Below are 71,174 nucleotides of genomic sequence, written 5' to 3'. Positions count from 1 at the left end.
TGGCCCATTCCTTACCTAATTGCTTTTAAAATAAGGTCCCGTGTAGCCCAAGCTATCCTTTATCATGTAGCCCAGGCTATCCTCTAATGCATTATTCTCCTTGCCGCTACCTCCCAAATGCTGGGATTATAGGCTTGTGACACTATTCCAGTCTACATTGTGCTGGGATTCGAACCCAAGGCTTCATACACACCAGGAAAGTCTTCTACCAAATGAGCTACAATGGCACCCCTCTCGTCCTCCAGGTCCTTCAGGTCTCAAAGCAAATGTCATTTTCTTAGAGCCGTCCACCTGGGCACTCCTGCATGCCCTCCTCCTGCCCCTGGCTCTTGCCCCCTTCATCTCTCACACGAGATTGCAAAATGAACAGTGGGTTAAGCTGTCTCCCACGTACTGGGCACAAAACTGCCTTCAAAGTTACCAAAATAAGTAAGCCACTAAGAAATGACCCTCCCTAGGGGAGTTGCTACAGAGAACTGAGGAAATACAGTTCAGGAGACCTGAAGAATCAGGCCTGCGGGCCACGTGGGATCAAGACCGTGTCTCCTGGTAATTGCACACGTGCTTGTGATTGTGAAGGCTGTGCCAAGCGGCTTACAACTGCCCCATAGCCCCAGAGCCACCGACGGTCAGCCTCAGACTCTGCCAGTTCTGAGGAAATGAGAGTGGGTCTGATTTCTTTGAGGAAGTTGGGTTTTGTTTTGTTTTTTTTGAGACAGGGTTTCTCTGTAGCTTTGGAGCCTCTCGCCTCAGACTCTCAGAAACCCACCTGTCTCTGTTGGGATTAAAGGCGTGCACCACCATCGGCCGCCTTGAGGAAGTTTTTGAAAGAAAGAAAAAAAATAGCTGTTACTTTTATCGGAGGGGGTACACGCCTATGGGGGCCCAAGGCTAAGTCTCTCCTCCTACCATGTGGGGGCCTGGGAATCAAACTTACCATGTCAGGCTTGCCAGAAGATGCCTTTACTTCCCGCTCCATCCCACCAGCCCAAGGATGGCTTTTACAAGTTTGTGATTCCCTAGATATGGTTCCAGGGAGTAAGAGCGAATGAAGACCCCTGGAGCCTCCCAACGGTCCCGGAATAGCTAGGCGACTCTGTAGACTCAGGAATAAGAACCTTGTTGTCTTGGGGTAGAGCTTTGGGGAGTGGGCTCACAGGCTCAGGGGAGTTTCTGAGGGGTGCTCAAAAATGTTCTGAAATTGCTTGGGGCGGCAGTTACATATGTACAACGAACCGTATTGAACCGCACAGTTTAAATGGGTGAATTGTAACACATGTAGACCGCTCAATAAAATGTCATCAAAGAGGAAGAAAAATTAAGTCATCGAGCTCTAGCTGCCCCGCCCCTGCGGTACCTGCCTTCCCACCCAGGTCCTCCAGGAGGCTGGCCCCAGGTGTCAGCACGTCCTGGCAGTCCTGATGCAGCTGGATCCTGTGGTCCCCAACTCTGTGGCCCTCACCTTCCCATCAGCACAGAGCAGGGGTCTGAAAGCCGGGTAGGAGCCCCCCCCCCGCCCGCCCCCTGCGGCGGCATCAACACTGGTCTCTGTGGCTGGTAAACTTCCGCCTCCTCCCTCCGGGCAGAACGCAACATCTGCCAGATTGCCGACTGGCACACGATGCCGCCCTGTGGATTAGTGCAGAAGGCTCCGGGTTAGCATTGCTTTCAGAGGCCCGGGGAAGCATGGGAGGGAACCACCCTCTTCTTTTGCGTTTCCACCGCACAGCACCCAGTTAAACCACTGGCCTGTCCAGCTGAAGCAGGGCACTTCCACCGTGTTCTCCAGCAGCCTCCGGACACCCGAGTCCCTCCCCTTCTCCTCCAGGGTTCTGCCTCCCAGCACGGGGGCCCTGGCTGACAGCCCGGCAAGTCTGGGCTCTCTCTGTCCAGCTTGCCCAAGCAGCTGTCCTCTGCATGCACTGCCTTTGCTAATTGCCCAGACACTTCCAAGGGAAAGGTGCAGTTCTTAGAGTCCTTGGGAGATAAGTCTGAGCCGCCAAGAGCGCAGCTCAGTTGTCCATGGTCAGATGGGCGTTAGAAGCACGGGGCACAGGAACCTCAGTGGCTGGATCTCACTAGATCCAGGTTCGCTCCCCAAGTCTAGTCTTTGCTGATCAACTGATTTGTTTTTTCTTTTCAGTATTGGGGATTGAACCCAGACCTAAGCAAATGCTGTACCACTGAGCGTATCTCCCGGCTGTGCGTGTGTGTGTGTGTGTGTCCATGTGTGTTCATGCATGAGGACAAAGTTCGACCTCAGGTGTCTTCCTCTACGGAGAAGAGGGTCTCTTGCTGAGTCTGGAAATCACTGAATGACTAGAATAGCTGTCCCAGAAGGCCTGGAACAGCTTCCCCGGAGGGGGCAGGGGATTGATTGCAGGCACACACCTGCAATCAATGTTTACACTACTGCTGGATGTTTACACTACTGCTGGAGATTCGAACTCAGGTCCTCGCCTGTGCGCAATAAGCACTTTACATCTGAGCGCCCCCCACACACTCCAGCCCCCTCCCCCTTCTAAATTTACTTATTTTGAGACAGAGGCTCATTGGGTTTGTTCAAGCAGGTCTTGGACTGAAGGATCCTCCTGCCTCTGTCTCCCGAGTAGCTGGGTTGGCAGACCTGTGGCACCAGGCCGACCTCGACTGGACTAGTTCCTGACAATGGCTCACTACGGTAGCTGCACTATGGGGGGGGGGGCATTTGTCCTTTAACGTGGGTCTTCTAGAAACCAAACATCAGTCCTGAAACGGATCCCTAATGTTGGCCGTTCCAGGTGGGAGGTGGTGGTTTTAGGCAAGGATCTCTCAGGGAGCCCTCGTGGCGCCTCCTGGGGCACATGACGACATTTATTTCAGTCTGTTGAGTGCATCTCTGCTGGACACTTCACGCATTTCATCTTCATAGGTCTTCCCAGTAGCCCACTCGGGTATCGTTATCGTCATTTTGCAGCAGAGGACACTAAGCAGGGCTGAGTGGCGTGGGCAGTGGGGTCAGAGTCCATGCTCAGGTCTTTTAGGCCAGAGCCAGTGAGTGCCCCGTTCTCTTGCTGCCTGGACCCTGGTCTAGCCTTTCTGGCTTTAGCTCTCTGAGAGGAATTCTGAGCACTTCCTCTCCTATCTGTGTCCAGGCCGCACTTCCAACAAAGCACCTTGTGGGCCTTTCAAGGGCCCTGACTCTCATTCATCCAGGACCGCCGAAGCGTGAGTGTTGCCCAGGGGGGGGCGCAGAGAGAGAGTCTGATGCATGTGAATGCCATACGTCGTTGTACATACATCAGTGTACATACAGCTACGGGTCTTTACCCATCGGTGACACGCACTTCCTGTTTTAGCAGCCTAACCCAACGCCTCTCCAGTCATGAGTCTCCAGGTCGCTGGGCTTTAGTTGAGGAATTCTGGGCTGTAGCTGACAAAGACCCAACTCAAACAAGTGTCAGACAGAAGCTGCGTCGGCTTTTGCCACCAGGAACAGCTTTGCGGGGGAGTCAATAGGAGTTGGAGAATTGAAGGAAAAGCCACCGATGATGCTGAAGTGAGGGACCCCACCAACAGTACCTTCTTTGCGCGGTCCAGGTTTCACCGCACAAAGGGTACGTACCGGAAGGCAAGGCAGGTGGCCACCCGAGCTGCAGTGCAGGGGGAAGCATAGAAGGTTCCTCTCCCGGGGCTGGAGAGATGGCTCAGAGGTTAAGAGCACCGACTGCTCTTCCAGAGGACCTGAGTTCAATTCCCAGAAACCACATGGTGGCTCACAGCCATCCGTTATGAGATCTGGTGCCCTCTTCTGGTGTGCAGATATACATGGAAGCAGAATGTTGTATACATAATATATAAATTAAAAAACAAAAAAAAAGAAGGTTCCTCTTCCGGCTTAGATTTGGGAAAGGTTCCAGTAGCTGGATGTGTGTGAGATGCTCGGACCAAGTCATTCGCTGCCCATCATTTAACACATATTTTATACTTTTGGTTGTGAGTAGTGTGTGACTTCTGTTTGTGCTGCATTTGTTTAGCTCTGTGAAGCTGTGATTCTTTGTCTAAAACACCTGATGGTCTAATAAAGAGCTGAACGGCCAATAGTGAGGCAGGAGCAGAGATAGGCGGGGCTGGCAGGCAGACAGGATAAATAGGAGAAAGGAGGAAAAGAGCGAGGAGGACATCAGGGTCCAGTCACCCAGTCACCCAGACAGCCACAGAGTAAGAGTGAAAGTAAGAAACACAGAAGTAAAGATAAAGATGGGTTAATTTAAGAAAAGCTGGCAAGAAACAAGCCAAGCTAAGGCTGGGCACTCGTAAGTAATAATAAGACTCCGTGTGTGATTTATTTGGAACCTGGGTACTAGACCCCTCAAAAAAGCAAACAAGCAAAAGCCAAGTGAGACCCTAAACGATGTGTCCCACTGTCGGGTTCAGGGTTCACCGCTGCGGGCACACAGCAGTCCACGCCCCGTCAGGATTCTCAGCCTGGGCTCTGAGATGGCCTATCAAGTGACATCTTGGCTCCAGCTAAAACACAAGTTGAAAAGGTAGAGGGAGGGATGGGCGCCAACAGCGCCAGCCAAGCTGACAAGTGGCGGAGGGAGGAGCTGAAGTGGTGCTGTTTGGAGCGTTTCGTTTCCGTTTGGAATAAACAGACACAAACACGCGCACACTCTCGGCATCCTTCAAGTGTTTCACCCTGATGTCACTCTTTTCAAGAGATCTTAAAAAAGAATTCCTTGCGTATCTTAGGTGTTTCTCCCCAATGGTACCTAGAAGTCTTTGGCAAATATGTTAACACTTTCAAGTGGAATGCTAAGCCAGGGAGGAAGTTAACACGACAAGAACTGGTCTTTCAGGATGCCCTGGGTGGTCAGGCAAACAGGTTGTGTTCAAACCAGTTAAAAAAAAAGCAGCCAAATTACCCGGATGTTTGTCTAAGACAACCTAGTGTTGCTCTTTGTGTAGCCAGCGATGGGTGACGTGGGTTTGTCAATGGACCATGAGTGGATTGAACAAAGCTGAGTGCCTTAAACGCCGTGATAGCTTGTTTGCTTCACAGGTGTTTGGCTTGGGTTGGTTTGGGTTTTCTGTTCTGAAAATATTGAGGTAGCGGAGAAGCGGAGACACCATCCACAAAAGCACAGCGTGTCAGGAGCCCTGGGAACTGGCCCCAAGCAGTCAACAGCCACCGTGCTCTTTGCTAAGCTGGAGAAACAGTAGTGGATGGAACTTCAAGTCCGTGGTTGTCACACTTCCTGTAGAACAGGTCCCTGGCCCAAGCCCAACCTCAGAGCTGGCGGTTGGCTCCAGGGGCAGGGTCTGCCTGGGCTGGCAGAACTCTACGAGGAAATGGTGTTCAATGGTCCTGTCTTAAGTTTGGTATGATAGTTATTTACATTACATCTGGGTGACAATCTGGGAGGTCCCTCTAGATGGCTCCCTGGAGAGACGGAACTTCCTGCAACCCTACAGCTGTAAGCAGTGGTTGGTGCCTGGGCTATGATGCTTTATGTGCTTACTAACTGTCTGCTCTAGCTTGCTGCTCTCTCAATTCTGGCCCTCGCTCCACACTGGGGCCGGGTGGAAGGCATGGCTGGTAGGAAGGGGACACTTGCTTAGGGACTTTTCTCCTTAGCTCTGATGGTCTCCTTGCCCAGACCTGGCTGCTGTGACCAGCAATTTGCCAGTCTACTGAGAAGATACAGGGGACACTACCGAGGAAGGCCAGGGAACAGAGATTCTTGTAAAGTTCTTAGTCGCTATCGCCCATGTTGTCAGACCGTGGGGCAAGAAATGAGATTGCCAAGTAATCAGGCCTGTGATCCCAGAGTCTAGCTGAGGCAGGAGGATCACTAGAAGTTCAAAGCTAGCCAGACTAGGATACAGAATGAGACTGTGGCAAACCCCTCCACTCCCAAAGCAGACCTAGATCTGCCTACCTTGCATTCGTCCTGTTACTAAATTCCAAGCAACGGGAAACTGGCAGGACTGTGCTGAGACTTCAGGACTAAAAGGAAGACCCAAACAAAGGAGGTGGCTAACCCTTCAGCTCCCACCTTCCTCTTCCTGGTACCTGCAATCCACTGCAGTCTGGGACTCCCCTGGCTGCTTGGATGCTGAAGGCCACTCAGTGAGAGAGCAGGGCTCCCGTTAACTTGCCTGTGACTCACCTGGCAAGTGCCTAAACTGCAGACTGACTCAGCAACTTTACATGTGTGTCCTCCCCTCCTAGCCTGTCCCCTGGTAGGGAATGGGTGCATGACAGTCAGACCTGGGCTTCTGAATGACATTTTCCAGTAAAAGAAAAATCCTTGGAATTCTTTAATGGCAGTAACAGATAATTCATTGGGAAAAACAAAACCAGGAACAATGAATTCTCAGAGATGAGAGAAGAAAATGGTTATTGAACCAGGTATTTCACTGTTTCTCTAGAGGCACTCACACATCAGAGAAGACAGTGTCACCTTGGCAGGTGACAGCTTCAGTACTCAAGAGTGTCCTCTCAGCAATGAAACCAAAGCCCTAATGAGGAGACCTCAGCACGAAATGTGCGAAGCCTTTACCAAAACATCTACAAGCTCGATGCAATAAGGAAACAACAGGAGAACCCAGAGGGAAGGCTATTCCTTAGTATTTAAAAGTATACAAACTAAATGAGACAGACAGAAAGCCGGCCACCAAATGTTTTCTGTTCTGATCCAGATCCCTCACTCTAGAGGACATTAGCAGGACAGCTGGGGACAGCGGGATTAGAGGTCCCTGGGAGACTGCCCTTCCCCAGGGTTAGGGCATGAAGCATCAGGCTGGCGACTTACTTTCAAATGATTTAAAAAAATAAATTTGTATTTCTAAATTTCTTATACACTTTTGTCAATAGTTTCAAATGAAAACAATTAAACTCAACTTTAAAAAAGTCACTGCTTAGCAACGTCACAGGGAATTTGAGGCTTGAATGTACACATGGTTTGGAGCTAACTGTGTTAAAACTACTTTAAAAAGTCAGTGGGCTGAAGAGATGGCTCAGAGGTAAAGAGCACCGACTGCTTTTGTATCCAAGTTCAGTTTCCAGTGTCCCCAGTGGGTGCTCACAGTCACCTGTAGCTCTAGATTCAGGGGATCTGACAGTCTCCACTGGCCTCTGCCAGCACTACACACACACGCACGCACGCACACACGCACGCACGCACGCTGTGTGGGGGACCATGTCCATGCTCCTGCAAACAAGCTCCTAAGAGCAACCCTAATGAAACTCGTGGGGTCACTTAAAAAACCAACCAAGACTTGAAAATCGAAATGGAGAGTGAGTAGTGGGGAAGAGGATCACTCTGCACACATGAAAATGCCATGATAGAGCCTGTAATTATGTATAGTTAACATCATCTAATTAAAATGGCTAAAGAGAAAAAAATAAAAATTTAGATTAATTGGGTTACCACACTTTTCAAAATAAAATGTCTCCCAAGATTCTTATCAGTGTTAACAAAACTTTCCTGTGTTTGGGAGAGGTGGACATGGCAACACATGCCTGTAATTCCAGTGCTTGGGAGTAGAAGCCAAGATGGGAAATTCAAAGTCAGCCTCTCCTACATAGCCAATAAGAGGCCAGCCTGGGCTACATTAGACCTAAAACAAGCAAAAGATGGTATTTAAAACTGACAGACCAAGCCAGGCCCTTTGGTCTAGGCCTGTAGTTTGAGCAGCTGGGGGGCTGGAGTAGGTAGACTGAGTTGAAGACTGGCCTGGGCTATCCAGAAAACCAACTATCAAAAACACAAAACTTGGCAGTCGAAAGTTTCAACAAGTAAAACCGCACAAGAATAAAAACATATGCATCTTCAAACAGCAAAGACTCAAACGGATTAAAGAGCACAGCTCACAGTGGACATGTGCACACATACGACACTTATTTTCCTTAGCATCATGATATGTATCAGATATCATATCTGAACAGTGTGTGTGGCTGTAAGGTGCTGTCTGTTCTATAGCCAGACTCTCACTAACGTGGAGACACCTCGTACCTAGGTCAAGAGGGTGGCAGAGTTCTTCTAGCATTTCTATTTATCCTTGCACGGGAGGGATTCCACCAACAGTCACACAAAGCAAGGAAGTAGGAATTAGAAAAAGCGAACCATCTCTGGACTCAAGCCACAGCCAAGAGGCTCTGAAGCAGCGGTTCTCAAGTCTTCCTCACGCTGAGGCCCTTTAATACAGTTCCTCACGTTGTGGTGACCCCAGCCACGAAATTATTTGGCTACTGTTATGAAGGATAATGCAAATGTCTGATAGGCACAATATTTGATATATGAGCCCTGTGAAAAGGTCGGAACAGGTCCAAAAGGGTTGGGACCCACAGCTATAACCCAAGCTCTTAGGAAGCTGAGGCAGCAAGTTCAGGGCTGGGCTACCGTGAGCTCAAGGTCAGCCTGGGCCACGCTGTGAGGCACTGTCTCAAAAGGGAAGTCTCACAATTAAGTGGATTGGGGAGGTCGTGCAATGGGTCAGAGGACAGGGGTTTGCCAGAGCTACCTACCCAGGTTTAACCCTTCACAGCTGTCCTGATAGGTGTGTGCACACTAATCCTCTCATACCACACACACATTATGAAAATGTGTGTAACATAGATATAGAATGGTATAATGATGTCTGGTTCTAGGGCTAGGGTTAATTAGGTACAAGTTAAGCCTCAAAACTCTTGGCAAGTGGAGGAATTAGAGCTAAGCTCACAAATGGGGATCACTAGGTACTCACAGGACACCAGGTCACCTATGGATCAAGTCTGAGAAAACCAGGACATCAAGATAAAGACCGATTACCAGTGCAATTGTGGGATGGCACTGGCAATCAGTAACTGTGGAGACACCCTTCCTTACAGCAACCAACGTGAAGATTTGTGAAACTGGGAAAATCACCCAATAGCTGACTCAAACAAGAATCAAGTGCTGGTGTTCTGTTGGGAGGCTTTGAGGGATAGTGAGAGCTTGATAATTTTGCATTTTTCCCCCCAGTCTCTTCACAATCTGATGGGGGTAAGGGTCAATTTAATAAAACCAGCTGCTTATTGGTCAACAGGCAATAATCAGTATGGAGGTAGTCTGGCCCTAGCTGTGGCACTTAGCTGAGGACACAGCCACTGTATAGATTGTGAGTGTATTACCTGAAATCTAATTTTAAGGATGTTACAATGAACACAAATTTAAGAACAGTTATAAAATAATGTCAATTGCTAGGTAGTGGTGGTGCACGCCTTTAGTCCTCGGGAGGCAGAGGCAGGCGGATCTCTGTGAGTTCGAGACCAGTCTGGTCTACAAGAGCTAGTTCCAGGACACCTTCCAAAGCCACAGAAAAACCCTGTCTTGAACCCTCCTCCCCCCCAAAAAAGAAAATTTTCAAAAAGTGTAGGTTTAAGTTCACAAACCAATAGGCTACATTTTGCAACATTCAACTTTATAATCCATTAAGAGCCCACATTTTAGGCCTGATTTTGCAGACATTTTGAAATCATTTCTGCTTTCTCTCGAAATCAATATGAAAACACTAATTGTCCTAAAGTAATCAATGTTACATTGTCCCAGGAGTTCTGGACCTTCTCTCAGTGCAATAAATCAAGCTGCAGCCTGCTAGCAGTCACAGCAGCGATTGTCACTCTGCCTTCTTTACTGTGATTCTTGTCCAGTCAGGAGCATGTGTTCCTTACAGCCAGGAACTGAAGCCCAAGGTTCTCCCCATGAGGCACGGACAAACTCTGATATGTGGTCTCAGCATAGCAACAAAAAGCACAACTTCCGTACATGACACGGACAAGGCATAGACACACCAGCCCACAAGGGCCAGGCGCACACATCTGTGAGCTCGTTTAAAGTTCAGGATGTAGAAGTTACTTGTGTTTTCATTTGGGGTGTGTGTGTGTGTGGGGGGACACGCACTAGAAAGTTTCTATAGATGATTATGCAGTATAAACACTGGGCATGGACACTCCTGTGTGGTGCTACACGCCTGTAATCCCACCACTCTGGAAGACAAAACAGGTGATCCTGAGATTGAGGCCAGCTTGGTCTATGCCACAAGCCAGAGCTACAATAATACCGCCTCAAGCATATATAGATGTACTCTGCTTTTTATATTCAACAGTACACTGATTAAAAAATTATACAAAAGGAAGTAAATGTAGGTATAGTCCAAAAGACCACTACAGCGCAGCTTCCGATTGGCCCCGTGGGTCCTCATACCAAACACTGACCAATCAGCCAAGTGTTGATTCCAGTCTCCCCTTTTTGCCAATTTCTTCTCGGCATTTTATCTCATGTATTTCTAAAGCCTGTTCAGAAGCTCACTGATAACACAGGCTCAAAAAAAAAAAAAAAAAAAAAAACAGGTCAAAGGACTATGTGGCATTTCCAGTTGGTCCAGACTCAAGAGGAAACATTTTGAGTTGACTTCTGTCACACCTAGATGGAGACCCATTCTTCTAAGACTTGTCCATCTCTCTTAACTGCCTCAAAATGTTCACTGGAAAGAAAGCATGCTTCAGCCACTACGTACTTTGATAAACTTTCAAATGTGCTATTTGTCTCCTTTTTTCTTAAAGCCTCTAAACACAGTAGTCATGAAAACAGTCCCAAAGGGTGTTTTATAAATTTAAGAGTAGAATGTGGGGGTGCACACCTTTAATCCCAGCACTTGGGGAGGCAGAGCCTGGTGTACATGGTGACGATGAGTTCCAGGACAGCCAAGGTGTGGAGAGCCGGGTTCTGTGACGAGGAACACAGAAAGGTGGAGTGCAGTTCTGCCGTGTGCCTACTGTGCACGAGGCCGGAGTTTACTACCTGGCCAAGTTAAGTTTAAATTTTAAACAAAAAAACCAATTAGCTTACCTGATATAGCTAGTCAATAACTAGTTATTTCCAAGTCACTATCAATTCTGAACAGGCAAAACTGTGACAACTGGTGAGTAAGTCTTCAAGGACTTCTTTACCGTGTACAGAACTTATAACCAACGTCACTGTAACTCATGCCATTGCCATGCAGGAACAGCTTACTCACCCATTTCTCTGACGGGCACATCACACTCGTATTGCTTGAAGAGGCTCACAAGGCAGGAGAAGTGGCTTAGTGGTTAAGAGGATTTAGTACTCTCTCTTGCAGAGGGCCTAGTACTCATGGTAGCTCACAGCTGTCTGTTCTAAGGGACCTCAGGCCTTCCAGGCTCCATGGGTACCAAGCACACGGACAGTAAACACATCAACACTTCCTACACATAAAATAAGACAAAAAACCTCATCTGCACTGTAGGGCCCTAAACAAATCCTCTAAGGAACATACATGTTTATAGCGTAAACATGTTGAAGCATGACTTCAAGCTATACACCACCTATGTACTTAGGTAAATGAAGCCCTGATTCTGCACTTGCCATCAGCTACCTTACACACCCTGATTTTCATTTAAATAAGCAAATCTGAGGCAGGCAGTGGTGGGGTGCGTCTTTAAAACCAGCACTCAGGAGGCAATGGCAGAGAAACCCTGTCTCAAAAGAACAAAAAGCAGAATAAGCAGATCTGCACCTCATGTAGTATAAACATCATTATGAACACAATCTATTTTCTTACTCCATGAGAAACTGACTACCCAAAATAGAACATCTCACTAAAACATTTAACTTCATTACAAACTTTGTCAAACTAGAACCTTCTGCAAAACCTGACACTTTCTGTACTAAAATTCTGAGACAGACATGCATATTTCTCTGCTGTCCCTATACACCTCCAAAACTAAGTCAGGTGACATTGCATAATTAATCCCAGGCCAAACAAACCATATGGGATTCCAGCACTTGGGAGGCTCTCAGTGGACCCAAGTCGGAGGCCAGCCTGGTTTACAGAGCAAGCTCCAGGACAAAAAATCCTACGGCAAGTGGAGGGGGGGGGGCAAGAAAAAAACCAACAACTTCACTAGCAGGCAGCCAGGCAGTGGTGGCGCATGCCTTTAATCCCAGGAATTGGGAGGCAGAGGCAGGCAGATCTCTGAGTTCAAGGCCAGCATGGTCTCCAGAGCGAGTGCCAGGACAGCCTCCAAAGCTACCCAGAGAAATCCTTCAACCAAATGTAGCCTAGGCCAGACAAAACCAAGCCAGGATGCCCACTGAGTATGATTTCAGGTAGATTTTGGAGGATTCAAATTTCAAAATCAAAGTGAAGAGCATTCTGGGCACAGAAGCCACACGAGATGTCTTGTGCTCTAAGCATGGTCATGAAATGAGACTTACAGCTTGTCACACTAAGTGGCTATGCAGTGGTGCACCCCTGTAATACCAGCACACTCAGCTAAACTGCCAAATTTGAAGCTAGCCTGATCCAAATGGCAATAGGCTGGCTAAAGGAGAGTCTGCCTCAATGTTTTTTAAAAAGTCGAACTCTGGCTGTATGTAGTGGCACAAGCAAAATCCTACCACTTGGGAAAGAGGTATAGCAATCTCCGATTTCTAGGCCACTCAGGACTATAGTGAGAACCTGTCTCAAAAATAAAGATTGCTTGGGTACCAGCTTTATAAAAACATTGTAATCCAAGCCATTTAAGACACAACCTTATACCTTATTGTTCAAGTGGTGTGGGTGACAAGGCACACCACAGCATCCTAAAACTATTTCAAGGCTTCCAAAGAGATAAAGGGTAAGTGTAGCCCAGTGCCCAATACACTGAGTAGCTATTGCTGTCCCCAATAAGGGCTTAAGGTAATCATTTTGTAACATGGAACCATAGTAGTAGTGAACAGATCCATAATTAATACAGGGAACCAAAGAAAACATTCATATTGTCAAAGTGGCAATAGACCACAATCTTCGCAGGCTTAAGACCAGCCTGAGTAACACAGTAGTTGTCTAAAGCCAACACGCAGACGACCCCCCCCTCAAACATTAGGTCAGCACCTGCTACACATGCCAACTGCCACCAGAACCAAAGTAAAAAAGAAGCATAAGCATCCACTGTTTAAGGAATTTTTATTAAAGCAAGAATTTTATAATCCAAATTACGTTTCCTTGCTCAGTCCATCAGTTCTGCTAGTTGAAACAGAACTGACATCCCAAGCTATTCCACAGTAAAGAATTACAAAATTAAAGAAAGGAATGCTTTAAATTTTTGTACTTTGCTGAAAATTCTTTTCCCAGGGTCTATAAAACATTAATTTGTTTTTATATTTTACTATTTTTTTTGTATTTTTTTGTTGTTTTAAATCAAGTAATCTAGGACTAGCATTGTTTGCTAGACCTGGCATTTGCTCGGTACATAAGGTTCAAAGTTTCCTTTCCTTTTTTTATTTATTTTATATTTTGCAATGTTTTTTCATAATATTTAAATTTTTCGATGTTTAGATATTTTTTTCTTCGGTGAAGCACGAGTTTCTTTTCGTGGTCCCTGATAAATCTGTAATGTTAAAAAAAAACAATAACTATATAATTAAAGCCTTTGACTGAATCTGCCTGTTTCTGTCATTATTGGCACAGAGTCGAACCCATTCCTTTTAACATCAGATAAAAGGTGGCCCACAAACCCGGGCTCCAGTCATTTTTACAAAAAGGGTCTGCCAAACCCCACCTGACTCCCCAAGCTACCATCCAATAAAAAAGAATCAATCATGAAAGCCAACTTTTGTTATAGTCATTTCATACAAATTACTGTGCAAAACAAGTGCTGACAAAATATTGTCAGCATCAGACAGCCCTTTAAGTGTTACCCATCTTCCCCTCTGGGAAATATTTATGTGTGGAGTGATCTTTGTTATGGAAGGAAGGGGCACAGACAAGTAGACAGGAGAACTCACTTAAACAGATGGAACTCCAGCGGCACTGTTCACTGCCTTCTGGGCAGCCTCTTTTGCTTGGTGGGCTTGTAGTACAGCTACAGCTTCATCAACCTAGAAAAAGGACAAATGTAACTGGCTCAGGAAAAAGTGACAAAGAAAAACAGTAACTGATAAATCCCCACCAAAACAAACCTAGACCAGAGTGGAAAGTGCTCTAAGTAGCAGCAGTCCCCAATCTGGCCACAGGAGCGGAGCATAGCATACGATCTGAGTAGTTCTGGAATCTACTAGCAGTGTGAGTCTCTAGCAAATCATTCATCTAGAGGGTTTACCCCACTATTTATAAAGCTCCTAATTTCTTGCACACCATGCAAATGCTCTCTCTGTAGGGAACTTAGGCTGGCATATAACACACACCTTTGAGCGGAGAGACTCGGGAGACTCAAGCATGTGAAGTAGTTCTGAGTTATCAATCTCCAACAGCATGCCCGTGATTTTACCAGCCAGAGTGGGGTGCATGGCTTGAATAAGAGGGAACAACCGTTCACCTGCGAACAAAAACCTCTATCAGCAAGTAGTGATTAATGGCTACCGTCAACCTGGGCTCAGGAGCCCTGCTAATGCACCTGTCTCAACAGTCTGTCACAAGCTCATCACAAATGTCAACATGAGTTCCCTTGTTTTGTTGCAAAGCCAGAGCAGTGATCAAATTGAGCAAAGGCCTACCACCTGCCACCCGGTGTCCAGTCTCAGTTCCTTCCCACCACTGCCCGCGTGCCACACTTGTGTTTCTGTAGACTGACAGCCAAGTTACTCACCCAACATTTGCTTTTGCTCTTGAGGAGGGGCAGATGCCAACATGGAAGCAGTTAAAGGTTCTTGACCTTGCACATGAACAGCAGGCTGGATATAAAACCAAAGTAATGAAGCATAAACCAGCTGACCATCAAGGGACAACCATAGGAATTCAACTACCCACACCCACTGAGGGACCAAGCAGACAATCTGTGACACACTGCACTTCAGATACAGTTACATTTTAAAGTCTTCTCTGGAATCACATCATCCCATGATTAGGAAAAAGGTGAAATCTAAACCAATCTAACTGAACTTTCCTTCACACCTTCCTTACACCCATCCATGTCAAACAAACACCACCCATTCACTCAGGGAGACTGCTGGCTAGTCCTAAAAACCTCTTCACAGTCCACCAGTAAGATGGCCACACACACAATGCTCACACCACACCTGTTGCATGGTAACTTGCGGCTGGGCATTAAGATGTTGCTGGGGGTTGCGGACTCCCGCAGCGTATTTGTACTGGGGAACGGTGCGGACAGCAGGCGTGGCTGCAGCAGCAGCAGCTGCAGGACGTGGACCCATGGTCTGTGTTGAAGTGTTAGCTAAAAAAAAAAAAAACAAAAAACAAAACACTTTAGTGTTGTGCTATTTCAAACTGGAGATCAATTGTTTACAGGAAGGGTTAGGACTCACCAACACGCTGTGTCGACATGACGCGGGGGACCTGCGAGGAGGCTGGCCTCATGGTACTAAAGGGTGGCCGGGGGGCAGCTGGGCGGATAGCACCGGGCATGTTCTGGAACGCTGCCGTTAAAGGAAGCACACGTGAGTCAACTAAGAACCTCACCAAGTCAAAGCCAGCGCTTTCCTAGGGCAGACCTTTGCATAAAAAGTAGGAGACCCTACTATAAAATGAGTTTCAAATTTACATTCAATTGTACAAGTTACTTAGTATTTGAGACATGAAAGATTAACGAGAAACACCAATCCCAACTGTGGTGCCATGGGCAAGGACCAAAATGTCACTCGCAGCCCTCAAGCTCCTGCAATGTAAGGAGACTGAGCTCTAAAGCCACAGCCACCAAGGCAAACCAACACTCTGCAAATCCCCAACCACGTTCATATCCCATAAATCACCAAGCGCAATTATACCACTCTAACAGGACAAATTTACCTCCCACACGGTACAGTGAACCCACAGCCCGGCACACAGGAGGTTGTGTGTTAAATCTTTTGAGCTACACCCCAGGCTCCAATCCCAGTCATAAACTAAGAGGCTTACGATGAGGTCTGGCACCCTGAGCAGTCCAGCGAGGACTTGGTCTTAGTTGAGCAATTTGGCTAGGAGGATAGTATGCAGCACGGTTCTGAGTCTGTGGGAACAAAGGAAGAAGTGCATGAGCTTTAGTGCGGAGCCTCCACAGAGCACACCAGAGCTCTCAGTCACTTCCATCATCAACCACACTGGCCTTTTCCACCCAACTCCATCTAACAGCTTAGCAACTTGTTATCTTTCAGAGGACACAAGGGACCTTGGCACGATAAACAGCAGACAGCACGTTGTTTCCCTTCACACTCACCTGTGGGATAGCTGCCATGAAGTAACCTGAAGGAGGTGCTGGCTGGTAGGGGTTGATCACAGGGTTGGGCACAGCTCGCACACTTGCCATTCTCTGCATATACTGGTTAGTAAGGTGAGCCTGGCGCTCTTCTTTGCGCTGAGCTAAAGCTACATAGAGTGGCTTTGTGGCCACAATTCTGCCATTCATTTCCGTAACTGCTTTAGTGGCTTCTTCAGGAGATGAGAAACACACAAAACCAAACCCTTTGCTGCGACCACCCTCCATCATAACCTACGGGAAAAACAGAGCAGGGAGTGGATGGCAGAATGAACAGCTGACCTTCACAGCCCAGGTCACTGGACCAAGTAACCCATTAGTGCCAGAACCACCTCTGTCGACAGTCTCCCTTACAATCAATACTGCGGGCACACAGGCATCACTGAAGGTAAGCAGTACAACTACACAACATCCTCTTCTCATGTGACATTAGAGCCTATTATATGTAACACTGAGAAATAAAATGTACAAGTCAAACTACCCAAAACAGAAAACACAGACTAGCAGACACACCAGTCAAAACTGCATGGGAAAAGCAAGATTACTTCTCACTCCATTGACCAATCTGTTACACCAGGTGATGCCTACAACTGTCTCCACCAGAAAGCACCCCCACCATGCCAGTGTGGGAAACAACTGCCCAGACTGCAAGCAGCTCATTTTGTGACCTTTGCCATCTTATTCATCCTTGAGCTGCTTGGCGGACATGGTTTCTTTTCCTGTAGTTAACTTGCTAGCCCTCCTCTCGTCCCTAGAAGGTATCACATGTGCCTCCCATAAAGAATCAATCCAAACTACTCTCAGGCATCACACCGTGAAGACTCCAATAGTCCACACTTCAATACTAGGAAAGCATTTGTAGTCATCTACTACATGCCTCTCAACAGTTCCTGACAAACCTTAGTCAATGGCAGTGTATGAAAATTGGAATAAAGACCAGCAAAGGGAGTCAGTCAGATACCATGAGTTGCTTTTTTTCTGTACACTCTCCTCTGAACCCAGGAAAACTTAAATGCCTAAAACTTTGCAAGGTAGTCTCAAAACCATCAACACTAGGCAAAACACACACAGCACAGGTATCTAAAGCAAAATCTTGGAATTTTGTCAGATTACAGAATTCTACTGCTTTGTAATCTGTTTTCAAGTGACAGGAAAATGGATCTGATCTTTTCTACTGGGGGGGGGGGATGTCAACAGGCCAGGCCTCAGTAAACTGCTGTTAGCAGTCTGCAACACAGCTACCTAACAGCACATAGTATATAAGGTTCAACCTGCTAGCTTAAAAAAAAAAAAAAAAAGGAAACTCACAACAGGACCCCCCCCAACACACCGCACACGCTCGTACCTTTGCACTGGTGATTGTACCAAATGGAGAAAACTCTTTCCGGAGACGTTCATCATCAATGCCATCATCAAGATTTTTCACATAAAGGTTAACACCCTAAAAAGAGAAAACAAACTGAAGAGAGGTAGGAACCCCCCTGTGGCACCTAGCCTCACCTCTTCCTTTAGCCCCCCCCTTTTCTTCTCTTCCCTCCCAAACTTTCAGTTACCTGGCAGTAACTGCAATGAACATAAAATAAGCCTTCCTAATCCCTGTCTTAGTTTGCTTGTTCAAGTAAAAACGAACCTGGTATCTGGTGATCCTATCTTGCTTCATCTGCTCAAATTTGCGCTTAAGCTCTGTCTGTCGTTCCACTTTTTTCTGAGCTCGACCAACATAAATCTGTTTACCATTGAGTTCCTTTCCATTCATCTCATCCACAGCCTTAGAAAAAACAAACAAAACTCAGTTACTTTGTAAAGGTACGTCTCATTAACAAGGAAAATGTTCCCAATTGCTAACATTAAATATAGACCCCCCACATCCCCAAAAGTCATGGTTTGAGAGCAATCAACATGCACACCCAATTCTCTAACACTCAAAATGCAAACAGCTGATTACAGTATGCAAAAGCTTCCATGAATTAATAATGTTGACATAAACGTGTATCAATTTTAACAAGAGTAACAGCTTTGTAGACCCTTTGATAGAAAAGGAATTATTTAAACTCTTACTTTCTGCGCATCTTCATGCCTCTCAAAGCTTACAAATCCAAATCCTTTGGATTTTCCACTTTCATCGGTCATTACTTTCACACTTAAGGCAGGCCCTAAAAAGTTTGAATAATCAAAACTGTCAATTAATGCAAACAAAGCAGCAGAGCAAACCCCAGCCTCAAGCTCTCAGATTTCTGTTTTCTTCATAGACCCTTTCCTAAATATAAGAACTAACTTGGAAAAGGCCTTCTTTGGTCATCTGCTTCTCAACAGAATGGGGGGAATACTAGATGCTCAGGTAGAAAATAATGGAATCACAAGCTTCCCCCTCCTTCCAGCTGTATGGCAGAGTCCACAGCAGGTGACCCCTCAGGTGTGAAAACGTCTACATGCCGAAAGAATGGTGGTTTCAATGAGAATGGCCCTCACGGGCTCATACATGATGACCATGGACTCACCCACGTACTGTAAGCCCAGTAAACATGCCTTGGTCAAAGCATCCTAGCACAGCAACAGAAAACTAAGCAAGCTCAGGATGTGGGGGAGGTGGTGTAGTTAAAAACAACCAGCCCAAACTCAGCACTGGGGAGGCAGATGATAGATGTCTACAAGTTCAAAGCCAAAATGGTCTTGTGAACCCCCAAAACCATTCAAATGCAAGAAAGTTAGATGTAACACAAGGGTCACCTCTAGAATAGAGAAACTTGAACAAGGCACGAAACTTGACTGTTATTTATCTCATCTCTTTGCTCAGCCAGGTGGTGGTGCATGCCACCTTTGGTTCCAGCTCTCAGAGGCAGGTGGAGCTCTGCAGGCCAGTCAGTGAGACCCTGTGCTTAAAAAGGGTCTGGGGCTGGAGAGATGGCTCAGTGGTTAAGAACACTGGCTGCTCTTACAGACATCATGAGTTTGTCAGTTCTCAGCAACCACATGGTGGCTCACAACCATCTGTAACAGGGTCAGATTCCTTCTTCTGGTGTGCATGAAGACAGCACACTCATACACATAAAATACACAAATCTTAAAAAAGATCACAGCAAGCTCAGTCTGGCCTTGCAATGGAGTTAAATGTACTAATTACCATTTGTAGAACTGAAAAAAAAAACACCCCTAATATTAAGCCCATTGTAAATTTAACAAAGACAGCAGCAAACCACCACAAATTCTCATTTCTTCATCTTTTTTCTGTAACCCAGCTGACAGTACAACCAAATCCTAAATCCTCTGCCCCCCTCCTGTATGTTGGGATTGTAGGTATGCACTACTCATGTCTGGCTGAATTTTCTTTGAAAAGATCCTCCAAGGAGTCGTGACAGAAGACTGGATCTTTGGAAAACATTGTCTGAAACTGCATAAGCATGCACCTAACAGGGCCAGCTTTTCCACTCTAACCAGAGATTACATGTGACCCAGGACAGTCTTACCCACGCTGTCCTACAACTATGAGACTGTCTGTATTAAAAGTATCTTAATGCAGCAAAACCCTTACATGGATGGAATCTACCATCGGCCACTTTTACCTGAATGTTTTTATTAAACTTTAAGCTGCACAACTAACACTCCACCTGCAAGTTACTGTTGTGCAGTGGACACTGGCTTAATTCAAATCAGTATTTTAAATACTTTCCAGCTAAGTGTTTATTTAATAACTTCATACAATTACTTAAGTGTAAAGATTTAACTTGGACACATTACCAAACTTGCCGAAGAGATCCTTAAGGCGCTCATCATCCATGTCTTCTCCAAAGTTCTTGATGTAAACGTTGGTGAACTCCTTTGCCCTGGCTCCAAGCTCTGCTTCTCGTTCCTTTCGAGACTTAAATCGTCCAACAAACCTGAGGAAATGTCAGTAAAAACACCAAGTTGTAAAGTGTACCACAAAATAAAAATGTCTTCAGTGAAAACAGGGAGCTTTAAATACAATCTCTCTTAACTATAATTAAAACACGATAGGTTCTTGTAACACACTTTTATCCAGCTAAAGGGTCCACTCCTGTTAACACAAGTAACCCAATTCTTACACATTAAGTCTACTGGCAACAAACAGCCTCTCAGATTAGTTAAAAGTTTTATTTCAGGAAAGATCAATCACAAAACCTCCTCTAACACCAAAGCTGACTTCAGATTGCTGGGGGCACAGTCAGAGAGCCCACTCCCCGTCTTACAATTAAATTACTTTGGCTAGTTTCCTCAAATGTAGAAGGGGCCAATGAATGCATTCCTTAAAATAAGGTTGCATGGATTCCCAGTTCTTCAACAATGCACTCACCTGACCAAGTTTTCTGCCTCTATCTATCTGGTTCAATTTAGGTTCCAATGTTGAGTGACACGACTGGCCGTGAATGACGATGAAATCCAGCCAATGTGTCTTGGCACTGTTGCTACACCACGTATATGGTGGGCTTGAGAAATTCTCATGTAGCCTAGCTGGGCTGGCCTTAACTCATAGATCCTTCTGCCTCCATCTCAACTGATGAAATGACAGGCATATGCTATTTTCAGCTAGCTCTGTGTCTCTGGTTCTTTGGGTTTTTTGTTTGTTAGTTTTGAGACAGGAGTCTACTTAGCTCAGGCTGTCCTGAACCAGGCAGGCTCTTTAGTCAGAGATCTTCCTGCTTCTGCCTCCCAAGTAATGGGATGACTAGCTCCAGCTAGCTTTATCTCACAACAGAGACCTATTCCTGTTCACACTCCTGTGGAACTGTTAGAACAGACTTGAGATGTTCACAGAGTCACACTCACACTTTCCGGTCATTTAGAAGCATCCCATTCATTTTTTCAATAGCTCTTTCTGCAGCTTCCTGTGTTTCAAAGTGTACAAATCCATAGCCTTTGGAGCCATTTTCATCACAAACCACCTGGGGAAAAAGGACACGCTCACTCTGTGTTACTTGCTGTTGCTTTCCCCCTTTGCAGAAGTGTTATGTTAGCACCTATTTCAGAAATGAGCAGTCACTAACAGCCACTGCAGATGGCCAACAGTGTAAAACCTGCCACACTCGCTCACCTTACATGAGAGGATATTTCCAAATGCAGAGAACGTATCATACAGTGCCTTATTGTCGATGGATTTGTCCAAATTTTTAATGAATATGTTGCCCACTCCACTTTTGCGAAGGGATGGATCACGCTGAGACCACATGATGCGCACTGGCTTGCCCTTTATAACATCAAAATTCATGGTGTCCAAAGCACGCTCCGCTAGAAAGACATTTCCAGAGTCAATGCCACTAACATGAACATTACCCACTAACATGGACATTACCCACCTCAATTTCCCATAGTTATGCCTCACGTAAAATAAATCTATCCTACAATTACTTTTTCAGGTCCATAAAAACACTCAATTATGTGTACTTGTGATGACGTTGAATCTTTTGAGACAGGGCCTCTCTATGTAGTCCTGGCTTGCCTGGATCTCCTAGACCCACCCACATCTGCCTCCAGTACTGGAATTAAGTGTACCACACCGGTCTTATATGGAAAAATGTTACCTTAAGTAAAAAGACCAGTCCTAAAAAGGGAACTTGAATCCCGGAAGCAAACTTCTCACTAATAACTGCAAAATTCTGACAAGCCAAATTTTCAGCCTTTTGGGTTTTTTTTGAGTTAAGGTCTCATTGTGTGGCTGGCTTGATTGATGTAGCCCAGGCTATTTAGCTCAGAGACAAACCCAACTGCAGGAACCACCACACCCAGCCCTCAGCCACTTTTTGTAAATGAAAGTTCCAGTTCCTAGAATATGATAATCAGCAGCCAGCTCACTATCCACTGGCCACACCTCCTCCTCAGCACCCTGGTCCTGCTGACTTTGCTTGAGCCTGACAGGTTTTTTTAGTGAGTCACCTCTTCCTACTAAACTCACAGAACCCCTGTCCATTACTGCAATGCTGTAAGGATACTGAAAAAGAGGAAAAGCTGGTTAAAAACCCAACTGTCTGTGAAGATGGTATACTGGACACACAGACACAAAATAAATGGGAAAATGAGGCAAAACTTCTGAGTAGTTAGTAACGGTCCACACACAATATACATACAGTAAATAAACGACATGCATGGCAACTTGAAGCCTAACTTTTCAAATCCTACGAAAATTAAAAACTGGATTTTCTGGATTAATAAAAAAAAAAATCACCAAGCTTGAAGTCTTTCGGTCTGAACCTGGTTACTTGCTCCCCAGTGACCTGCACTTATCCACATCCTGTGACAACCCTGCCTGAGGGGAAGGATCCTGAATGATCCCCCACCAGGCCAAAGGTCAGGTAATCCGCAGTGCAGGTTTACAACTTTTGGCTCCGTGTCACCGTTCATGCTGCTTAACGAAAGTCAGCTTTAACCAAATTATTAGTCACTAACCCAATGAACTTAACTTGACTCCAGAGTTTCCCATTTAAATAAGATCTCTAGGGAGAAGCTGACTTCTGAACTCAACTGATCTAGATTCCACCAAACTGTTTATCAGGCCATAAACCTTATCTGATGCTTACATTTTTCTTCCAGTGAACTGTCAAGTTTCACAAGAACATAAACTATCAGTTACCAGTGCTCAAGACTCATGGATGCCTGGACCACTTATAATCCAGTCCACGCCGCTCCTAACATCCACGACCAAACCCAGCCAACATGGTTCTTAAAACTCGTGACCACAGGTAGGTGTGCGTGCACACTCAGCGCTCGCGCGGTGCCCTCCTCGCGTGCCCTGCACCGCCGCCGCCGCCGCCGCCGCCGCCGGGGGAAGGCAAGGGAAGCCCCAGCCCTGCGGCCATGCAGGCAGCAAGCGCACATGGCACGCCCGCCTTTCCGGGTGCACCGGCCCCCGGGGGGGGGGACGACACCCCTGCCAGCCCAGCAGCGAGCGCCCCGACAACTTTCTCCCGCTGCCCCCGGGGGGTGGGGGGACCCCGCGGGCACCGGCGGCGGGAGCAGGCCTCGGGCCTGCAGGGGCTCAACACGTGGTGCTCTCTCCCTCCCGGGCCCGGATCGCGCTTCCTCCGCGGCGCGGGGGGTGGGGTGGGGGCGGCGGGCGAGCCCGGCCGCGGGGGGGCCCCCTGCCCCCCACCCGGTGGGGGGGACCCGCTCGTGGCGGAGGCGGTCGCCAGCTACCCGGGGCGTCGCGTCATGGCCTCAAAGTTTGCGGGCGGGCGGGCGAGCGAGCGACCGGCGGCGGCGGCGAGAAAATGGTCGCGGCAGAGGAAGTGGCGGCCCGCGAGGGGGCTGCCGCGCGCCGTGCTCGCCCGGCCCAATGCTCGCTCGCTAGGCTAGGCCAGGCCCGGCCCGCCGCCCCGGCCGCATGGCCGCTCGCCCTCCCTCCCTCCCAGCTCGCCCTTAGGGCCCTCCCGCTGGCCCGGCTCGCCCTCCCGCTCGCCCGCCCTCCCGGCGCTCACCGTCCGCCGGCTGCTGGAAGTTCACGTACGCGTAGCCCAACGAGCGGCGGGTGATCATGTCCCTGCATACCCGGATGGAGAGGATGGGCCCGGCCGGGCTGAACTTCTCGTAGAGCATCGCCTCCGTCACGTCGGGGTGCAGGTCCCCCACGTACAGGGAGGCCATGGGGTAGCTGGGGGCGCTGGGGTTCATCTCGGCACGGCTGCCCGCGGGGCCGCAGGCCGCGACCTTTTCCCGTCAGAGGAGGAGGAGGAGGAGGAGGAGAAGGAGGCGGCGAGCGGGCGAGCGGGCGAGCGAGCGAGTGCGGTGCGGGCCTGGCCGGGGGGGGGCGGACGGAGCCCGGGGGGGGGAGGGGAGGGGAGCGGGGGCGAGCGCGGAGGGACAAAATTCAACCGGAATCGACGCGTCCTCACGGCCGTGGAACCGGGCGAGCGAGCGAGCGAGCGGGGCGGGCGAGCGGGGCTGGCGTGCCGGGGTCCGGGGCGGGCGGCGGGCAGGAAGGCTCGATCTCTCTGGGTTCCTGCTGGAGAGCTGCGGGGCCGCGGGCGGCGGGCGAGGCGGGCGGGCGGCGAGCGAGGCGGGCGGGCGGGCGGGCGAGCGAGCGGCGGGCTCTGGCTGCTGGCTCTGGCTGGCGGGCGGGTCGGTCTCGGCTGCTTCACCGGGTTATTTTATAAAAAAAAAAAAAAAAAAAAGAGGAAGGAGGAGAAGAGAGAGAAAAAAAATAAAAAGTCTCCGGCGGAGGGGAGGGAGACGCGGAAATTTTTTTTTTGGTAAAATATATATATATTATTATCTTATCTTATTTTTTTTGGGTTTTTTCAAAGGATTTTTTAGATTTTTTTTGGATTTTTTTTTTTAATAATAAATGTGTGTTCCGAGCCCGGAGCACACACTCCGCACTCTCAGCACTAACCGCCGGGGAGAAGGGGAAGCACCGCCCCCTGCACCCTCTACTTATACCCGGCGCCGCACTCGCCCCGCCCACGCGCGTCTGACGTCACGCCCGACGCGGCCGACGGCGCGGCTGCGCTGAGAGCGCCGGGCGGGGCCGGGAAGCTGGGGCTGCTGCGCAGGCGCCGCGGCCCCGGGAGGGCGGGGCGGCCGGGGAGGGCGTTCCCGGAGCGTCCCACCGGCCCCGCCCCGCCGCGCCGCGCCCCGCCCCGTGCGCCCGCGAGGGCGTTAAGCCGTCGGCGCCGCCGCAGCCGCCGGGGTGGGCGGCGCGCGGGGCTTCCGGTTGCCTGCGGCCCCGCCCCCGTGCGCGCCGGCCTGGCGAGCGGCGGGCGAGCGTGCGAGCGGCTCGCGCAGCGGCTTTTCTCTCTCTCTCTCTCTCCCTCCCTCCCTCCCTCCCTTGGCAGCCGCCGCCCCACCCTACTCCACCGGGGCCCGGACCCCGCCCAGCCCTGAGCGACCCCGGCCCCGGCCCCAGCTCCAGCCCCGAGCGGCCCCGGCCCCGGAGCCGGGCTTGGGCGAGCCGCTCTGTGCGAGGCCCGGTTTCCGAGATGGGAGCGGAGGGAGGCAGGGTAGCTGCCCCGGTCTCCTACCCGGACCGCACTACGAGTCCCAGCGGGCAGCGCCGCCACGCGCGTGGGCCGCGGAAGCGGTGCCTGTCGGGAGCTGCAGTTCCTTCCCAACGGCCGCGGGCTCGCTGACCCCCACCGGACCCCAACCGTCCCGGGCGTGACCCGGCGCGGGCCGCGGCGCTGCACGCGGGGCGGGCGGGTCACGGGTGGGGCTCGGGAGGGGTCGGGAGGGGGGTCTCTGAGCCTCCCCCTGCGAGCCCCGGCCGTGCAACCCTGGAAAAAAATGACATTTCCCACCCCCCCTCCCATCTCCTGCAAGTGTGCGCTCCTCACAATCACTCGGTGTCTCCCTGTCACTCCTAACGACCCTGCCCGCATCCGAGGAGCACTCGGAATCCCGAGTAGCCGGCTCCAACCGGCGTGCTGGCCACGCCTTCACCTCTGCACCCGGGAGCCCCAGGGCGAGCCAGGCTGCAAAGCAGGCGCATCCCCTGAGTTCAGGGCCAGCCCAGCCAGGCTTGTGGGCTGTCATGCAAATCAAGTAGCCACAAATAAGATAGCAGTAACGTTACATGCACGCAGAAACCCCACTGAAAAATAGCAATTTTTTTTTACAGTTTTTGTTATTTTGGTTTTTCGAGCTTTGGAGCCTATCCTGGAACTAGCTCTTGTGGACCAGGCTGGTCTCAAACTCACAGAGATCCGCCTGCCTCTGCCTCCCCTAGGATTAAAGGCGTGCGCCACCAACGCCCGGCGACAGTTTTTGGTTTTGTTTTTTGTTTTTTGAAGTCCTATGATGAGCACCCTTTGTGTTGGAAGTAAAGCAATAGTACTAACTTTTACCGGTAACGGTCTAGGAAGTTAAATGGCTGCTGGGCTCTTTGATCAGGGGTCGTTGGACACACGCTTAGCCTGTTGCTGAGTACAGATTAATTATAGCTATTGTGGTTTAGTTAGAATTCAAGTCGGCCGAAGCTACACAGGTACTGCCCCCTGCGTACACACAGACCCATGTTGGTGGGAGACAGTAGTTTTTGGAAAACATGGTGCTATGTACTTTAAAAATGAGTACAGCTTAGGACTGTTCTTGAGGAAGGCGCATCTGTCAGCATGCAATATAAATCAATTTACGAGGAATCTAGTTAAAACAGTCCATCAGAAAACCACCGTTCGGCCGGGCGTTGGTGGCACACGCCTTTAATCCCAGCACTGTAGCCGGGCGTTGGTGGCTTTAATCCCAGCACTTGGGAGGCAGACGCAGGCGGATCTCTGAGTTCAAGGCCAGCCTGGTCTACAAGAGCAAGTGCCAGGACAGCCAGGGCTTCCACACCTGATGGCCTGAGCTGTAGACCCCAGGCCCACATGGTGGAGAACCAACCCCTGAAAGTGTTTTTCTGAGCACACATTCCAAGGAGTGTGAAGGTAATGCCATTGTGATAATGAATGAAGGTGACTTGTGTCTGTGAGGACTGAGGTGTAACGTTGGCCAGTCCCTGTCACCTGGCAGAATGCACTCAGGCAGTGCCCTGGTCAGCCCAGGTGCAAAGGATCCCTTAAAAGACACACACACACACACACACACACACACACACACACACACACACACACTCAGAGACTCCTCCCAGCTCTCTTTCCGGTAGGTCTGTGTGGAGTCCCGCAATTTTATCAGATAGTGAGTTTGGCCAGCACTAACCTAGACTGGACTAAGAACTCTACAGGTTCAGGTCTAACCCCAACAAACTGTTAAAAAAAGTTTTTTGTTGTGAATCCGTTTTGTACAAAGTTCCAAGTGATAAGTCTAAGAATCAGCCTCCGGGATAGCTTGATACAGGAAATGGATGCTCTAGGGAGTGGGGAGAAGCATTCTACTCACCAGAAATATTCTAATATGTGTGTGTGTGTGTGTGTGTGTGTGTGTGTGTGTGTGTGTGTATTGTTAAGTAGACTTTCCCTGTGTAGCCCTGACTGTGCTGGACCTCACTCTGTAGACCAGGCTGGCTTCAAACTCTTGAGTACTGGGGTTACAGTCGTACACCCTCATGCCTGGCTGTACATGAATTAACTCTTCTGGGAGGGAGCTGGTCATCAGGCCTTCTTCACCACAGAAGTTACTGACATGAGCTGAATGCCATTGTCATATTTTACGAGGGACAGCTGTGCAAAGGGATCTAGAAGGAGAGACTTCCCTGAGAAAGGGGAGCTGGGAAAGTCAGGAAGGGGTTGGAAGCCACCTGCGATGGGGATTCCTGGCTGTCGACTGTGTCTGGAATGAACTACAATCCAGAGGAGGGTGCACTTGTGATCTGGAACGTAAGGCAGGGGGCCACACATCTTTAATCCAGAAGTAGAGGTGAGAAGACACAGGTTTCTGGGTTGGTTTGGTTTGGTTTTTTGCTGTTTGATTTTTTGAGACAGGGTTTCTCTGTGGCTTTGGAGCCTGTCCTGGAACTCACTTTGTAGACCAGACTGGTCTCGAACTCACAGGGATCCTCCTGCCTCTGCCTCCTGAGTGCTGGATTAAAGGCGTGCGCCACCACCTCCCATCCACACAGGTTTGGGTCCAGATCTCGAGGCGGGAAGGCACACCTTTTATCTGGGGCCACACCTTCCTCTAGAAGCCCTCACCTTGTCAGCACATCCATTCCTTCACGGGCGGTGGCGCCCCCTTCCTCAGGATTCCAGTCCATACAGAAGACCAGCTCAAAATCCAACTTTGAGCTTGAGTTCTGGTGCTCAAGAAAGGGCCTGGGAAATGGGTCAAGAACCCATCACAGGGCGTTGGTGGCACACGCCCTTATCCCAGCACTCTCCCAGGTTCCTGTCTCAGGGGCTTTCCATTCACAGCCAGCCATTGTTGAGAGTAGCTAGTCTTTCTCTGTCCTGCCAAGCAGTTCCCAAATCACGACATGGAGATTTATTATGAAAGCTTGGCCGATAGCTCAGGCTTGTTACTAACTCTTACAGCTTCAATGGACCCATTTCCATTAATTTGCTTGCTGTCTCGTGTCTTTATTACCTCATCTCCATGGTTCCCACACTGCTCACTCTGTGGCTCCTAGAGACACATCTCCCTTCTGCTTCCCAGTGTCCTCTCTGCCCCCCAAACTCCTGCCTACCTATTGGCCATTCAGCTTTTTATTAAACCAATCAATAAATTCACACTGCCAGGCGGTGGTGGCGTACGCCTTTAATCCCAGCACTCGGGAGGCAGAGGCAGGCGGATCTCTGTGAGTTCGAGACCAGCCTGGTCTACAAGAGCGAGTTCCAGGACAAGCTCCAAAGCCACAGAGAAACCCTGGTACCAGGAGTGGTTCTAGAGAAACAGAAGTGTAAGGATCAATTCTAAATATCTGGAATAGGTTTCTTAATTCACCAGCACCTTCAGCTCCTGGAGCCTCTCCAGTCACCCTCTCTCCTGGGAGCTCAGAAAGTACTGGAAGCTCATGATGTATTTTGAACTTAAAGAGACAAATGCCTTTGATTATCTCGACTCATCAATAGCGACTGGCCATGGTTTTGTGAAACTTTGACGATGCAGCCTGTTGGTCGTTCTTAACATCTCTGGATGAATTGCTAAAGGACAGGAATGAACTCCATGAGGGAATTAACCAACTTCAGAATACGTGAAGGACAGCATGCTAATATAAAATTGATCGGCTCCAGATTTGAATAAACAGTCTTAAGATTTTCTAAGTGTGACCAGAAAGAGGTTCTTCTCTGTGGCTGCCACAGAGCTCTTGAGTTGCCGAAAATCAAACCGAAGCCCTCATCTCATCGTAAGGTTGGCTGAACTACAGTGAAAACTCAAGTCTCAGTCTCAGAGGGTGTCAGCAGTTAAAGTAAGGGCGTGAATTGATAAAGAATGGGATCCGGCATGGGGATTTGTTGGAGGACACTACTGAAGCTGAGAACTTTGAACCCTCAGATTCTTGAGGCTTTATCTCACCTGAGGAAGTGGTGCCCTCAGCCCCACCCACCCCTTTTCACCTTTGACTGGAGAAATTAATCCTCCAGTGTCTGCTAAACCAGCAGCAACCTCTGAAGGAAACGCCAGACAAGACATCACTGACATCCCTCAAGGCCCACCAGTAGGTGCCTCTAGACCTATGACCAGACTCAAGGCCAAGCAGCCTCCTAGAGAGGAGGTACAAAGGATAGTCAGCCCGTGGGGAAGTGTGCCGGGCTACTAAGGAAACTAATGATTTTGCTAATTCGTCCAGGCAGAAGTCTGGGGAGTGTGCGTGGGGATGGGTTTTGAGGGTGTGGGGAATGGTAGAAGGAACATAAAGCTAGATCAGGCTGAGTTTCTTGACACGGGCCCTCTGAGTGGAGACTGTAGGTTTCATTTGGAAGCTCGCACAGTTAAAAATGTGAGACGTTTGTTTGAATGGTTGGCTGAAGCGTTTACCTACTGAAAAGGAGATGGAGATGCCTGGTACCCCTTGGCTTAGTGCTGATGAAGGGGTCTCAAGGCTCAGGGGACACTGCAATGCTAGAGTGTGCATGCCACGTGAAACTTGATCCTCCACAATGGGAAGGCCCAGAAGACACGACCAATCCCATAAGATGCAAAATGTGAGAGAGGAACCAGCACATTTGAAGAGTTTGTTGTAACCTTTTCCTTGTGCCAGACGTGAAAGCTGCTGCTCAACTGGAAGAATTAAACGCAGTCGGTTTAAGGGCCAGGCGGCAGCGTTGACTCACCAGAGGCAAGGGATCGCAGTTAGCAGTTAGCGGCATACTGCTTCTAAATTGATGCTGATTCCAGGAGACTCCCAAGAAACAATGTGGCCCTCCAGTTCAAACAGGGGCTTATGGAAGCCGGGTGGTAACGGAGTCTGGGCCGATGTAGATGCACAGTAGGTCCAGTACATCCCCCAACGCATCCTGTGACTATTTCCCCTGCACCAGAATGTATACCTGGGGTAGATAGAGTTTGCAAAATTCTCACGTTGGTTCCCTGACCTGTGGAGTGAGGGCTGTTATGCTTGGAAAGACTAAATGGAAGCCTTTAGATTTGTCTCTACCAAGGAACATAGTACATCAAAAACAGTATCACATCCCTGGAGGAACTGCAGAAGTTAGTGCCACCGTCAAGGACTTGAAAGAGGCAGGGTGGTAGCTCCCACCACACCACCCTTTAACTCTCCCATCTGTCCAGGGCAGAAGACAGATGGGTTGTGGAGAATGACAGTTGACTATTGAAACCTCAACCAAGTAGTAACTACAACTGCAGCTGTGCAGCTGTTTTTCCAGATGTAGTGCCCTTAGCTGAGCAAAGGAGACCTCAAAGCCCACTCCCACAGTGACACACTTCCTCCAACAAGAAGACCACACCTCCTAATAGAGCCATCGCTTATGAGTTTACGGGGGCCAATTACATTCAAACTACCTCATTCCACTCCCTAGCCCCCACAAGCTTGAAGCCAAATCATAATGCAAAACGCATTTAGCCCAACTTCAAAGTCCCCATAGTCTATCACAGCCTCAACAATGTAGGTCAAAGTTTCTTCTGAGATTCTCGCGGTCTCTCAACTGTAATTCCCTATAAAATAAAAACAAAAACAGATCACATACTTTCATCGTATAATGGCATGGGATATATATCACCATTCCACAGCATAGGGAAGCTAGCACAGTAAGGAAATACCACACTAAAGCAAGATCGAAGACCAGCTGAGCACACTCCAGATTCTGCATCTCCATGTCTGACGTCAAAATGCTCTTCAGGTCTCCAGCTCCTTTCAACTTTGTTGACTGCAACACTTCTTGGACCGGCTCCGATCCCCGTTGGCAGCTCTCCTCAGCAGGTATCCATCCCACGGCTCTGGCATCTCCAACATCTTGGGGTCTCCAAAGCAATCCAGGCCTCAACAGCACAGCTTCACACAATGTTCTCTCAAAGTCTCTATTGAGGGACACCCCAACACATGCCTGGCCTCAGCAGCTTTCCTTAGATGTGGAGGCAAATTGCATAGCCCTGTTTTTCTATCCTTAACTCTAGAACCACGTGGCTGAAGCTGCCAAGTACTACTTCTTCCTGGGGCTGGAACATGGCCCCCTTGTTCAATTCCATCTTCATCAACTTTCTGTTTTCCACGGTTTCCTTCACTGCCTAAGCTTGGCTGTCCTGAAACTGGATTTGTAGACCAGGCTGACCTCAGACTCTGAGATCTGCCAGCCTCTGCTTTCCGAGAGCTGGGACTAAAGGCGTGTGCCACTACAACCAGCTCTAAACTTTTCTTTAATTCCTTTTCACAAGTTGGAACCTTAGCTGGGTGGGATCTTGCCCTGAGGTCACCAGTCCCTTTATCCCGTTTCTTGATCTGTTTATCTCCTTGAAGATGGGACTTAGCTCCACTCTACTTCCTGATGCTCCTTTTCTCCTGAAACTGTACATTTTGTATTTTTCCTTGCTCAGCTTGCTCCTTTTCATTATAAATCTTCATAAGAATGAACACTAGTAACCACATACAGAGTCTATAAGACTGTTTTGGGATTTCCTCTCAATTAATTTCCAATGTAATTCATCCAAGTCTCTTTAGCCTCAGGCAGACTGTAAAGTTTCTGTCCTGGCTGGTCCCACAGCTATTTAGTCCCAAGTTAATACACGGAGGCTTATATTAATTAAAAACTGTTTGGCCAATGGCTTCTCATAGGCTAGCTCTCTCTTAACTATTAACCCATTTCTATTAATCTGTGTATCTCCACTTGGTCTTGTCCTACCAGAGAATGCTGTGGTCTCTTTCTTTCTCAGCAGCTATATGGCATCTCCCTCAGGACTCCCTCTCTGGGTTCCTCTTCCCAGCATTCTCTTAGTCTGGTGGCCCTGCCTATACTTCCTGCCTGTCCATTGGCCAAAACAGCTTTATTCATCAACCAATAAGAGAAACATATAGTCACAGCACACAGAAGGACATCACCCATCAGCAGACTCTTTGGACAAGGCCAAAATGCAGACACATTCCTCACCAAAATACCACAAAAGTGATCTATCTCTAGGCCACATATTAATATTCTTCTCTGAAACCTCTTGAGCCATCCCCTGCACCGTTCATCAAATCTCACCCAGCCCCAGTCTTCCATGTTCCTACTGGCATGACTCATTAAGCAGCACTTAAGGCTTGCAACTGCTTTTCAAATCCGCAGTCCCAAGGTCCTTCAAACAAAAGCATGGCCAGGCCCATCACAACAATACCCCAGTTCCTGGTACCAACTTCTGTCTTAGTTAGGGTTTCCATTGCTTCGAGGAGACACCATGACCACGGCAACTCTTATCAAGGAAAACATTCAACTGGGTGACCTAGTTTCAGATGTTGAGTCCATTTTCATGGCGGGACGTGGCGGGGTGCAGGCATACACGGTGCTGGAGAAGGAGCTGAGAGTGAGGGGGAGGAGTATATCTTGATCCACAGGCGACAGTGTGATCGATTTCTCAGGGTGGGTTACAATATGGACGCTTTTTTTTTTTCAGGTTTTGTTTTTCGAGACAAGGTTTCTCTGGACCTTTGGAGCCTGTCCTGGAACTTGCTCTGTAGACCAGGCTGGCCTGGAATTCACAGAGATCCACCTGCCTCAGCCTCCCGAGTGCTGGGATCAAAGACCCGAGCCACCACCGTCACCCGCCTTCCTTTGCTTTTTTAATGTACTTCTCTAATCTCTCTCTTCCTCTGTCTCTCTCTTTCTCTCTAAAAAAATGCTGCCTGCGTTATCTAATTCTAAATTGCAAGCTGTGGGATGGAGTAACATTTTAGTGTGTGCAACATCTCACTGCGGGTGCCCAAGCATGGAATGACATCAACGCCATTCAATTAACCTGTTTAAGGGATAAATTCTAAGGCTCTCCAGAGAACTTGTTCACTAGAACGTCGCTGGATATGTAGAAGCACTTTTCAGGCTCATCCAGGGTATATTCACAGTATAGGCACACTAATATATAGTGTTGTGTCAGGAAACTCAAATAGAAATTGGCTGGACTTTTAAGATCTTTAGATAATGTTGAGTAGGACATTTGGAAATGGACAATAAGTTAACTTAGCAGCCCTCTCTCTAACTAAGGGGGATACTCTCTGCTGATCCTTGAAATAAAAAAAAATACATTATATTAAATAGAAAAATGTGACATGTTTCAGAAACTTGGCTATTTATTTCATTGATGTTTGGGGTTGGTAAGGAACAGCGTTTACTCCAGTTTATAAATTGGTCAGGATTTCCTATGGATCTCATTCAGATTTTATTTCCTGCCATATGCAATACAAATGGTGCAAGCTAGAATGCAGAAAGGAAGATGCATATATAATATGATACATATATAATAATGTATATATTATGTACATACACACAAATGTACACATACTTACACACATATGTACACACACACACACACACACACACACTGGGCCTTTCCCTGGAATGTATGTCAGATGGTATAATGTGACATTTGTTCTTGGAAAGTGACTGTCAAGCAAGATCTAGATCTAGATCCTGAAACAGAAACCCACTGAGGGTCTTCTACACACCCAGAAACAATACTGCAAATGACAGTGGTTATGGATTGCTATAGAGGAGAAGAAGAAACTCACAGGAACCTCAGAGTACCAAGATTTCTTGGGCACAGCTCTGGAGGTTAAATCCGTGTGCAACATGTTACACTGGTTAGCGTGACTGGGTTACTGCTGTCCCCTGAGCAGAGTTCTTGTGTGACTGGGTGACAAAGTCCTTTATTGAGTGCCTCTCATTTCTTGAAATATAACACATCACTTATTTGACAGGTTCCAAATTCAAATTTGTGTCAGAAACACTAGACAGAGGCACACACACAACGCAAGCAACTGCTATTAGGCTCCTAAACTAGCCTGCAGGACGGAAGAGTGTGCCACTTCCCAGCCTCTGGGGTTCTGTCACAGCCAACATAAAAGGTGTCATGGCATCCTCGAGACAGGGTTTAATAGCACCTTCATAATAAAACCATTGCCTCTTCTACTAAGGTGATGGATTCCCTGTTTCTACCATAAGAAGTATGTGGGGTAAGGTGCGAAGAATAACAAAACTCCATTTCAGTCCATTGAGAAAATTTTATTAATGGCTAATATTTACTGAGCACAGCAATGCATTGAACCCGGGTGATTTTATTGCCTCTCTATAGCCCTTTATCAGACAGTAAACGAAAAAAAAAAATTGCCAGTACATAAACTGAGGCTTAACCAGTAGAAACACTTTGATGCCGGAGTTTCAAGTGATGCAGTCTTTGATGTGGGAACTGAGGAGAGACCTCTGTTTAGAACGATGAGGAGAAAGGGCCTGGAGGGGGGAAATGACCACAGAATGTCCTGGAGACAGAGCTGTGCCTATGCTGAGGGAGACATGGCGCCCCAAAACTGTGTGGAGGAGGGAGGGCAGCAGCCAATACAAGGAAAAACAGATCAAGGCTTGGAAACGGAAGACCGCAGCTCGGGCAAGAGGGCCACAGGACCTAATTAATCTTTTGTCTTGGTGGGTTTTTTCCATAAGGTTATTCTGGTGGCAATGTCAAAGTATTGGATCTGAGAAATGAGAGACAAAAGAAGACCAATTAAAGTATTCCTGGAAAGGCATTACTTTGCTCTTCCTGGAAGGGAAGGCAGTAAGAAGCCAAGATCTTCAGAGGACTCCAGGCTCATTCAGGGAGACAGCCCCCCTCCCCCCCAAAAAAAACTAAAAACACGAGTGTGCAGCTCTCTTAAGATGTTGACTCAGCACTCGGGAGGCAGAGGCAGGCAGATCTCTGGGAGTTCGAGGCCAGTCTGGTCTACATAATGAATTCCAGGACAGGCTGGGCTGCAAAGAGAGACCCAGTCTCTCAACAAAAAGATAGTAAATGATGTGATTCCCCCTGCAGTCATTACAAATCTGGTGGTGTGCGCTGTAACTGCACTGTCTATACAACGATAAAGCCGACAGTCATTTGTCTCCACGAAGTTTACTCTGTAGGGAACCAGGCACGAGTGGCTCTGCTTCTGCTTTTTGTTGTGTGATTCGTTTTGCTGAGATTAAGTTTCACGCTATGGCCTAAACTGACCTGGGATGTAGGGTAATCCTCCTGCCTCAGCCCCTCAAGTGCCAGGTTAGGGGCCTGTGCTGACACATGCAATTTTGAGCCGTTGTATTAAATAGTGATTTTTGTTGTTGATGTGTTCAGGTGCAGGAATCGTTTTCATGGGTATTTTTTCTTAAGTTGGCTCACGATGGTGGCTGATTATAATTCAGGAAAGGCACGTTTTGTTGTTATTGAGAGCTGAGAAACCAAAGCTGTGGAAACTCATGGTGGAGCCCGGAGGCTCCGCTGTTATCTCCATTCCCAGGGGTCTCCTCCTCCAGGCTGCAGTTCAGGTAGAGACCAAAGGGCTAAAGGGCAGCTGTTCTCTGTTGGGCACTAACTGATGAGTACAGGCAGGCTTCCCCCATTCCACATAAAGTGATGAGGGATATGCTGAATACCGTCAGACAGTTCAAGAAGCAGAGAGAGAGAGAGAGAGAGAGAGAGAGAGAGAGAGAGAGAGAGAATTAAGAATTCCTGGTTGTTTTTGTTTTCTTTTTTCTTTTTCTTTTTCTTTTTTTTTTTCAAGACAGGGTTTCTCTTTGCAACAACCCTGGCTGTCTTGGAACTTGATTTGTAGACCTCTTACACAGATCCACTTGCCTCTGCCTCCCTAGTGCTGGCATAAAAGGTGTGCACCGCCACCGTCCACCTAAGAATTCCTACTTTAAGTGTAAAACAGTGATATCAACATTACAAGAGTTCACCTAACTTTTCTTTTTTAACCGTATGATTGTGCGGGTGCATGCACGAGCGTGCACAGGTGCGTGTGCGTGTACAGGTGTGTGTGCACGTGAGTGCAGAGGCCTCAGGCGTAGTCCGGGGGCACCATCCGCCTTTTGTTTTTCCTCTTCCTTTGGCCTTCCGGCTTGTCTTTCCTTTCCTTTTTTTTTTTTTAAATCCCCAAATTTTGGGTTGTTTGAGACAAGGTCTTACTCTGTAACCCAAGCTGTCCTGGGGGAACTCACTATATAGCCCAGGCTAGTGTAAGACCCCCAGAAGCTCAGGCCTCCAGAATCTTTTCCCGGGACTGCGGCCACCCCAATCATCATGAGGAGGCCGAAACTTGATGCAAACAGCAAGAGGCTTTAATGAAAGGTAGACGTTTGAACAAACGGGCTCTCTCAGCATGCAGGCTAGAGAGCAGCCCGGTCCCCAAGGCACAGGCGTTTTTAAAGGCAAAAGCCACAAGCTTAGGGAGGGGTGTGACCAGAGTCACAGGTTCCTAGGAGGCCCTTTGTCTTGAGGAGAGGGCTGGGAATCAGATGGCCTCCTGACCCACCAGCTGTAAAACCTGCAGACCTCAGGATATGCTTATCTTGCTTGAGCAAATGGTAGCTATCTCTTTGTTTCACAGGGACCCTTAATTGTTAATGATTGATTGATTGGCCAGTGGGGCAATCTGTTTCCTTCATGAGTCCCTCGGGGAGGTTGGCCATCTGGGAATTCTTGGTACCCAGTTATATTATGGCCTTGTAAGGGAGTAATTGCTGGTGGCTGGTAAATTCCAGGCACTAAGTCATAGTAGTAGCCTTGGTCAGTTTCTGGGCTATATTTCTTTGCTAATTTCTAAGTCTTTCACTAGCTTCTACCTGACAGTGACCTTCCTGCCTCAGTCTCCTGAAGTCTGGGATCGCCGGTACAGGCCATCATCTGGGTGGGATTTTTAAAATTTTAATAACACTAGGAATTCCAAAATTCTCTGGAAAATGACATGAACTTTGTCAGAGGGAGGATCTATTTAGGACGACATAGATCTCTTAGGTGAGAGCTATCAGTGTTGACTAGTTTTTGTGAGCTACTTGAGTCTAGCATCCAGAGGCTATTTGGTGTAATGAAGACTAAGGCATTATGCTGCCCGCCCCCCCCCCCCCCCAGGGTTCCATGATTGTGTAGTCTGCATGCAGGTGCAAAGGATGTCTGCCTGGCCTTGGTCCCTGCCTGGTGTTTGTTCCCCGCCTTGGTCACCCTGGCCTGCCATGGAATCCGCCAAGGTTCCCCGAGCTTTATCCTAACAATGAGGACCTCCAACTCCCCACTGACATGCACACTGTAAGATAGATGCTTAGGTGGGTCAGTGTTGTATGGACGCTGCCATAGTCTAGCTGGCCAACAGGCGTGATTGCCACAAACGCAGTAAATGGAACCCCCATGCAGAGAAAGAGCTCTCGCTTCAAAAGCATAAAAGAGACGGTTTATACCAGAGCAAGGGTATGAGTGACCATGGCCTAGGGGTAGTTATTTCTGTTTCCCCAAACCTAATGTTTCAGAGAAGAAGCAGCTCCGTGGAGTTTTTATACTCGAAGGGCAGAGAAAGTTACAAATCAAGGTGTCTTAAAAGGCACTTTGCTGGAAACAACCGCCCCAGGCCTCTCTACCACAGGCCCCAGATGTCACCTGAAGGCTTTGCTAGCTTTTCCTTGGGGACAATAGGGTTTTGTTAAGTTAATATGTTCTGAGGGTTTTTATTTGTTTATTCCAGATGCCAGGTTTGATGCCGAGGTGGCCATTGTGTCTTCAGAAACTAAAGAAAGCCTCAAGGAAACTGCAGCCCAGCTTTCGGATCAGGAACTTCCCAACTCTCCACAGCCACTGACGTTTTTCTCAGCCCATCAGCAGGTAGGTCTGGGAAGCTTCTTCCCAGTCTTCTCACGTTTGCCTCTTGAGAAACTGTTTTTTTTTTTTTCTCCAGATGTAAAATGTTGTATTGAAAGAGTGTAGGTAGACTACATTTGCATCGTCTCTTAAAAAAAAAATACATTTTTATTTGTGGGTGTGGTGGTGCATGCCTGCAGTGCCAGCACTGAGGAGACTGAGGTGGTTTGAATAAGAATGGCCCTCATAGGCAGGCGCCTATGGAGGAAGTCCGTCACTGAGGGTGGGCTTTGAGATTTCAAAAGCCCAACCCAGGCCTAGGGCCAGTGCTGGCTTGTGCTAGCTGTCTCTCTCTCTCTCTCTCTCTCTCTCTCTCTCTCTCTTTCTCTCTCTCTCTCTCTCTCTCTCCCTCTCTCTGTCTTTCTCTCTCTGCCTGTTTCTCTTTCTCTGTCTCTCTCTGTATGTCTATTTCTCTCTCTGTGTGTGTGTCTCTCTGTCTCTGTTTCTCTGTCTGTCTGTCTGTCTGTCTGTCTGTCTGTCTGTCTGTCTCTCTCTGCCTGTGGACCAGGCTGTAGCTCTCAGCTATTGCTCCAACCACCATGCCATGATGATAATGGACTAAGCCTCTGAAACTATAAACAAGCACCCCAATTAATGTTTTTGTTTATAGAAGTTTCCTTGGTCATGGTGTCTTTTCACAGCAATGACAACTGTGACTAAGACAGCGGCAAAAGCAAGATGAGGATTTTAGTGAGTCCCAGGTTAGCCAGGCTACATAGTGAGACCCTGCCTCAAAAATATTTATATTGTTAGACCCCCAGAAAACTCAGGCCTCCGGGGTCCCAGCCCAGGACTGAGGTCACCCCATTCATCAGGCAGATTTGAAAACTTGCTGCAAACTGCATGAGGCTTTATTGTTATTTAACGAGCTAACAGCTCGGGTCTTTCACCCACCTGCCATGGTGGATGGCTAGGAAAGACAGCTCGAAGCGTCTGCATAGAGATCTTATAAGGCAGCGTAAGGGGAGTGTCTAGGGGTACGCACAGGCTCGGGAGTGGTGTGCCTCCAGGCTTGGAAGGCTTGCCCTGTGTTGATTAGTCAGCTGGTTGTTATGGCCCATAGGCCCTCCCAGGGTGGTTGCTATGCTCTGCGAGTCATTGCTGTGCATTTTTCTGTAAAGCACACCCAGAGCCGTAAAGCATAGCGCCACCAGCTAACTTCTGATGGGTTCCTTGCTACGAGGCAGGCATCTGACTTCTAGTGACTAGGACAAGATCATGGCAAGCACGTGTTACTGTCATGGCTGCGGAAATGGGGAGCTGGTCCCTTCAAAAAAAAAAAAGAAATATATATATATATATATATATATATATATATAATATATATATATAATTTGTGACCAAGAACTAGTATCACTAAATTCTTAAAATAATTTTGATTAAAGGGTTTAAAACCTAGGCCACACAATGAGAAATGCCCTGGACAGGGGCCTGCAGAGAACTCTCTCTCTATAATCACTCCACAGGAGCTTATGAAGACGAGGCAGTTAGCCACGGTTTACCCATCACACATTTTCTTGCTCAGCCTGAGAAAGCCCAAGTTAAGACTTCTAGACAGAACTTAGGAAATAAAGTAGTGAACGTGTTTCAGGGGCTGCCTGGTTGTTAGTAACAGACCTGGAACGGATCTCCCTCTGACAAGCAGACCCCTTCCGACACACACCCACTGCGTGGGGCTCCACTGGGGCCTAACCCAGAAGCGACGCTGTGGACAGCAAAAGCGAGCATGCTGCCAGTGGCCAGGCACTGGGTGCAGCTTCGCCACAGCCTGTGGGTCGGGTCACAGGGCCCTGTGAATGGTGGCAACTGTTAAATTAGGGACACCCAGCCAAGGGTGTTAGTTGTATTTAATTGAAGTTTGTGTTTAGGAAAAAGAAATTCCCTAGCTCTTAAGCCATAGCTGCCATGACTGTGCAAGAGCAAAATGATCAGGGTAGAAAAAAAAATATATTTGTTTGTGCAGGCATCCATCCAACACATGTCTTCTCAGAAATTGAGCACTGGTCGTTTTTATTGCCTCTCGAAATGTTGTTCTAGTGAGTCATCTTAGGAAAATTAGTGCTGGAATACATTTAAATTATTTGACTTCTGAGTTTCTATGCATTAATTAGCTAAGTGGACCACAAACTATCTAATAAACGCCACGTGATGCTGGGTGTGTCCATCAGTCACATAGACAGATCTGGAACTGTGGCACTGTAACAAAGGACCTGATTTTTTTTTATTATTTATTAAGTATATATCTAGAGTAAGAGCAGGTATAGTGGCTTACACATGGAGTCTTGGTTCCCAGGGGCTACAGTAGGAGGGTCACTGCAAATTCAAGGCTGACCTGAGTTAGACCCTATCTCAGGAGAAAGCAGTTCAAAACAGGAGCCAGCCAGATGGCTGGGCCTGCTGCCGAGCCTAAAGACCCTGGTCCCACCCGTATGTTGGGAGGTGAGAACTGACTCTAGCAACTTCTCCTCTGATCTCTGTGACCCTCCAAAGAAAACCCGAATAATTAAAATTAGAAACAAAGCAACAATACACATTAAGACGACATCAAGATATATACACACAAGAATGCTGTTCCGCCCTATCCACCAGCTATACCCAGGGGTCTTCAGCCCAGATAGGAACAGCCGTTGTTGGACATGAAGCTGACTTTTTTCTGTTCACATGTTTTGGGGGGGTCACCATGTCAGTTCACAGGTCCTCCCTCTTTTGAAGGATGCCAAGGGGGTGGCATGTCTGCCATCTTGGCAGCTAATGAGATAGCTTGCATTTGGAATGCTAGGAATCCTAATTTCATAAGTCAGTAACGACAGCAGAAGGTTGAACCTACGACAGCTCGTAACAAGAAGTTTTTAGGCCTGCTCCTTTCTTTAAAATATATGCTGAGTGTAAAACCTGGCTAAGTTTTGTAATGTGACACAAGCTGTTGCAACACTGGAAATGTGTGTGTGTGTGTGTGTGTGTGTGTGTGTGTGTGTGTGGTGTGTGTGTGTGTGTGTGTGTGTGTGTGTGTGTGTGTGTGTGTGTGTGTGTGTGTGTGTGTGTGTGTGTGTGTGGTGTGTGTGGTGTGTGTGTGTGTGTGTGTGTGTGTGTGTGTGTGTGTGTGTGTGTGTGTGTGTGTGTGGTGTGTGTGTGTGTGTGTGTGTGTGTGTGTGTGTGTGGTGTGTGTGTGTGTGTGTGTGTGTGTGTGTGTGTGTGTGTGTGTGTGTGTGTGTGTGTGTGTGTGTGTGTGTGTGTGTGTGTGTGTGTGTGTGTGTGTGTGTGTGTGTGTGTGTGTGTGTGTGTGTGTGTGTGTGTGTGTGTGTGTGTGGTGTGTGTGTGTGTGTGGTGTGTGTGTGTGTGTGTGTGTGTGTGTGTGTGTGTGTGTGTGTGTGTGTGTGTGTGTGTGTGTGTGTGTGTGTGTGTGTGTGTGTGTGTGTGTGTGTGTGTGTGTGTGTGTGTGTGTGTGTGTGTGTGTGTGTGTGTGTGTGTGTGTGTGTGTGTGTGTGTGTGTGTGTGTGTGTGTGTGTGTGTGTGTGTGTGTGTGTGTGTGTGTGTGTGTGTGTGTGTGTGTGTGTGTGTGTGTGTGGTGTGTGTGTGTGTGTGTGTGTGTGTGTGTGTGTGTGTGTGTGTGGTGTGTGTGTGTGTGTGGCTGGCAGTGTGCAGACCTGTGTGCATGAGAGGCCAGAGGACGTCCATCTTCCGTTCTCTTACTTTCTGCCTTATTCCCTTCAGTGAACCTGAAGCCAGGCTGGTGGCCAGCAAACCCTAGCGATCCTCTTGCCTCTGCCCCCTACATCCTTTGAGTGCACAGCCACACCCAGGTTTTGTTGTTGTTGTTTGGTTTTTCGAGACAGGGTTTCTCTGTGTAGCTTTGGAGCCTATCCTGGCACTCACTCTGGAGACCAGGCTGGCCTCGAACTCACAGAGATCCGCCTGCCTCTGCCTCCCGAGTGCTGGGATTAAAGGCGTGCGCCACCACCGCCCGGCAACACCCAGTTTTTACTGGGACCTGAACACGTGTCCTTACACTGGCCAAGCAAGAGCTCTCATCCTCCATGCCATCTCTCCACCCTGCTGAACATGATTTTTTTTTTTTAAGGAAAAAGGCAGAATTTTAATATCAGTACATGAGCCCCTTGACTGATTTTTATGTCGTATACAGAATAAAACACAGACATCTCACCTAGGCCTGCTGGGGTTTTCATGACCCAGCTGTGGGCTTCTGTTTTTTATTTTTTAGACTTTAATACAAACCCTCCTGTCTGGCCTTCCTTGCTACCCTTCAAATCCATGGCCTCTTCTCTCACAATTGTTATTGCGTACATGTGTGTATTAACATATACTTATACGTTCCTAAATACAACCTGTTGAGTCCATATACTGTTCCTTGTATGTGTTTTCATGGCGGACCATTTGGCCTGGACAACCAACTGTCGTGCTCGTCCTGATGAGGGCCACCCCTTCCATCTTCACTCAGCTGCCTGTAGTGCTGTGTGTAGTTGAGGCCCAGTGGGTCCACACCCACCCCTCTGGTTTGGCTTGGCCATTGGTGTCACACTGCCCCCATCTCCCTAGAGCCTTCTGCTTATTTTCATGCTGTGTCTCTGTGTCTCTCTGAATGTGAGACGTCTAAGAACTTCAGGTGGAGTCGTCTTCACTGGTTTTCTCTCCAGTGCCCAAGACAGTGCTTGGCATACAGCGTACATACAATTAATATTTGCTAAAACAAAAACTGTTTATGACCAAATAAATATTGAATGTATTTCAAATACAGGACCCAAGACTTGATGCAGTGTAGGGAAATACCACAACTTAACAGGGATCCTCATGGCTCTGTGGGTGAGGGCACTTAGCACTGGACCTGTCCCGAGTTTGATCCCAGGAACCAACATCCTGGAGCAAGAGAACTGACTCCTGCAGGTTGTCTCCCAGCCTCCACATGCAAGCTGTTAGATATACACACATGCACACACTCACACACACACACACACAAACTCACACACAGATACATACACATACACACACACACAGAGACACACACATACACACACACACACACACACAGAGACACACACACAGATACATATACATACACTGACAAAGATACACACACACAGAGACACACACATACACACACACAGACACAGACATATACACACACAAATACACATAGACACATACACATAGACACACACACATACATACACACAGACACATACACACACACACATACACACACACACAGACACAGATACACATACACACAGATATACACACATACACACAGACACACACAGAGAGACAGATACACACAGATACACACACAGGTACACACACAAACATACACAGAAACACACACACAGACACAGATATACACAGACACAGATACACACACACAGACACAGATACACACAGACACATACACACAGAGACACACACACAGAGATACACACATACATACACACACACACACACACACACACACACACACACGGATACACACAAACACATACACACAGAGACACAGACACACAGACACACACAGAGACACACACACAATAAACAAATTTTTAAAAGCTTAGAAAGAGTCCCTTTTAACTGAATGAGTTCTTCTATTCCACTCACATAGATAGTCTCATTTACGTCTTTGGTGCCTAGTGTGAGATGCATTCAAGTCACACGTGCTCCTCATTGCTGCGTGACTTGCCGTTTAGGAAAGGGGTGCGGCTTATGCCATCGTGGAATGCACTCTTCCTCTGACTCAGGAAGCCAGCACCACCATGTATTGGTATTTGCATTCAGCATTTATTAGTCAGCCGCTGGCCTCATCATTCTTGAAATGCAAACACTTATGAGAGCCCTAGAGTCTGTTGCAAGTTTTTATTGGTGTCCACTTGTTTGAACTTCCCCATTGCTCTGCACTATAAAGACTCCGATGGCCATTCTCCTGGGGAGGCTTGTGAATAGGGCTTGGGAGAGATTACATTTTACTTAACACAACTGGTAGGGACAGAACTAGTAGCCAGCCTGGCGGCTCACATCTGCTATCCCAGCACTTGGGAAACAAAGGCAAGATCAGGAATCCAAAGTCTGGCTTCACCTGCATAAGGAGTTGGTGGCTAGCCTGGGCTACATGAGACTCTGCCTCAAAAAAAGATGGAGGGGGAGACAGAGAAGAAAAGATAGAGGAAGAAGGAGAGAGAGGAAGAAGAGAGGGAGAAGAAAAAGAGAGAGTAGCTGGGCGGTAGTGGCAAATGTCTTTAATCCCAGCACTTGGGAGGCAGAGGCAGGCGGATCTCTGTGAGTTCGAGGCCAGCCTGGTCTCCGGAGTGAGTGCCAGGATAGGCTCCAAAGCTACACAGAGAAACCCTGCATAAATAAAAAAAGGGGGGGAGGAGTTGGGGCGGGGGAAAGAGTACACGAGCTCACTTGTCCCCAGTGTTTCCAGTCCCATCACAGCCCCTCTTACACTGCATTTGATTAAAATTTTACAGCTCACAAAGCACTTTCACACAAGCCATGTCCCTTGATCCTCTTAACAGTCCTGTGCTTGGCAAAGCAGGACAAAATTCTTTCCTAAAAATGTTTATGCCCTCTCTTTGAGAAGAGATATACACACAAGAGGGAAGATACTGGTACTGAGTAGTAATAGAAACAGGCCAAAAGCAATTACCCAAGTGTGTACAGATGCAGGGTTGAACTGTAGATGGCCGCATGAAATCTATGACAAAGTAAGAGTCCGGACTTGAGATCAAGGGAAGAAAAGGGTCAGAGTCGCCTAGGCGGGGCCCATGGGCCATGGAAAGACAAATTCGCCGTGGAAAGACTTGTTCTCCGTGGACAAATGTGTTCATTGGCCCAGCACCATGTGAAGAATGTGGGTGGCAACTTAGCTTGACAGCAAAAGAGGGCAGTACTCAGACACACAGAAAGGCGAGGATGCTAAAGGAGGGAGTTTCAAGGGGGGGGCACAAAATCTTGTGCAAATAAAATGCCAGAGACCATTGGAATATTAGAATTCAGGCAAAATGGCACCATCTGTAATCCCTGAACTTGAGGGAACCAGGCAGCAGGATCATGTGAACTCAACTCTAGCCTGGGCTACACAGTAAAACCTTATTTCTCCCCTCCCTTCCCCCAAAAATTAGACGTGGAAACAAAGTGTGGCGAGGTTTTGCTGGAACGAGATCAGGACTGCTTCATGGCCTGGGGAGATGACTCAGTTCATAAAGCTAAGGATCTATATTTGGGTCCCCAACACCTACATAAAAGGCCGTTTGTAGTCATGCATACCTGTAATTCCAGACAGGGGTGGAGATGGGCCCATCGTCAGGACTCACTGGCTAACCAGGGTAGCCAAATCCACGATACAAGCTCAGAGCTTGGTGAGAACCCCATTTCAAGAAATAAGATGGAGAGCAACTGAAGAAGACACTCTACACTGACCTTGGCTCTCCAAGCACACACACACACACACATACACACACACACACACACACACACACACACACACAATACACACACACACACAATACATACACACATACACACACATACACACACATACACACACACACACACAATACACACACACACACATTGATGCACAATTGTACATATACATACATGCACAAGACTAGTGTGGTAATAGCCATGATATGTGTGGCCTACCGCACATGGTCATAGAAGCCATGACAGCTGGGAGAGAGTAGATCTAACCTAGAAAGGCGCATCCGCCCTGGACTTGGGCTAGAGGGGAGGAAAGAGAGGAAGACCGCAATGCTGGCTTCCACCTGCTGGGTCAGGTGACTGATACCGTCAGTTCTTTATTTCTGAATGGAAAGCCTTTTGCCCTGGGTTGGGCGTGAAAAGACTGAGATAAGGAAACAATGGCATGCAAAACTGGTGCTGGTTCGAGGAGTCGTGAAGGAGGAGGGTCTGGAGAAATGAGATGTGAGTCTGTGCCGTGTGGATGAGATGTCTGGGTTGTCTGTGCCGTGTGGATGAGATGTCCCGGTCTGTGTCGTGTGGATGAGATGTCCCGGTCTGTCTGTGTCGTGTGGATGAGATGTCTGTGTCGTCTGTGTCGTGTGGATGAGATGTCTGAGTTGTCTGTGTCGTGTGGATGAGATGTCTGAGTTGTCTGTGTCGTGTGGATGAGATGTCTGAGTTGTCTGTGTCGTGTGGATGAGATGTCTGGGTTGTCTGTGTCGTGTGGATGAGATGTCTGGGTTGTCTGTGCCGTGTGGATGAGATGTCTTGGTCTGTGTCCTGTGGATGAGATGTCCAGGTCGTCTGTGTCTTCCGTGTCTTCCGTGTCTTCCGTGTCTTCCGTGTCGTGTGTCCCCAGTCTCTTCTGCCGCCTCTGCATCCTTGCTGCCCACTTGTCTGCTCATGGCCCATCCTCAGCAATCCACTGTGAAGAATCTGTGCTTAACGATTTGGCTGTTTTCTTGTGAAATTTCTGTATGTAGTGTAAAAAAGAAAAGAAAAGAAAAAGAAGGGGAAAAAATCGTTACAATCCAGTAAATACTATTCAGCCTGAAATAGTTTTTTAGAAGTTGTTTGGGATTTTTTTTTAAATTAATATTTATGCCTGGCATTGGTGGTGCACCCCTTTAATCCCAGCACTCGGGAGACAGAGGCAGGTGGATCTCTGTGAGTTCGAGGCCAGCCTGGTCTACAGAGCGAGTGCCAGGACAGGCTCCAAAGCTACACAGAGAAACCCTGTCTCAAAAAACCAATAAATAAATAAATAATATTTATTATTTTTAACAAAACCTCAAGCTTTTACATTAAACATATCTAGTTACTATACTACTTATAAAGCTAACAAATTGATATTTGATCCATCTAATCATTTTAAACTGCATTTATTAATTTAATAATTTGGCTATTTTTTTTCAAACCTGCCGATTTTCTGATCCACAAATCTTCTCAAATTACAAATTAAATTCTCATTAAGCTAATAAGTTAGCTAGGCAGGGTGGCATGTGCCTATAATCCCCATACTCTGGAGCCTGAGGCAGGAGGATCACCGAAAATTAAAGGCTGTCGGTGGCTCCTTGAGACCCTGTCTCAACAATGCAAAACAAAATAAAGGGGCTGGTGAGATGACCCAGCAGGCAAGAGTGATGATTGTGTAAACCCCAGGACCCTCGTAAAAAGCCAGGCATGGCTGCCATCATCTGTAACCTCAGCACTGTGGAGTAGAGGCTTGCTCGCAAGTGCTGGGGCCAGCCCAGCTCTGGGGTCAAGGAGAGACCCCATCTCAAGATGATAAAACAGGACACTAGGTGGCCTCTAAACTCTAGTACATGGGCTAGCATAAACCCCCACATGCACGTATCACACACACACACACACACACACACACACACACACACACACAATAAATGTAATTTTTAAAAGTCTAATATTAAGATTAAATAAAACGTTATGGTTAATGAAAATTTATTGTGAAGATTAAAACCAGCCAACACGATTCCTCCAAGGAGGAATAAAACCTGGCTGTAGCCAAAGAATTGGACTTAGCGAAGCCCCTTCTCGGGCCATTTTGATGGTCAGAAGGCAGTTGTGCGGCTATGGCAGGAGTCGGGTGGCTTTGACACAGTGAGGAGAGTGTTTTGAGTTTGACCCGGCAGTCTGAGAGGGAGAACACCAAAGGTCGTGGAGAGGAAGAGGAGATGAGCTCTGAGGAGAAGGGAGTTGGTTGGACTCCAACCAACGGGAGGCAGTGCTGGGTCCCTGGTGCAATAGTGGTACCTGCTCATGAGGCTTGTTCGGTAGCTTCCATTCCCTGGCATCCAACGACGGCTAGTCAAAGCTAGGAGAGACTTGTTTGTGGCAAAGAATCGTCAAGCCTGTCTCCATCGACCTGGCATGAAGACTAGCTACAGTGACATTCGCTGCAGAGTGTTGGAAGCAACAGGAGACACGGGTGGGTCATTCTCAGAGAAACAGGGTCAGAACCTCAGGCTCAGGGTGTTCTGAGGAGGAAGAAGACCCAGAGGGGTCACGGGAAAGGTAGAACATGCCCTTAATCCTAGCAGTCTGGAGAATGAGCCAGGACAATTCCAGTGAGTTTGAAGCTAGCCTGGACTCTACAGGATCTGTCCTTCCTGGGATATAAAATAAGACGGCTTTTCAAGAGCCGAGGTTCACATATCCTTCTTGCCTCCCATCCCCGTCCAATCACCCAATGGGCACCCCCCCCTGTTTGTGTTATGTGTTAAACCCAGGCTTTCCAGCAGCAAACTACACATCCAGCCCCCAAGTTTGTTTCTTAAACTATGAGATCCACACTCGGTATCACAAAAGGAGCCAAAGGTCTGGCCTTGGCTATCAGGCTTTTTGCACTAACACAGCAGAGGATTAAAGAAAGGCCCCCCGAGGAGAAAAGGGGTAGGGAGGGATGTCTGGTTGGCCAGAGACATGGGCGGGGAGCCACAGGGGAGAAACCTTGGCAGGGAACAGCTAGGCTTTACTCCAAGAAGGGTACAGACAGACAAAGTCTTCTAATGTCACGATTCCAGCGGAGAGAAAGTTCCCTTCCTGACCGGGAGACAGAGGCATCCAAAGCTTCATCGCAATTCCACTGGCTGTGTCAGGAGGGCAGGCAACTCTTACCCTCCGCTCTGGTTCTCATTCATTTCGTGAGTCAACCAGTGTGCAGGGAAGAGGTGCTCTGGTGTCTCCTCTTCCCAGAGTGACAGCCCGAGTCAACTTCCTGTATTTTTTTTTCTCTAGAAATTACTCAACCCGAGTCTGTCACTAAGAAACTCATCTATTTGATATGCTAATGAAATCAATCAGGGTCTGCACCTGCCAGGTTGAACGCCAGTCCCCGGACTGAGTACCCACCGAGGGAACATCTCAGGAGGTGGATGGCTCATCTCTCCAGTTATTTCCTGTGGCACGTAATCACAGGGCTGGATGGCCAGTAACCACAACTCACTCTGGGGGTTCAGAGGATTCTTGGAATGATAACATCCAAATTATATCTTCAAGGATGAGTAAGAGGTGGGCGGGATCTTCCCAGCACAGCCCAGGGCAGGAAGAAGCCGCACAGAGAGGTAGGGGGAAGAGAGGAGCCACCTCGTTTCCTTGTCTAGGAACCAAGCAGTTAGGGAAAGAGCCTTAGAGCCAGCAGGAAGGCCCCTGGGGCCGCTGCACAAGTCATGAGGGGCCCTTTGCTCAACATCACCCCTCTTTCCTCTTGCCTGCTCCATCTTTTCCCTCCTCCCACCGTTTTTCTGTTTTTGTTTTTCGAGATAGGGTTACTCTGTGGTTTTTGAAGTCTGTCCTGGAACTAGCCATTGCAGACCAGGTTGGCCTCGAACTCACAGAGATCCTCCTGCCTCTGCCTCCCGAGTGCTGGGATTACAGGTGTGTGCCACCAACGTCTGTCTGGTTTCCTTCCTTCCACTGGTGAATGGAGGACTAGTCCCATCTTCCAATGAAGATCCTACCACCCAGGAGAGGAACAACTCAAGGGTTGCCCAGGAACGTGTTCAGTTCTCATTGGTGCCAAAGGCAATCTGCAGGCCCCTGGAATCAGCACACTTTCCTATGGCCCCTCCCCTCCAGTTTTGGATGGAGAGCAAAGGTGGTACCCAATTATGATGTCCTTATAGACTGCCTGGTCTGCAGTAGTTTCTAAGGTCTGGGGGGGCAGCTTTTCAGGGTGCTCGGGGTCCCCCGTTCCTCCCTGAGGCCAGGCTTATTCTTTCTCAGTGGTCATTGGCTTTCTGGAAGACAGACCAAATTTAACCCAGGTATATTTAGTGAGGTTCCCTAACTGCCAGGTAAAGGAGACACCCCAAGATTCCCTTTTCTCCCAGGTGTGCCTGGGCTCGGTTTAAATGGTGTGTGTCATTTTTCTGATGTAAGGCTGGTCTGTAGTCCGGAACCTTCCAGGGTCTTAGAAGAGGAGGAGAGTGAGGGAGATCCTTCTCTCTGTGCACTCTGTATCCCCTCCACCAGCCCCAGACCTCAGCCAGAACCAACAGGCTTCCTCATCTCTTGCCAACTTTCGAGACTACAGACACACACACTTGGCCCATAATCTGGAGTCCATCCTGGAAGCTTTGTCCCAGCTGGAGAGAGAAGTGTGACTAGTCCACTGGCAGGCACAGGCTCTTCTTTAAGTTTGCTTGACGATAAGTTTTCACATAAAAGAAAAAAAAATGTTAGAAGAAGAGAGAGTATGTCTTGAGAAACACCCAAGCCTCCCTGTTGGACCTTGAGTCCACACAAAAGCCTCAGGGGCTCTTGTTGTGCAAGTGAAAGCCACGTCTTTGGCAAAGAAAACTACAGCATCCTTCTGTATCTTGTGTGATCTTGTGACACATGGTGGGAGGGGCAGAAACAGACAATAAAACTGAACAAAGAGAGACTCAAGATGTAAGATAGTAAGCATTAGTGATGGGAGTAGATCTAGGAGGAGATAGGAGGAGAAGCTCACCTATGTCCATGAAAGGCTAGAGAGAGACAGAAAGAGACAAAGAGAGTCAGAGAGACACACACAGACACACACACACACAGAGACAGGCAGAGACAAAGAGGCAGAGACAGAGAGAGTCAGAGAGACACACATAGACACACACACACACACACACACACAGAGAAAGAGACAGAAAGAGACAAAGGGGCAGAGATAAAGAGAGTCAGACACACACACACACACACACACACACACAGGCAGAGACAGAGATTCACACACACACACACACACACACACAGAGACAGAGACAGAGATTCACACACACACACACACACACACACAGAGACAGGCAGAGACAAAGAGGCAGAGACAGAGAGTCAGACACACACACACACACACACAGAGACAGGCAGAGACAAAGAGGCAGAGATAGAGTCAGACACACACACACAGAGACAGGTAGAGACAGAGATTCACACACACACACACACACACACACAGAGACAGAGATTCACACACACACACACACAGAGACAGGCAGAGACAAAGAGGCAGAGACAGAGAGTCAGACACACACACACACACACACACACACAGAGACAGGCAGAGACAAAGAGGCAGAGATAGAGTCAGACACACACACAGAGAGACAGGTAGAGACAGAGATTCACACACACACACACAGGCAGAGACAAAGAGGCAGAGACAGAGAGAGTCAGACACACACACACACACACACACAGAGACAGGCAGAGAGAGAGAGAGAGAGTGAGAGAGAGAGAGAGAGCAGATGTTGATGTTGATGCTACAAAAAGTCAGATGGATTCAGCCACAGAAGACAATGGGGTGTGGCTGGGTGGTGGTGGTGCACGCCTTTAATCCCAGCACTCAGGAGGCAGAGGTAGGCGGATCTCTGAGTTTGAGACCAGCCTGGTCTACAAGAGATACTTCCAGGATAGTCTCCAAAGCTACAGAGGAACCCTGTCTCGAAAAACAAAACAAACAAACAAACAAACAAAAACCAAACAAACAAAAAAGAAGACAATGGAGTGGGCCGTGTCTAAATTTTGAGTGAATCCAAAGTCATTTAGCCAAGCAGAGAGTGCGTGCTAGTCTTTCTTTAAAGGGAGAAGATAAATTCTGGTTTGTGGTTTCAGAGGTTAAAGTTCATGATTGGCGGGGCAGAGCATGGCTGTGGAACTGCAAGGTGAGAAATCTTTGGTGGCCAGGAAACAGTGAGAAGAGATAGTCCCGCCCACATACCTCTTGTGACCTAGTTACCCCACCGAGGCTCCAACCCTGGAAGTTTCTACCACCTCCCGGTAATTCCATCACACTATGAATCCTTGTAGGGACTAATTCATGACAGACTCCTTATGGCCTAATCATGTCTCAATGATTGAGTCTGCTAGCTGGAGACTAAACTTTCAACACACGACCTGGGGTCATCTCACGCACAAGGCACAGCACAGTGACCTCTGGATGAGGGCCTTTTGCAAGAGCTGCATTTAATCTTCACAAGAACCCTACGAGGCCGGTATTGCTCCACTCCCACAATCGCGTTTGAATCCAGGCTTCTTTACAGGTGATCCGTACACCACTCCAGGCCAGAACGTGCTGAGAGAAATGGAGGCGGTGTTCTGTCAGGGGAGCCCACACGGACAGACCTACAGACAACCTTCTCATCTCTGAAACCACTACAGGGGTATTGTCCCTCTAAGTGACAAGCTTGTCTCGAGTCCAGACTTCCCAGTGTAGAAATCTACACAACGGGCCGGAGAGATGGCTCAGTTAAGAACACTGGCTGCCCTTCCAGAGAACCAGGGTTCAATTCCCAGCACCCACACGGCAGCTGACAACTATCTGTAACTTCAGTTCCAAAGGATCGGACACCTCATACTGGCATACATGCAGGCAAAACACCGATCGATGCTCATAAAATAAAAATAAATTTAAAAAAAGAAAGAAATCTATACAAACACCAACCAAACTGATCCACCAAGGGCATGGCAGAAATTGTCTGCTTGTGCAAACTTCAGGCAGGCTGCTAGGCCTGTTGTGCCCTTCCTTGTAAAATCTAGTTTTAATAAAAATGCTTGTTGAATGAGTCTAACAACAAGCCAAGCCGCCCGCCTCCTGACAACCTGGTCACCATATGTGATCAAGTTCTCCACCCTTGGCCACACCACTGGGCTATGTTGGGTGTCCTGACGCATCTTCAGTAAGAATCCCTTACACTAGGTATTTCTTCTTAGTAATTTCCCTTGGCTCTGACGAGTAGATCCCAAGCTCGGCCTCCCACTGTTAGCCTTCATTGCAGTGGTCCCCCACTGTTGGGATAAAACTCAGGGGAACCTTGGCGGATTCCGTGAGGTGAGGCTGAACAAGGCAGAGGTGAGAAGTTTTACTAGAAAAGGTTGTGGGGCAGGGGGAGAGAAAAGAGGTAAAGAGACCCAGAGACAGAGAGACACAGAGACAGAGAGACACAGAGACAGAGAGACACAGAGACAGAGAGACACAGAGACAGAGAGACCCAGAGACAGAGAGACACAGAGACAGAGAGACACAGAGACAGAGAGACACAGAGACAGAGAGACAGAGAGACACAGAGACAGAGAGACACAGAGACAGAGAGACCCAGAGACAGAGAGACCCAGAGACAGAGAGACACAGAGACAGAGAGACAGAGAGACACAGAGACAGAGAGACACAGAGACAGAGAGACCCAGAGACAGAGAGACACAGAGACAGAGAGACCCAGAGACAGAGAGACACAGAGACAGAGAGACACAGAGACAGAGAGACCCAGAGACAGAGAGACACAGAGACAGAGAGACCCAGAGACAGAGAGACACAGAGACAGAGAGAGGACAGAAGAGAAGAGGGAGACAGGAAAAGTCCTGCCTGCCCCAGGCGAACTGAGGCAAAGAGAGCTGGGAAAGAGAGGAACAGGGAAAGAGAGCGTAAGTCTCTGACTTACAAGGTCTGTCTTTTAAAGGATCCTTTGCATCTGCGTGCAGACTACTCAGTCATGGAACCCTGGGCCGAGCAGGGTACAGCCTGAGTGCATTCTGCCAGGTGACAGGGACAGGCCAGCATAAAGCCTGAATTTTTTTTTCAAAGGTTTATTTCTTTATTATGTATACAACATTCTGCCTCCATATATGCCTGCACACCAGAAGAGGGCACCATATCTCATTACAGATGGTTGTGGGCCACCATGTGGTTGCTGGGAATTGAACTCAGGACCTCTGGAAGAACAGACAGTGCTCTCAACCTCTGAGCCCTCTCTCCAGCCCCAAAGCCTGAATTCTTACACCCAGGCCCATTAGTGTGGTCCTCTAGAAAATCTGCCTTAGCACACATTAAGAGGTTCATTGAAGACTCCCCCCCCCCATGAGGCCTCACCCTCCCTGGGGAGCAGAAATGGTATGGGATAGGTAGGGTGTTAGTGGGGGGCAGGGGAGAAGGGGAGGAACTTGGATTGACATGTTAAACAATCTTGTTTCTAATTTAAATAAAAAATGGAAGGAAGCTGGGTGTTGGTGGCGCACGCCTTTAATCCCAGCACTCAGGAGGCAGAGGCAGGTGGATCTCTGTGAGTTTGAGGTCAGCCTGGTCTAAAGAGTGAGTTCCAGGACAGCCAGAGCTACATTTAAAAAAAACCCTGTCTCGAAAAACCAAAAGAAAAAAATTTCACTGAATAACTTTTGCTTTTAATAAGACTCAGCCAACCAAGCGGTAGCCTGCTAAAACTTTGCATTAAAACGGGCAAACAATCTTCAGATTGTTTTGTCTTTCATTCGTATTGCATAGTGTTCTTGTGACTGATGAAAATGTGGGAAGGGCTGGAGAAAAAATTCTGTCACCCTAACGATCCTTAACCAGCAGCGGTGAGTCAGTCTCAAGACCGGAATGGCCACCTGGCAAAGTGCTGAGAGTCATCTCCTTGAAGGAAGGTTCCTAGGGGACAGCCTATTGTATAGCTAGTGAGCGAGAGACTCTACATGGTATAAATGTTACCTGTGACATGCAAGCTTTTCTTACGTAGCACCACCAACAAACAGGACATTTGCCTACAGTGTTCTCCTAGGGCATAGTTTCTGTTCTCTGTGCTCTGTAGCCCACTGGGCAAAGACTCTTAGCTGGCATGCAAGCACTCCCAGGACAGCTCACCCAAACACTCCTCTCCCACCACGCCAGCGTCCCTTGTGAGAACCAACACAGAAAGGCATTACAAACCAAAACCTTTATTTTCTTTCTCTGGCCCTGAGCCTTTCAGGAAGTCTCGCTGGAGGTTTCTGTGTCCAAGCTAGACTAGAGATGAAGAGATGAAAAGGTTGGGGATAGAAGGAGTGAGGAAGGTAGAGACCCGAGCAGGTCCAGGATCCTGAGGTGCAAGGCCTTTAAGAAGGTGCCCGGGAATGCTGGGGAAGCTGGCTGAAAAGGTAGGTTGGGACCTGCACTATCCGTCCAGTCTTCCCCACTCAGCTTGTTAGTATCCGGGGTCCCAGGCCACGACTTTGGTCACCCCAATCACCAGGCGGATTCGAGAGCTTGATGCAAACTGCACGAGGCTTTATTGTAATTTAACGAGCCAACCCCATGTTAGCTCGGGTCTTTCACCCACCCGCCATGGCGGATGGCTAGAAAAGACAGCTCGAACCCGCTGCATACAGATCTTGTAGGGCAGCGTAAGGGGGAGTGTCTAGGGGTACACACAGGCTCAGGATTGGTGTGCCTCCAGGCTTGGAGGGCTTGCCCTGTGTTGATTGGTCAACTGGTTGTTATGGCCCAAAGGCCCTCCCAGGGTGGTTGCTATGCTCTGCATGTCATTACTGTGCACTTGTCCGTAAAGCACACCCAGAGCCATAAAGCATAGCACCACCAGCTAACTTCTGATGGGTTCCTTGTAACGAGGCAGGCATCTGACTTTCTAGTGACTAACTAACTACTGGTGGGTTCCTTGTCATGAGACAGGTATCTGACCTCTAAGTGACCAAGGCAAGTTTATGGCAAGCACATGTTCGGCTGCTATGGCTGCCGAAAGGGGAGCAGGTCCCTTCAAGTTAAGGGTGTTTACCAGCAGTGCCGGGCTCTAGCCTGATAAAGCTCAGGCTACTTAGATCACCCATGACAGGAACTACCCACCGACAAGAGGAATGTCCATGACTGTGAACAAGTTTGGCCTTAGCTTTCTGAGCTGCTCTCTGTCTCTCTCTGTCTCTGTCTCTGTCTCTGTCTCTGTCTCTCTCTCCCACTCTCAGGCATGCTTCTGGCACCCTGCTGATCTCCCCGGCTTCGTCCTGGCCTTGCCCACACATTATCTATTCATAATCCATTTCCAATTACAGAACATACCGTCTGCATGCCATGAGCTTTGGTTCCCTAACGTCCACTTCCTTGAATCTTTAGAAGGACTCCTTGAAGTAAATGTTGTCCACCCTTTTATATAAAAAGAAACGAAGGGAAAGGAGTCAAGATGCTGTTTGGAATTGCAGCCAGGTCTGTGTGACCCCAAACAGTTAAGACAGGAAGTCACCTTCTGAAGGGACCAGCTCCCCATTTCGGCAGCCATGACAATCTAACAAGTGCTTGCCTGACATTGCCTTGGTCAGATGCCTGCCTCGTGGCAAGGAACCAATCAGAAGTTAGCTGGTGACGCTATGCTTTACGGCTCTGGGTGTGCTTTATGGACAAGCACACAGCAATGATGCACAGAGCATAGCAACCACCCTGGGAGGGCCTATGGGCCATAACAACCAGTTGACCAATCAACACAGGGCAAACTCTCCAAGCCTGGAGGCACACCAATCCTGAGCCTGTGCGTACCCCTAGACACTCCCCTTACGCTGCCCTATAAGATCTTTGTCCCGTGGTTTCTTGGGGTCTTTCCCCAGCCATCCGCCATGGCGGTTGGATGAAAGGCCCGAGCTAACACGGGGTTAGCTCGTTAAACAACTGCAATAAAAGACTGATTGCTTTTGCATCGAAATGGGCCTCTTGGTGATTTGGGGGATTCAGAATTTGCGCACATTTCCACAACCTAGAGTTTCCAAATCTGTGGCATTTACCAGTGGAGGGTGGGAAATACTTAGAACAACTGGTTGCATTTGTTCTGACCACGTACATGGCTTTTTCACCTTGACATCCTTTGAACGATCCGTTACCACCGTTCGCATGGCATTTGCAATGCAGTGGGTATTTTAAGTGATTTGCAGTTTGTGGGTGGATGTGTGTAAGTCATATACAAACACAACGTGACTCCATATGGGGTTTTGGTAAATAAGGAGCATCTAGAACCAATTTCCTAGTACCGAGGGCTGGCAGAACGCCCAGCGGCACATACCTTTAATCCCAGCACTCTAGAGGCAGAGGCAGGCGGATCTCTGTGAGTTCGAGGCCAGCCTGGTCTACAAAGAGCGAGTTCCAGGACAGGCTCCAAAGCCACAGAGAAACCCTGTCTCGAAAAACAAAACAAAAACAAACAAAAAAAACCCCGACTAATAACAATTGTGTACTATATTAGCCAGTCAGAATGAATTGCTACATAAAAGTACATTGATTTAAGGTACTAGTAGTGTTCTCTGGCTCACAGGCCTGTGGAATAAATGGGTAGGACCTAGGCTCCAGGTCCTGAAAGAGCCCTGATGGCTCAGGCCCTCAGGATCTCCGAGGCGACCCCAATCACCAGGTGGAGGCAAAAGCTTGATGCAAACAGCACGAAGCTTTATTGTAGTTGTTTTAACAAGCTAACCCCATGTTAGCTTGGGCCTTTCATCCAACCACCATGGCGGATGGCTGGGGAAAGACCCCGAGAAACCACGGGACAAAGATCTTATAGGGCAGCGTAAGGGGAGTGTCTAGGGGTACACACAGGCTCAGGATTGGTGTGCCTCCAGGCTTGGAGGGCTTGCCCTGTGTTGATTGGTCAACTGGTGGTTATGGCCCATAGGCCCTCCCAGGGTGGTTGCTATGCTCTGCACGTCATGGCTGTGCACTTGTCGGTAAAGCACACCCAGAGCTGTAAAGCATAGGGCCATCAGCTAACTTCTGATTGGTTCCTTGCCACGAGGCAGGCATCTGACCTCCTAGTGACCAAGGTAACATCAGGCAAGCATGTGCTAGGCTGTTATGGCTGCTGAAATGGGGAGCTAGTCCCTTCAGTCCTGGGTTTAGAATACAGGATGGAGGATGGGCAGAGAGATGGTTTAGTGGCTAAGGGCCTTTGCCACCAAGTCTGATACCCTAACTTGGATTCCCAGAACCCACATGGTGAAAGAGGAAAACTGACTGCCAAAAGTAGTTCTCTGTGACAGCCCCCTCCCCCACGCACATTAAAATGTAAAAAGAATTCAGGCTGGGTTCCATGTGCCCTTCGTCTTCGGACCAGCAGCCTCCTGGGATGTGTGCTATTCCATGATTCACTCTGGGAAGCAGGCTAAGCATTCAACATTGGGTGATGACATTCTGATCAGCTCATCGGATAGGCGTATGCAAACACGGAGGCGGCTTCAAGTCCCCCATAGCCCCCCATACTCCAGGGTGGCATTGCTGGGGGACTTCTGTTTCGTGCTTTCTAGAGATTCTATGCATCTGGCTGTGGTGGATCGGCAGCCCTTTCCAGAACAACACTGGCCTCTGAGCCTCAACTCCAGCAGCCGCCTCTAGAATATAGAATGCCTTTTGGCCCAGGCCAGCCTGGAACTTGTCCTTAACTCTGTCTTTGCATTGGCTCTTGTTTATACTGTAAACTTGGTAGGAGCAAGATTGTAGCATCCTTTCCTCGGCATTCCCCCTCTGAAGAAGACAATGAAAACGTGATGCCGAAAAGAAAACTTTGTAGCCCTGTGGTGATGGTGGTGGCCTTTAATCCCAGCCCTTGGAAGGCAGAGGCAGGCGGATCTCTGTGAGTTTGAGGCCAGCCTGGTCTACAGCGTGAGTTCCAGGACAGACAAGATTACACAGAGAAACTCTGGCGTGAAAAACCAAAAGAGAAAGGATAGGTCTCTGTCTGCACAGCTTCTGGTTAGGCTGCTCCAAGGAGGCACTAGAGGCTGGAAACAGAGAAAGGCCTGGCTGCTGCTTCCCCCAACCCCGCTCTGGCTCTCAGTAATAGATTGTAGTAGCTACAGGTCCCCTAATGGACGGAGCTCTTATGGGGCAACCCTTTCCCATGGCTCCAGCTTTGTGGTGTGTCTGTGTCTGTGTGTATAATATGTGTGTGCGTATGTGTGTGTGTGGTGTGTGTGTGTGCATGTGGTGTGTGTATATGTGTGTATGTGTGTGTGGTGTATGTGTATATGTGTGTGTATATGTGTGTGGTGTGTATGTGTGTGTGGTGTGTGTGTGTGTCTGTGTATGTGTGCTGTATGTGTATATGTGTGTGTATGTGTGTGGTGTATATGTGTGTATATGTGTGTGTGTGTTGTGTGTGTATGTGTGTGTTGTGTGTGTGTATATGTGTGTGTGATGTGTATGTGTGGGGTGTGTATGTCTGTGTGTGTGGTGTATATGTATGTGTGTGTGTGGTGTGTGTGGTGTGTATGTGTGTGTGTATATATATGTGTGTGTGGTGTGTGTGTGTGTGGTGTATGTGTGTCTGTTTATGTGTGTGTATATATATGTGTGTGTGGTGTGTGTGTGTGTGTGTGGTGTATGTATGTCTGTTTATGTGTGCTGTATGTGTATATGTGTGTATGTGTGTGGTGTATATGTGTGTATGTGTGTGTATGTGTGTGTGTGTGTGTGTTGTGTGTGTGTATGTGTGTGGATGTGTGTCTCTGTGTGTGGTGTGTATGTATGTGTATATATGTGTGGTGTATGTGTGTGTTTCATATGCTTAACCACCAGGTCACACGTCTCCCATGCGTCTATGATGTACATTATCCAAATCCAGATGCACGCCTGGTATCAAGCTGGGTGAGAAAAGTGTCCTGACCTTTCTTTCTGTTATGACAAAGCGCGAGGGGAACCTTGGTGAGTTCCATGGCAGGTGAAATGACAGCGGCAGGGGCCAAACATGCCAGGCAGACAGAGCTTAGTGAGAAGTTTTATTAGAAAGGGGAGGAGATGAAGGAAAGAGATAAAGAGACAGAGAGGGGACAGAAGAGAAGAGGGTGACAGGAAAAGTCCTGTCTGCCCCAGGGGAACAGGGGGGAAGAGAGAGCTAAAGTGGGCGGGGTCCGTCTTTTAAAGGACCCTTTGCATCTGTGTGCAGACTAAGCAATCATGGAACCCTGGGCTTCCCTGTCCCCATCTCTGGGATGTCTGACAAGGTGATTCTCCTTTCTGATTTGTGGGGAGGTAGATAAGAAAAGGCCGTTTGCAAACCCAGTGCAGTCTGGAGGGAGGTGCTCCTGCACGCCTGTGACGGATGAATGACGGATGGATGTGATGGGAAGACACACCCTCCCACTGGGGTCGTTGCATTGCTTCTTATCCGAGGTGGAGTGTCACCCGTGTTACCCTGGAAAAGATGCGGTTTATTTTTAAACTATGGCTGAATCTGGGTTTTGTGGGGGTTGTTTTGCTTTGTTTTCTAATCACCAGAGTCTGGGCCACAAGAGCCGCAAGTAAACATGCTTCGGCTACATCACTCTGAACCGCCGCACAGTGGAAAGCTGCTGGATAAAACATTTCCTGTCGGTACCACACAAAGCATAATATTTCTGCGCTCCTCCTCAAGTGATCGAATTTGTTCATCCCCTTAACTCGTCTACACCAACAGAGTGGATATCTTTATTTGCATTTTATAAAGCTTAGTTCAGCAAACACTCATTAATCCCCACTTGTATGCCGGGCTCTCTCCTGGGCCCCGGGAGCACGGAAAGGGATACAGTGTGCTTTCTGTACTCACTACAGTCTAGGGAGACACAGACACAGGAACTCACCCAAGCATGAAGCAGTGAGCATCGTATGCGTGGGTACGGCTAAAGCGTTACAGGTGCCAAGAGGAAGCAGGAAAGACTAGGGTTAGATGTAAATGTCACTGAGTGCTTACCTTGGGCTAAAGCCCCGGTGCATGGTCCATGGATTTCCAGCAGACGCAGCACCTGGGAACCTGTTAGAAATGCAGAGTTTCAGGCCCCACCCCAGATCTGCTGATTTAGGCTCTTCACGTGGGCAGGGTGCTCAGGGCATCTCTATGCATGTTACATTTAAAGAAACACGAACGCCCCTCGTATGCCCCCTACAGCAACCCCGAGAGAGGGCCTTGCACCTTGCCTGGACAAAACGGTAGAGGTGACCCTGGCGATGTGAGTGAGGGGAGAGGGGGACCAGAATCTGAGGGCCTGAGAGCAGGAGCACTGGACCGCTCGCTCGCTCGCTCGCTGGTTGCTGTTGGCTGCATTGGGTGAGCTAGCCCAGGCAGTGCTGGAGAGCTCACCTGGGTGGTGAGGGAAAGCTAGCGAGCTCACCAGCCCAGCTGCCACCCAGGCCCAGAACCAGGGCTGTGAGTTGTCCCACCCCAACATCCAACCCATCTATGAACTTTGGGAGCATGTGAAAGGGACGGACCTACAGATCCACAACAGCAGGATCCCCATGACATGGGACAATGGCAGGATGTCCAGGAGGAGCCCCAGTGACAGCCCATTATTGGTGGTGTAGCAGAGACCAGAGGCCTCGAACCAGACCAATGACTCACGGCAATGAACACTTGTAGGTAAAGATGACTGGACTAAAGGGTAAACACTGTGCGTCTCAGCAGGCCACACTACAGCTTCCACCAGACTTTTCGGGCTTTTTTTTTTTTTTTTCTTTTAAACTTGGAATTGTTTTTTGGGGGAAGTTACAAGGGCAGAGGGCAGATGCAAGGGGTAGGAAGATAATGGGGATTGGGGAGCATGATGTGAAATCCACAAAGAATCAATAAAAGTAAAACCCAAAATTAACCTGAAAAGAAGAAGAAGAAGAAGAAGAAGAAGAAGAAGAAGAAGAAGAAGAAGAAGAAGAAGAAGAAGAAGAAGCCGGCCATTGGTGGTGCACGCCTTTAATCCCAGCACTCAGGAGGCAGAGGCAGGCAGATCTCTGTGAGTTCGAGGCCAGCCTGGTCTACAGAGCGAGTGCCAGGACAGGCTCCAAAGCTACACAGAGAAACCCTGTCTCGAAAACAAACCAACAAAAGAAACACTGGTCTAGGTGATTGCAGGTTTTATCTAACCCATGCAGGCAGTCATCGGTGTCCTTGACTAAGGTAGGAGGTGAAGGTACAAAGTGCTGTAGATGTCATGGAGCTGGGATTTGAACCCAGGCCTGAGGAACTCCAGGCTCCATTCGCCTCTCTATGCTTCTCTTTCCTACCCAGGGTTCCTGGGACACATCGCAGCGAGGATGAGGCGTGAACTGTGTGTGGAGGACCACTCAGAAGGAAGAGGCCATGCTTGGTATAACCTCCAGAACAAACGTCTGGCATGGCCGTGCAACACGGCCCGTGACTGCTGGGGAGAATAATGGGGTAGAGAGAGTTGGAATCAAAGTCTAATGAGCCCTGAATGCCACGCTAAGGAGCTTGAATTTCCCTGAGAGATGTTCCAGCCTGCCGTGAAGCTGTGATCATTCATGGGTTAGGTCGATTCCTTGTCACCTTCAGGCCGTGTCCCAGGCTGAGTTCTCTAGAACTGGACCCTGAGAGAGACTTTGGAGTAGAGCACTCTTCTTAAAATCAATGCTTGTGAGCCAGCATGGGGGCTCCCGCCTGGAATCCCAGAACTTGGGAGACTTGAGGTTGGAGGTCCTGAGTTCAAGGTTAGTCTGGGCTATAGACTGGGGTCTTGTTATTAAAAAGGAGAAGGAGGAGGAGAAGAGGAAGAAGGGTGAGGAGGAGGCAGCTGAAGAGAGCACGGTGGTGAACACCTGCAATCCCAGCACTTGGAAGGCAGAAGCAGGAGGAGAGCCATATTTTCAAGGTCAACCCAGTGTATACAGCAAATTCCAGGCCAGCCAGGGCTACAGTAAAACCCTGTCTCAGAAAGTTGAGCAAAAGAAAAAAATAGGAGGAGGAGAAGGAGAAAGAAAAGAGGAGGGGGAGGGGAGGAGGAGAAACCAACACCTATAACAGGAAGAGGAAGAATGAAGACGGAGTTCAATCGAGGCCCAGACTCTCTCCCAAGAACTAGAGTGCTACAGGCCTGACCTAGTCTGATGTTCGTCAGATGGGTCACAGATGCAGGCTGTCACAACAGGGCGTGACCTTGGGTGATTGGCTCTTTGCCAATGAGGGAGTCAGTACTTACTGTTTACCAACTGCTCTCCTCAGAGCCAGGTCTGAGTCCTGCCTTCAAGGGGGTTCTGGGAGGCACGCCGTGCCTAACGCTTATTTCTGTGTTTCCTCATTGGCAAATGGGAATCCCGCCACAGACTCCAGTGGACTCTGGGACCTTCTTACCTCCCTGACAGAGAAGCATGTTGTACTCCAAGGACAAGCTTTCTCCCTGAGTCTGAAAAGGCCTGCCTGTGGTCTGAGGCCTATTAGATCATGGAAGCTCCTCAGTTTGCCATTCTGAATGCTTCTCCTTGCGCCAAACGCCCCAGTTCTCCTCAGGATGTGCTGGGCGGGCTGTGCTAAGAGACAGGAAGGTTGAAAGCTCCGGGTTTGGAAAGGTGGTTTAAGTTGAACCGTGAAAATTGTTTTGGATATAAGACTTCCATCAGAGGCTCGTACAAGACCCAAGCAGCCACTCTTTCTCAAAAGTGAGTTGCCATGAGCCACTGAAGGGACGTGGCCTCATGAGCCTTACTTAGGTCACATTTGGCTTGTTTCTTTATAGTCCTTAGTCAGAAGTCACTGTGGTAGCAGCATCAGTACCATCTGGAAATGGGCCAGAAATGTAATTTTCAGATCCCACCTATCTGAAGTCAAACCAGAAACTCTATGGCTGGGGCCCAGCCACCAGTTTGTACTTCATTTAATTTTGTTGCCGTTGCTTTGTTTTGGCAGTTCTGAGACTGGGTTTCAACAGGTAGCCGAGGCTACTCTCCAATTCTTCACACGCCCCACTTACGTTCCTACATTCTGAGGTCACAGTGCCACCGCATTGGACTCCATCCTTACTTAACAAACCCTCCAGGGGCTTCTGGTGGCATTTATGTTTGGGAAACACTGACCAAGGATTCTATCCTCATTTGTCAGGTGACAACTAGGGACCAGCCCGTGGCAAGGAGCCAAGGAGCATGAAGACTGATGCCACTTCTTTCAACGAAAGTGCTTCAAGTTGGATGTTGCAAGCTAGCTTCGCAACTGTGGGGTCAAGAGGCTTATTACCTAGCAGTGAGGAACCTTGGGAAGTGTAGTCTTTCTCTGAGAGGTTTTGACTCTGGCTAAAATGTGGGATTCTATACCAAATGAAAAATAAAGGCAGTGAACGTTGGTAGAGAGTTAACAACCTCCACCATGACTGTACCAGCATAGAGTGGGGGAGAGCTGCAGTCAAGGGCACACACGCCAGAGGGGAGTGCGCCAGAGGAAGGGGAGCACTTGAGAATTAGACTCTGACCCCAGCCTGCTGAGGCAGGAAAATCCTGGGCAGCACAATAAGACTCTGTCTTAAAATAAATAGTGAGAAGAAGATTGGGGTTATCACCTCGTGACAGAGTACTTGACAGCAGCTGCGACTCTTAATGTTTAGTCCCCAATACTGAAAATAAAACAATCTATTTGATGATGGTTCTAATCTCACAGTGAGAGAGAGAGAAGCGGACAAGCCCTGGGTTTCTAGGCCAGAGCATAATGGTTGTGATAACCTGTGAAAAGCAGAGAGGAGGAGAGAGAGGGGTCGGGGAGGGTGTGAGCTTGATTCTAGGCTCAGTGGATCCTGGTTAATGAATAAGCAGCCAGGTAGGAATGTCCAGTTCCTCCAGGTGTGATGTTGCATGCCTACAATCCCAGCACCAACGTCTGGGAGTCCAAGTCAGGAGGGTCGGAAGTTTGATCTACACAGTGATGTGTGAAAGGGGGGGGGGAAGGGAGGGGGGCATGTGCAACCTTGTGGTCAGTGAACTGGTGAGATCTGAAGGATGCCGAGGCTGGAGACAGATGCTTGGGGGACACTGTGGTCGTCAGAGCAATGACGTCACCAGGCTGGAGACAGATGCTTGGGGGAACACTGTGGTCGTCAGAGCAATGACGTCACCAGGCTGGAGACAGATGCTTGGGGGACACTGTGGTCGTCAGAGCAATGACGTCACCAGGCTGGAGACAGATGCTTGGGGGACACTGTGGTCGTCAGAGCAATGACGTCACCCGGCTGGAGACAGATGCTTGGGGGAACACTGTGGTCGTCAGAGCAATGACGTCACCCGGCTGGAGACAGATGCTTGGGGGAAACACTGTGGTCGTCAGAGCAATGACGTCACCAGGCTGGAGACAGATGCTTGGGGAAAAACACTGTGGTCGTCAGAGCAATGACGTCACCAGGCTAGAGACAGATGCTTGGGGGACACTGTGGTCGTCAGAGCAATGATGTCACCAGGCTGGAGACAGATGCTTGGGGGAACACTGTGGTCATCAGAGCAATGACGTCACCAGGCTGGAGACAGATGCTTGGGGGACACTGTGGTCGTCAGAGCAATGACGTCACCAGGCTGGAGACAGATGCTTGGGGGACACTGTGGTCGTCAGAGCAATGACGTCACCAGGCTGGAGACAGATGCTTGGGGGACACTGTGGTCGTCAGAGCAATGACGTCACCAGGCTGGAGACAGATGCTTGGGGGACACTGTGGTCGTCAGAGCAATGACGTCACCAGGCTGGAGACAGATGCTTGGGGGACACTGTGGTCGTCAGAGCAATGACGTCACCAGGCTGGAGACAGATGCTTGGGGGACACTGTGGTCGTCAGAGCAATGACGTCACCAGGCTGGAGACAGATGCTTGGGGAAAAACACTGTGGTCGTCAGAGCAATGATGTCACCAGGCTGGAGACAGATGCTTGGGGGAACACTGTGGTCGTCAGAGCAATGATGTCACCAGGCTGGAGACAGATGCTTGGGGGAACACTATGGTCGTCAGAGCAATGACGTCACCAGGCTGGAGACAGATGCTTGGGGAAAAACACTGTGGTCGTCAGAGCAATGACGTCACCAGGCTGGAGACAGATGCTTGGGGAAAAACACTGTGGTCGTCAGAGCAATGATGTCACCAGGCTAGAGACAGATGCTTGGGGGACACTGTGGTTGTCAGAGCAATGACATCACCAGGATTGCCAAGTACGACACAAGAGGAAGAAGCGCTGAGGAAACTGGCATTTAAGAGATGAGCACAGGAAGAGAAACCAGTGAAGGAGACGAGAAACAGTGGCCACAGCGGGAGAGTGCCAGAGGAGTTCACGGTAGCAGCATGGCCGCATGGTGTCAAGTGCCGCAATTGTGTCCCACGGGACAAGTATGTCCCAGTAAGGGTGGCTGGGTGGCAAAGCCAGGACCCACCCTGTCTTTCTAAGAAGTCTCAAAAGCCACATAGACTCCCTGGCAGTCTTTTCTGCTCCAAGTTGCCATATGAAAACTTTGTTTTTCAGGTTGGTGTTTGTCCTGTTTCTAGAATTTTTATGGTTTTGTATTCCTCCCATCTGCCTGAGTGGCTCCACCCTAAGTCTGATTGTGACACGCCATCCTGGTTTATGGGCTTCATTTCCCTTTGTCCTGTGCAGTGTCTCACCCAGAAGCCCGGATTCTTCTGGGTGATGTAAGGGGTCGATGTCGTCCCTACCTACCGTGTGCTGCAAAGAGTGTGAGTACCGAGGGGCAGGACTCAGGTCTGTGGCACTCCTACCCCCACCTCTGCATATTTTAAAGTGCAGACAGCTTGACACCGGTGAAGACAACCCACAGTCAAGTACAAATTACGCCACTGGACGATGTTGACTGGGGGTTAACATCGGACTTAGTTCACTTCCAAAGTGTTTTTTTTTTTTTTTAATCCCATTTTTCTAAATTTTGGACAGTCATGCATGAAGGTAGCCGAGTTCTGCGGCTGCTTTTAGCTCTCTGATTCTGATGCTTGTGATGCTTTTGCCTGTTGGAAGCAATTTGCAGCTACAGGCAACCTCCACCATCCACCAACCGGGTTATTGTCAATCCATAGCCGTGTGCTGAATGCAAAGTGGCCCCGGTGTTTTTGCATATCTTGTGAGATCACTATGGGAACCAAGTCTTTATGATACAGCACTTCTTGTCTTGAGCACTTTTCATAGTGTTGGTTTTTTTTTTTTTCAGTTTCATTTCCTATTGATATGAAAGAGACACTTGATAACCAAAAATAAATTATAGCTGCAAATTTCAAGTTTCTCTATTTGGCTTGTGAGCATGGCTTTGCAGTCAAATCTTTTGCAAGTGTGTTCTCTCACAGCAGGTGAATCACCCGGGGGGCTCCTTCAACTCCAGCTTGGTGGATGACCGAGAGAGTCAGTGCTCACTTAAGATGTAGAGCAAAGGCAGAGAAGCTCTGACAACCAGGCATGAGTACCACAGGGAGCTGGGACAGCTGGTCCTCAGGTACAGATTTGCATCTCACTCTTAGACCCTGCCACCCCAAACCCAGCCATCGTGCCATTGTTATTGCTGGCTGGACCTCCAACAGTCTCCCCGCTTTCATTTGGACTGCCCTATCCACTCTGACACTGAAGCTAGTGTAGTCTCTTCCTGCCTGAAGACGTGGTGTTATTTATAATCCGTGGGTTCATAACAGGTCATTATCCCTCTGTCTAAAACTCTCCGTTGTCTATGTCAGGTTGGAATAAACTGTAAATTCATCATCAGCCTACGTGATCTGGCTCTCCTGACTCTGACCTCACCTCGGATACGGATCCCCTATCCGCCAGTCCTTTCTGGCCCGCTGTGTGCAAGCATGCGGGTGTAGACTGCAGAACTGAAAGGTGAAGGGCACAGCACAGCACAGCACAGCAGCCCTGCTCACTCTCACACACGAGCTGTTGCCTACCATGAGGCCCAGAGCCCTGCCTGTCCTCCTCCTATCTACCACAGTCTCTTTGCAGGAATGGTTCCCTTGTGTGATGCCCCCACAAATACTCTGCAGAGCACGGCAGTACAGCAGGTGGGAGTGGATTTAGACTTTGCAAAGCCTGGTGTCGCAAGATCTCAGAGCTCCTTGAGCAAAAACTATTAAGCAGAGAGTGAGAGCATGGGCTCCTTCTGAGGGCAGGGCCTTTGTTGTTGTTGTTGTTGTGTTTTTGATACAGGGTTTCTCTGTGTAGCTTTGGAGCCTATCCTGGCACTCGCTCTGCAGACCAGGCTGGCCTCGAACTCACAGAGATCCGACTGCTTCTGCCTCCCGAGTGCTGGGATTAAAGGTGTGCGCCACCAACACCTGGCAGGGCAGGGCTGAGGCTTCCAGTTAGAGGTTCCTTTTCCTCTTTGCCACGTAGGTCAAAGCAACCTCTTGCTCACTTTGGAGTCAATACCCGTATGTCTGTAATGGTTTCCTCTGAATTCAAGCATTCCCTTCTGGGGAGAGGAAGGAAGCTCACACGATACAGGAGGCTGGTGAAACTCACCAGGTTCCCAAGGTTCCTCCCCCAAAGAGTATTTTAGGTGGAAACAGTTGCTCAGGGACTGTGTGTGATGGAACTGTCAGCCACTCGGTCCAGAAGGTCCAAGGATGTGGTGTTCTTGAGTCCTCACCCCGGTTGAGGCAGGATTTCTAGATGATGGGTTTGCTTTTGGGTCACCAGTATTCCTGCCAACTGGGTCTGTCCTTGGTGCCCAAGGGATGAGTAGACCTTTGTGAATGTTTCCCCAGGAAAAAGTCACCAACTGCAGGTAAAATGGAAGCATTCGGAATCATAAATGAAGCAGGGCCACAGATGACCCCACTTGTGCCTTGATCTCAGGCAGAACGTCTAAGCAATTTAAAAGGTTTTGTGTTTCTTTTTAATGAGGCTTTGGACAGGCTCTCATTTTCCTACACGTTTGCCTTGAAGGCAGTGACAGACTCTGTAAGCAGGGGAGAGCGTGGGTACACATTGTCGAGAACCCATCGCTGGCTGTACCGGAGATTTGAAAAGGTCAGTACAGTTGGCTCTTTTTCTAACAACAACAAAAAAAACCACAATTGTTTGTGTATTTTATAGATGTTGGGTTTCAGATGTGTCAACGAATTCGATTATATTTTAAAGCTTAGTTAAGAGTGCATACTTAGTAAATGGCTAGTATATCTTTCTCTCTGGACTTCAGAAGTTAGAAATTTGGGTGGGGGTGAATTAAAACAAAATTACTTAAGAATAATTTCTTTCCTTTTCTTTTTCTTTTTCTTTTTTTTTTTCTTTATTTTTGGACTGGAGGCATTGAAATCAGGGCCTTACACATGCTGGGTAAGCCTGCCACCTCTGAGCTACAGTCCCCTACCTCTGCTCTGACTTCCGTTTTAACACAGATCTCACTAAGTTACTAACACTGACCTTGAACTTGTTACCCCCATGCCCCAATCTCTCAAGCAGCTGGGCATCACAGGCTTATACCAGCAAGCCTGTCTAGGGTAATTTAATTCTTGATGAGTCAAGGTTTTGTTGTTTTGACACATCGCAAAGCTTTTACTTTATATACAATTAGTTCAGCATATGCTCACTGCTTTCATTTGGAAGACACTCGTAATATTGTTTATAAATGTATGTGGTCTCACACTGAAAAGAGGCAGAAGATCTCAAGGGTTCCTCTTTTAGTCCCAGGAATCCAACACTCTTAGTCTGAATAACAGCACGAGAAAACTCAAGTTCAAGTTTCTGGGACAGTGAGATAAGGCCAGCAGCACGTGAGTTTTCAGAGGAAGCAGGCAGCTGTCGGTCCCTCTCAGGATGGTGAGGACATCTGGGGGTTCAGATATGCTTTCTGCCGTGGATTACCACTGGGCTGGTGCCAGAGGCAGAGTGACTGTAAACACAAAAGCATCCTGAAAGTGCTTGTGAACTCCTGAGGAAGAGAAAGCACTGCTGCTCCAATTCTGCTAATTTTCAAGAAGACCATTAGAGGAGGAGGAAGAGGAAGAGGAGGAGGAGGAGGAGGAGGAGGAGGGAGGGGAGGAGGATGTGGAGGAGGAGGGAGAAGGAGGAGGAGAAAGGGCCAAGTAGAAGAGAAGCAGAAGGCAAAAGCCAAAGCTAACCGTGCACCAAGCCTCCACTAAAGCACTCCAGCCCTAGACTAGTACATGAGGCCAGCAAGCTGCGACTTTCTGATTGCTCCCCTCCCTGCTGTAGCGAGCTGTGACAAACTCACGCACATTAAGGTCTAAATGACTAATCAGGATTCAGGAGTCATGGAGAACAGGCAGACGCCGCCAAGTAATGAAAACGAAGCATGACCAAAGAGCTGCAAGTTTTTATGTTTTTTTTTTTTAGTTCTTTCAATGTAAAGGAACAGTTTGCAATTTTACAAATGCACAGGGCGTGAGTCGATGCCATGATTGTCCTTATAGTTCGTAGAAGGAGAAGGAGTTGGCAGTTTGACTGATCAGTTTTGTGTGTGCCTGCGCCCCTGCCTGCTACAGCACAGGCGTGAAGGTTGTAGACAAGCCTTTGGAGTCACCTCTCACTTTCTCCACTTTCTCCCAGGGACCAGAACTCAGGCTGTGCAGCCCCGAGGCAAACCCCTTCACCCACTGATCCACCTTTCCAGCCCCACAGTTGAAAATAATTTTCGTTATATTCTGTTGAAGGAAGGGTCTACTTCCATTTCTGCATCCACTGCGTAGGAAGTCTGGACCCCGGAGCAGAGGGCCTGGAGGAAGCCTGCTTACTGACTTGTTTCTTCAGAGCTGGAAATCGCCAGCGGTGGAATTCAGCAGGGGTCCAAACTAGTCTATCCTGAAGGAACTGAGAATCACCTTCATTCATGGCCCCTTTGAAAAAGCATTTTCTAGTCTTCCTCCCTCCCTCCCTCCCTCCCCCTCCCTCCCTCCCTCCCTCCCTCCCCTCCCTCCCTCTCTCTCTCTCTTTCTCTCTCTCTCTCTCTCTGTCTCCCTCCCCCCATTCAATAGTGGAAAAGTGGTGCAGAGAGTTCAGAGACACCCCCCACCCACGCCCATCTAACATCTTATAATATTGCCAGTTTCTGTTACCCCACCCATCGCACTTGTCAAGAGCCAGAAACGAGCTCCAGGACGCTGCTGTTCACTAAATACCAGATTCTATTTGGATTTCAGGTTTTTCCACGAAGGCACTTCCGCGTGTGGTATAATCCAGAATGCTGCACCGCATTTAGCCTGCCCTCCTTCAAACACAGCCAGAGCAGGCTCTCATTATTACCCTAGGTTGTCATCTGCCCGCAAGCTGCCAAGGCTGAGGGTCCTTCCTCGGCTCTGGTCCAGTCGGCCACGCCCTCCTGAAGGACCCCTTCATCTGCCCCTCTCACCTCACTCTCCATCCTTCAGGCTCCTCTATCATTCCATGAGGCAGTAAAGAGACCCCTGGGCTCGTCGTCCACTCCATCCTCTCTGTCTGTCCTCACTCTGGGTGTAGAGCCTCCTCCTGTGGTGACTTCCGAATTGACAGCTGTGTCCTTGGTCTCTCTGCTGAACTCCAAGCTGATTTATCTCATTGCTTGTGGTCTTACCTAGATTTCCTGGTCGGGTCTCCACGGAAGGCCCCCCCCAAGGACCCTGGACCTAGGCCTGAATCCTGCCCTCCCCCAGCTATCCCACACAGGGAAGCATAGCTGCCCACCACCAATTGCACCTGCCTTTAACACCCTCATCCAAGCCATCCCGATATCCTGTCAGTTCCAACTTTGAAATGCGGCTGGGTGTAGTAGCGCTCGCCTTTCATCCCAGCACCAGGTGGATCTCTGTGAGTCTGAGAGTGGTCTATGTGAAGAATTTTAGGACATGCAGGGCTACATAGTAAGACCTTGTGTCAAAAAAAAAAA

The 71,174-nt window shown here is 48.5% G+C and overlaps 1 protein-coding gene and 1 long non-coding RNA gene across 5 annotated transcripts; both read right to left on the bottom strand.

The window, feature by feature from the left end:
• Positions 1-12,961: 12,961 nt before the first annotated feature.
• Pabpc1 (poly(A) binding protein cytoplasmic 1) lies at positions 12,962-24,137 on the bottom strand. Its single transcript, XM_027431489.2, has 15 exons — positions 23,626-24,137; positions 21,249-21,442; positions 20,984-21,099; positions 19,937-20,076; positions 18,260-18,354; positions 17,832-17,969; positions 17,547-17,642; positions 16,163-16,435; positions 15,865-15,955; positions 15,276-15,386; positions 15,030-15,184; positions 14,600-14,684; positions 14,199-14,329; positions 13,800-13,892; positions 12,962-13,402 (listed from the first exon to the last, which is right to left on the bottom strand). Exons 1-14 carry the CDS (start codon positions 23,816-23,818, stop codon positions 13,800-13,802), a joined length of 1,911 nt encoding a protein of 636 aa, XP_027287290.1. The 5' UTR covers positions 23,819-24,137; the 3' UTR covers positions 12,962-13,402.
• Positions 24,138-45,635: 21,498 nt separating this feature from the next.
• LOC103161268 lies at positions 45,636-48,803 on the bottom strand. Of its 4 annotated transcripts, none has more exons than XR_003488006.2 (3): positions 48,719-48,803; positions 47,621-47,844; positions 45,636-46,319 (listed from the first exon to the last, which is right to left on the bottom strand). It is a non-coding gene; the product is annotated as an uncharacterized LOC103161268 (long non-coding RNA). The 4 variants fall into 4 exon arrangements; XR_003488005.2 differs by lacking the exon at positions 48,719-48,803 and adding an exon at positions 48,317-48,704; XR_003488004.2 differs by lacking the exon at positions 48,719-48,803 and adding an exon at positions 48,361-48,703.
• Between the last annotated feature and the right edge of the window lie 22,371 nt (positions 48,804-71,174).

Source organism: Cricetulus griseus, chromosome 10, assembly GCF_003668045.3.
Source record: "Cricetulus griseus strain 17A/GY chromosome 10, alternate assembly CriGri-PICRH-1.0, whole genome shotgun sequence".
Lineage (NCBI taxonomy): Eukaryota > Metazoa > Chordata > Mammalia > Rodentia > Cricetidae > Cricetulus > Cricetulus griseus.
The sequence above is the reverse complement of the archived record's forward strand: the minus strand, read 5'-3'. Positions and strand labels throughout refer to the sequence as shown.

Bases quoted from the DNA above. Each gene is read 5' to 3' on its own strand.
- Pabpc1 (XM_027431489.2), bottom strand. From the start codon at position 23,818: ATGAACCCCAGCGCCCCCAGCTACCCCATGGCCTCCCTGTACGTGGGG. The intron at 21,100-21,248 runs GTGAGCGAGTGT...CTTTTTCCCCAG, and splicing joins GAAATATCCTCTCATGTAAG to GTGGTTTGTGATGAAAATGG. The intron at 14,330-14,599 runs GTGAGTAACTTG...TTTTGTTCGCAG, and splicing joins AGAGCAAAAGCAAATGTTGG to GTGAACGGTTGTTCCCTCTT.